Consider the following 72,089-nt stretch of genomic DNA (forward strand, 5'->3'; position numbering starts at 1 on the left):
CAATACTCCAGTGCCCAGGGTACCCTGGATTTGTCAGACTCAAGAATTGGTGATAGTCTTGGTGGCCCAATATGAATTAACATGTTAAGTCTTTGTGAAATCTGTGTTCAAGCCAAGATGAACACAGTAACCAACAGGGTTGTTACACCCATCGCCCAGCCCAAGACAGCCTTGAATACGAATATCAATGGACTTCATTGCTAAATCCCACATTCTGATGGTGATTGACTACTTCACTAAAGCAACTCATTTTGTTCACCTAAACAAGTCACCCACTGACCATGGGCTTGCACTAATTTCACGATTTGGGGGATTTGAGTTGAAGAAGCAAATTTGATCTCTTCAGTGTCCAACACCTTTCCCAAAATGCTTTAGACAGGAGTTGGAAGAGTAATTTTGACTCCTTTAGTGTCCAACACATTCTCAAAAGTGATTTAATTGGAGCGGGAGTAGTAAATCCGACCCCTTCAGTGTCCAACACCTTTACCAAAATTGTTTAGAAAGAGGTAGCAATAGTATTTTCAACCCTTTTAGTGTCCAACAGATTCTAAAAAGTGGTTTAGATTGGAGTGGGAATAGTAAATGTAACCCTTCAGTGTCCACCACCTTCCCAAAACATGGTTTAGACTGGGGTGGAAACATTAGCTGTCACCTCTCTAGTCTCCAACACATTCCCCAAAGTGGTTAAGATTGGAGCTGTAATAGTAAATTTGCCCTCTTCAATGTCCAACATCTTCCCAAAACATTTTACATTGGAGTGGGAAGAGTTTGTATTAAGTTTTTAATATTCATATTCCCAAGAAGGTTTTGGTTTTAGTGGGTGTGCTATATTTTTACATTTTTAGCATGGAATTTAATGGAAAATGAATTGTAGTGAAGAATATGACAAATAGGTATGTAATATTAGGTTATTGTATGTTTGGTAGTGTTGGTTGGTTTGCAGTGTTTATGTGTTTTGAGATGCTACTAATAGACTTGCATAGTTTCACAAATATTTTATTTATGCATTTAAAAGTATTAAACACACAAACATTCAAATAATAAGAAAATGTTTTCTTTCACATATTTTTATTTTTGAAAACATTTTACATATATATATTTTGTGATGTAAATAAATTCTGAAATATAATTTGCAATGTCACTGATACATATAATTCTCATTGTTACAGGTACTTTCATACATTTTATAACTTTTTTATGTATACATTTTAAATTAAAACAAAATTAAAGTCAACTTTTTTTGTAATTATATGTGTTTTTTTATAATATATATTCATTAGTGCTACTGGTTTATTATAGGATGTGTTTAATACTATGTAATATATATTTAAAAATAATTTATAACATGTTTACCACATTATTACCCATTTCTAAATATTTTTACAATATTTGTAGTAATCTTTTTAATGTTTACATCAATTTCTATTTAGCGTAGTCTTTTTTCATTTCCATTTCACAGCCATTTTTTATCACTGCCAAAACTTTTTAGTCTATTAACCTCATTGTTAGAAGATTTCTGTTCTGAAAGGCCATGGTTTCCTGCTGGTGCTCTTCAGATTGGGTAAGAGAATTTATAAGTTCATATTTGGGGTTTTGTGGGTAGGGTGGGTGTGGGTTAATGTAGTTAGTGTAGAATAATATAGTGGTTTGATGTGGAAGTGGAGTATTATGTTTGGTGCTATTTTGTGACTGCATAGCTATGTGAGGTAGGCCTTCTCGTGTACTATGTGTAGTGTAGTCACTTTAGTTATTTATTTTTATGATCTGACTAGTTTGCAAATGTGCTGTGTACATTTTTTAAATGTTTTTGCAGTGCATGTCATAGAGGGTGGGTATGTTGTGATTTTTAGGTCTTTTGGTCGAAATGGCAGCCATCCTTAGTTTTAGATGTGTTTTTATAGGAAATTATTTTGGTTATAATTTAAGCAAGATACAATTTTTATTTCCCTTTATTTCTCTTTTTCCCAGAAGTGTTTTTAACTTAATTTTTTAGGGAGTTTTAATGGTTTTGTAGTACTCTGAAATAATTCTGCACATTTACTTTTTGATTATTTAATTTTTGCATTTTTTTGGGTTACGTTATCACTATGTTTGAAGTTTTTGTTTGGTAATTGTAGAAGTATGATGGACATCAGCTACATAACCCTAAATTGATTTTAGTGTTTTAAAGTTTTACTTTTTGTTGGAAATGTTTGCTATTGTTGCTGTTTTGTACAATTCTGTATTTTATAAAAAAAATGTTCTATATCATATGTATTTTTAGGTCGAGCATTCAAGACCTCTTGTATATACTTTAGTATATACTCATATGTGTATGTACTTTGTGGGCTCTGGGTATCAGCCCTAGGACTTGTTTCATTCCGCTTAGGGACTTTTTTCTGTTCAACTACCCCTATTTAACTGTCTTGTGTTCAACATCCTACACGTGGTTATAACATCAAACTTTTTGTCTCTGCCATGTGCGACTCGAAAAATCTAGTTTATATGTTGAAATGCCCATGTGGCTTAGCATATATCGGCAAAACAGAAAGGAAAATAAAAACACGTTTAAATGAACATAAAAGTAACATCAGGAACAACAACTTGAAATCCACAGTAGCCGTACATTTCAATAAACATAACCACAACATCAATCAACTACGTTTTCTTGTTTGTGAAATTGCTCCACACAAAGACGGCAGGGATAACCGAAAATTTTTAATTCAACGTGAAACATCTTGGATTTACAAAATGAACTCCTTGGTACCTAATGGACTTAATGACCGAATTGAACTCAGTTGTTTTATGTGAACCTGCATTGTGCCATACATTATGGTGCCGATTACGATCCTGGAAAAACCGGGTACGAACCGTCGGTCGGAGCGTTTTCTCCGTCTGACTCGTACCCGGTTGTAAAACTTTACAAACATGGAAGTACGATTCGCACGGAAACACCATTTCCGTACGAATCGTAAAAAACACCGTCCGACGAGAATATACATACGAATGTGATCTGGGAATGCCCCGACGTGACGTCGGGACGCTGTCAGGCAGCGTTTCACGACCCAGGAAGTACAATTCGAACCGACAGCAGTCCGGACGGCAATATTTTTACGGCACCCAAAAAGTGCCGGAAAAGCGAAGTACGCCGCAAAACGACCAGAATAGGGGGCCCGGTACGCGCTGTACCCCCCCAGCACCCGTGAGTACGCGCCGTACCCCCTCAGCCCCCGTGAGTTCACGCAGTACCCCCCCAGCCCCTGTGAGTACGCGCCGTACCCCCCCAGCCCCCGTGAGTACGCGCCGTACCCCCCCGCCCCCGTGAGTACGCGCTGAACCCCCCGTGTATGTACACCCCTGTACGTGTCGAACCCCCCGTGTATGTACACCCCTGTACGTGTCGAACCCCCCCATGTATGTACACCCCTGTACGTGTCGAACCCCCCCGTGTATGTACACCCCTGTACGTTCGAGTCGTACCCCCACCCATGTATGTACACCCCTGTACGTATCGAACCCCCCCATGTATGTACACCCCTGTACGTTCGAGTCATACCCCCACCCGTGTATGTACGGTGCGTACCCCCAGCGCGTACATACACGGGTGGGGGTACGACTCGAACGTACAGGGGTGTACATACACGGGGGTTCGACACGTACAGGGGTGTACATACACGGGGGGTTCGACACGTACAGGGGTGTACATACACGGGTGGGGGTACGACTCGAACGTACAGGGGTGAATATGCACGGGGGTTCGGCGCGTACTCACAGGGGCTGGGGGGGGTACGGCGCGTACTCACGGGGGCTGGGGGGGTGGGTCGGCGCGTATTTGGGCACATGTCTCCATGGTTGCAATGGGAGTTCGGTGCGGACGGTGTTTTTACCATACGGTTGTGACATCGGACGCACGGGATGGATCGTACTTGCGCGGTCGGACTTCACTTTTCACGTTTGTACGGTAAATCGTCCGGGGAGGTGTCGGACACATTTTCCGACCCGAGGACGTGTGGGGAATTATTCCCAATGCAACTCGTATGGAGTTTTTCCCATGCAAATCGTACTTGGCAGTTTGTACGGCACTTGTACGATTCGTACGGTAAAAAGACCGGATACGAGTCGTACGGGGAATTTTTTTACAGGATCGTAATCGGCATCTATGTCTCCTATCAGTCTTGTTACTACTCGTTTCAGTTATGTTCTTTTCAACACTTTTCTTTCAAGTCATTCATTCCTTTGTTTATCTGTTTTATTCGCTTCTATTCTCTTTACATTCAAGTCATCTTAATCTTTCTTTTTCTTTTTCTTTTCCTCTCTTTTAGTTTTTTCAACTTTTGTTTTTTATTTTGTAACTTTATTGTTTACACGCACATATTTTCCTTTTATTCTATTTGCTGATGTGTTCATTTTCTTGTACTCTACCGCCAATTTTTCTTTCATTCCATCATTTAATATACCTATAGTCCACCTTTAGCTTCATTTACACTATGTTATAATTCATTATGACTTACGTATAATGTTATGAACAGCGTTTCATTTGTTTTAGTATTCCCATTCCAAGATGGCCACCATTTACGCATTAGACTAACTGTCCGCTTTTTCTACTTAAATTGTGGTGGAACAATAGGTAGCACTAGTTTTATCAATTGTGCGTACATTGTGCGTGTTCACTTGTGATTCGTACGTATAATGTTATGAACAGCGGTCTCACTTGTTTATGTATTTTCATTCTAAGATGGCCGCCAGTTGCGCGTCAGACTTATTGTCCGTTTTCATTATTTATAACGCGTTGGAACAACTGTTAGCACTCATTACATCATTTGTGCGGACATTGTGCGTGTTCGTTTGTGATTCTTAACAAAGGTAAACCCAAATTTAGCGATATCACTCTTGCAGCATTCCATGTATTCTTGTTATTTTATGGTGGTTTGGTTGTTTTTACACTTAATCTACGGGCCATGCACTCGTTTACGGTAATCTCATTCTGCACTTTTTGAATCATGGTTTTTGAATCACTTGGTAAATGGACCTTTTATCTTTTATTTTAATTTCTTTGTAATGGTTCAATCACGGTGATCTTTACTATCGCGGTAGGCATGCTTTAAATGAGACTCATTTTTTGGACTAATGGTATCGTTTATCTAACCTAATTTTCACAGTTTCTTCAACGTGGATTTTTTTCGGTTTCTTGCTTCTTTTTCACGACATTGTTGATACATATGTATTTTTCCTAAGCTGTTATTAGCCAGAGGGTAGTGACACTTTCTCCTATCTTTATATTCTCAGGATTCCTCCTGACGAAGGGTTACCCACCCGAAATGCATTGGGGATTTATCCTTTGGTTTCTTTTTGAAGTTATTGGAATGGCTTAAGTAACTTCATTGTTGGATATTCATGATGACAATGGATATATTGTTTTGATTAAACTTTCAAGATCAACTTCAGTGAATACATTTTTATTTGGATTCTCAGCGATTTTCTCGCACCACTACAGCTGTGCTGCTAGAGGGACACCACTCATAATTGAGTTGTGCAACTGCTGTCTATTTTCTCGCCTTGGTTTAGAGGACAACTCCTCTTTAGCACGCTCAGAAGTCTTTTCAAATAGCTTATCTTGTTTACAACAAAGGTGTGTGTGGTAATTCATATTCATGATATTCAATACGTATGGTGCATATCTGTGTAAATAGGGACGGGAACAAATTAAAAGTGCCATCTATCATCCAGCTATAAGTATGGCTTAGTCTGAAGAGATTATTTTCTGTTGCATATATTGTTATTCTCCTTTCATTAACTTTATCTTTGTACATGAATTTTTCAGTATGTGTAGTAGTTAGGTTTTCACTACTAAGGGGCCGATTCCGATGTCGGACGGACTCAGGTCCGTCCGACATCAGTCAGGAGCCATAACTGACCAACCTGCTGTCGTCGGTTACGGCCCAGCAAGTACGATGCGACCGAACAGGGTTCGGTCACACTTGTATACTTCACAATGCAAGCATGCATTCTGAGCGGAATGCATGCTTGCTTTGTGCACAGCAGGGGCGCAGTTCATCCCTGCACCCTGGGGCCAACACCCCAAGGTGCCTGCCACCGGATGCAGGGATCCACAGAGGGGCACCATAGGTGCCCCCAGGCCACCATTCGGCAGCCTCGCACCAATGGGGCCCTACTGGGGGCCCCCAAAGACAGTTTCCGACTTCCTTTTCGTGCCGGAAATACAGTCACGAAAAGGCAGTGAAAAACTTCCATCGTACTCCCTCGGTCGTGAAGAGGCGGCCGGGGGAGTACTGAGGGATTTCCGGATGGCGGACGTGCTCTCCGAGCCTGCCGTCAGCCATCTGGAAATCCGAGTCGGATTCCTTTCTGACCGAGCCCATCTGAATGGTTCCGACGCTCATTTGAAGCCCTTCCGTCCGAAATCGGAATTGGCCCCTAAGTATATTTTTATCTTTTCTGGGGGCAGCAAGGGGTTCACTTTTTTATTCTTCAGTTTGTGCTATTAATCTTTTTAAATTGAGGATCCTTGCCATTTACCCTGGGATGTGTTCAGGAACTTTCAGAAGTATATTTTTTAAGATTCTTGCTTCAGGTTCTTGGGAGTTAGTGCTGGCTTCTCTCAGGTTTTTCAGATCATGTCCTACTTCTTTCTCTGTTATATATAGGGTGTGGTTTTGGTCCCTAACATTATTTATGATCTCATTTCTCGTTGCAGCCCTCTCATGACAAACATTAGCAGAGTATTCAGGACATTTCGGATGTAGATTTTGGTCCTCTTGTGGGTGTATGTATATCCCATGAGCATTAATAACATTTTGTCTTCCTCGGTTGTGATGTACATGGCTATTTATGATTTTGTGTCTGCAAATGTTAGAAATATATATTTATCAGTTTACTTTGAAAATGTTTGCAATTTACAGTTAACAGTTATAAATTACGTTTTCACTCTTTACATGTTATACTTACAGGTCTGCTGTCCTATTAACTTCCGTTTTTTTTTCTTTGCTGTGTTCAGTCAAGATGTGGATCGAATGGTGGGATATTGTCTATTGAACATAGCACAAATGTTTTAGTTTTACCTTTAAAATAACAGTTATGTTAGAGGCGTTGGGTTGTTAGTTTGTTTTTAATGTTTAGGGGTTTAGAGTTATTAAATAGTTAATAAAAATTACTTACATTTTGAGTGTATTTGTTGACTTTGTTGTTTTGGAAGTTGGGGTCTTTGGTGACTAGGATGCTCCAAAGTGTCAGTTTCTTCTTGGTGTAGCATTAGTCCTGCTAGGTTTAGGTGATTTTTTGTTCCTTTTTGTAGCATTTATATAGTTTTTATAGAATTATATTGGGTTCCTTGTTTCATGTTTAATTTTATTGCATACTTTGGTGCCGATTCTGATCCTGTAAAACCCGGGTACGAACCGTCGGATGGAGCGTTTTCTCTGTCCGACTCGTACCCGGGAAAAACACCTTACAAACCCGCAAGTACGATTCGTACGGAAACACCATTTCCGTACGAATCGTAAAAAACACCTACCGGCTAAAACATACCCACAATTCCGATCCGGGACACCACGTACGTGACATTCACACGGAGTCAGGCAGCGTTTTACGGACCAGCAAATACGATTTGTACCCACAGCACTATGCACGGCAATATTTTTACGGGACCCAAAAAGTGCCAGAAAAGCTAAGTACGCCATGATGCACGGCGAAAAGGGGGCCCGTATGCACCGTACCCCCATCCCTACACGTCCGCGCCGTACCCCAGCACCCCCCATGTCCGTGCCGTACCCCAGCACCCCCCTCATGTCCGCGCCGTACCCCCACCCCCGTAGGTACGGAGCGTACCCCCACCCCCGAGCGTACCCCCACCCCCGTAGGTACGGAGCGTACCCCCACCCCGTAGGTACGGAACGTACCCCCACCCCCGTAGGTACGTACCCGGGTTTTACAGGATCGGAATCGGCACCAAAGTGTTTAGTTTGAATTTTGTTTGGCAGTTTGCTCCTTAATGTGTCTAATTAGAGTTGATGTTTAACTGAAACAGTATTTGTATGCACCAAAGATATTTATTTTAAATGTATATAAATTAAAATAATTTTTTTGTACCTGTTTTGTGTATACATGTTAGTTTATTAGTTTTCTATTATTTTTGTGAGATGAATGACTTAAAATCTTTGTATATGCATTAGATATATATGGTTTCAGATATAATCGTTACTATTTTATTTTTTGTTGATTTGGATATTGGAATAATTTAAAATGTTTTATTAAATAGTAATTATTAATTTCAAATAAATAGTTTTTTCTTAATTCATTGAAACAACACTTTTGTAGTCAATTTTGCCATTGTGTGTGTATTTAAGGTTTTAACAATATTTAGTTCAAGTTATTTGTTCGTTTGACTGTATGGTCCTTTAGATATTTTTAACAGCGATAGTTGTGTATTTCTTGTTTATGTATAGGGTGACAACATTTTGGTACATGGTTGGTACATGGGTGTTCCCAAGCAATGAACCATGAATTTGAGGAAAAGCTCTATTGACTAAAAAAGGTATTTGCACCAAAAATGTATTCTGACTTGAAAAAGGAGTACGTTTTGAAAAAAGTTTTCTTTTCTGAAATCTTTAAAACTTTGCATGTGTTCTGTAGTGCAGAACATACATACAAATGTTTAAAGGTTTTACATTATTTCTTAGAATAGTATTTTATACTGGAACTGTTCTCTATGGTGCAAGGCTATGTTATGGGGGCAAAGCACCCCCAGGCAGGAAATGACAGCAACTGATTCATATCTTAGTAGATATGGTGCTTCCATTCTGTTTCCTTTTCACACAATGCAGTGCAGCAGCTTTGCATAATTTGTAAGCGAGAATTCAGAATCTGCTCCTGCAGATTTCCTGCTGTGTTTGGAGTAGATTTCCTTTCCTTTGTTAGTTATGTAAGTTTTCATGAGTAATCGTAGGGAGCTGAGACTCTCAAAGTTTTTGCAGGAGTACTCACAAAATCCGTTTTTGATTTAATTCTTACCTTGACTACATGCCATAAAAAGATTCAGGTGTCAGTAGCACTGATGAAGCATATACGGAATCCACTAAAAACTATGGGCCCAATTAGGGTGGCTGTGGTCCCACTGCCATCAGACCCATCATATCCACGCACCATATTTCACTGCCAGGAGGATGGGTGACTAACCACCATGCATCCAACGGGCTCCTTGAGCTCGCCAGTGGGGTGGAGGGGGCCGTATTACCTGCAACACTGGCGGTGCCTACCAGGCACTGCCATAGGGATTACAATACCACTTTTACGCCTGCCTGTTCATAGCGGTCAAACCGCCATAATCAGGCAGGTGGAAAGGGATTGTGGGGGCCCATAGCAAGCCTCCCTTCTCCCCTCACACTCGGATGTGGGCACTGGGGGGCACCTACATATCCTTGCACCATGTGGGAGGCACCGCATGCTGCCTGCCACATAGAGCAGAGATATTTACAGGGTGCATTTTTTGCATTGTGGCGGGTGCTGCAGCCAGCAGCACCCACGCAATGCAAAGAATACACAATGTGACCACCTTGCGGGCAATTGCATTGTAATCCCTATGGCGGGACCGCCAACGGCTAGTCGGTCAGTCCCATTTCCTATAGGGTGGCGGGCAGACATAAGTCCACCTGCTTTCCTAATCAGGCCCTGAACACCTAAATCACAAAGACATAGTAGTCCATCAACATCCATTTATATAAAAAATGCCTTTATTCAGGAATTCACAAATGGATTTCCGACAGGCATGAATGATTTTATTAGTAGTAGTATTCCGATGCAAGTAGCCAGGCAGAGAAGGAGCAATTTCGTTTGACTTGTAGATTTGTTACCACCCGCAAACAAGTACATTTGTGGGTATTCACTAACTGAAATTCTACTCTCCTTAACTTTGGAAATGGATATTTACTCAGCCGAAGTGCTGGAGTAATTCCCCTTGCAGGATGAGAAAAGAAAAAGATCATCCACATATTTGGGGGGGAGGGGTATCTAGGTGAAGGGTGGTTGTGAGGTTAATCGTTTTTCCACATTGATATAAAAAAATAATAAAAACTTGCTTTACACATGTCTTTGTTTCACACTGTGCAACATTCCATGTTATATAGAAATTCGCTGTGGGAAAACAGGCAGAACACAAAAGTCACATGGCCGGTTCAACAGTAAGCCTGGAAAAATGCACCTGATGATAATCCCAAAAATATTGTTTCAATGTATCACAAAACATAAATACTGTGCCAAAGATATTGTGATGTTAAAAATATTGTGGGACAGAACATAGAAGGTACAAATATTGTATTTAAATAATTTATATTGTTTTTTTAAATATAGTTGCATATATCATTTTTTAATTATTTGGTTGTGTTTTATTTATTTCCGTGTTATAAATTGATAATATTTGAATGTTCGGTATCTAATTATTTGCTAGCGTGTTATTTTGATGCAGTAAAATAGCTCACGTTTTTCTTATATTTGAAGTCCATTTTTTAGCTAGTTGTTTGATTTGTAGAGGAATAGTCTGGGAAGATTTTAAATATTTTTTTTCATTGATCAAACCATTTTTATATGTTTCATTGTGTTAATTTGATGAATAATTATAAATATATCATTTTTCACTAATTAAATGAATAATGAAAGATGGTAGATTTGTATTGCTTATTTGGCTAATTAGATAATTGATTGTGTTAACTTCCTATTTGTTTTTAATAATTTGGAAATAATAATTTATATTATGTTGAAAATGTTTTATAATAACTAATTTCAGAGTGTTATAATTTTTATAATAATGTGACTTGTTCATTATGTTTGTTGGAATTTTAGGTTATAGGGTGAAAAAAAGTGCAAATCTTTTTTTACATTTTTAAATTGATTAGATTATCTGATGTAATTTTATCTAGAATTGTACATGTTAATTGTGTGCTGTTATACATAATTAATTCACCTTGTAGTAATTTACCGTAAGGAAAATTAAATCAGAGCTTTCTAAAGTTTAACATGTTCCCTACAGTCTCTTATGCTGGATTGCAAATAGTAGTTCTGATTCTTCCAAAGTACACTCTCCCTAGTGTTGTTCATTTGGAGTGCGAGAAGTAAATCTATCCCCTGTAAAGTGAAGCATTTACCTACTGTTGCTCAATTTGTCGACGAAATAGTAAATCTTACTCCTCCAAAGTCCAACACTTCCACTTCTGTTGATTACAATGAAGTAGTACTAGTGCAACTAAATGTTCCAAAGTCCAACACTTCCCCATTGTTGCTTCTGGTGGAGCGTGAATAGTACATTTGATGCCTTCAAAGTCAAACACTTCCCCTACTGTTGTTTACATCAGAGTAGAAATAGTAAATGTAACCACTCAAAAGTCCAATACTTGATGTTATGTATATCATCATCTGGAACATTTATCAAAATAGTGTTGAATGAATGTAAGAATTAATGAATTATAAGGTTATTATAGCATTCAGCCACTACTGTGAGTGTCTGAGCACTAAAGGAAATTAACTTCGAAATCCAGAAAAAAGTATCAGAAGATAAAAAATTATGTTTTGCAAGTTTTACAATTTATGGAGCTAATCAAGGCCATGCCAAGTGTCCATGCGTGGGTTCATAAATCACATTTAAGGTTTAAGTCGCTCTTCCACCACATTGCATGGTGCAAGAGCTACGCAAACCGGCTCATATATAGGCCCTTTAGAAGCAATCATGCTTTACCTTGTCAAGGCGACAATGCCATTAATTCACTAAGAGGCTAGTCCCTTGTCACATGTCCCCTATATGTGGCCTAGATTCTTATTTTGCATGAAGGAACAATACAGTCTATTACATTAAACACATCCGGCTAAATTTACATCCTAGACTCACATATGTCAAGGTGCTCTCACTTGCAATAATGAAGAAAAAGGAGGTAAAGTGAAATAAAATATGTGGCTTGTGTAAGAATTTGGGTTATTGGTTAAAGGGAGTGCAAACCTTACTCAACCAACAACCACAATCCTTGCTAGGGTGATCTACAAAAATCACAAAAATAACCTGTGCTTAATCTCAGGTAGCTTTGCACAAATGCAGTCAGGCTTAATTTACAGGCAGTGAGTAAATAATACCAACCCCTGATACAGCTCTGTAAAGAAACTGTTGTCCTGTGATTTAAATTTTTTATTAGTGTTTTTGGATTATTAGAGAAGTAATTTAGCTTGGGTACATATTGCTGATTTGGGCCGAATTATTCTTGATGACATTTTAAAAAATGCAGATCTGTTGCAGCAATGATATAAGTATTTCAGGAACCATGAGACCAACATACTTAATTTTGAAGTCAAAACATAGGTTTTGTGGGGATTTAATGGCTGGAGTGGTCGTCCTTGAAGCTGGGGATCGGGTTCGAGTCTCAGCAGGGATGCCCAACATCCTGTGATTCTGGGCTTAATCTCCCTGTGCTTTATAAATAAATTGAATGCTTCTGTCTGTAACACAACTGGTGCTCATGTAAAGCACTCTGATAACTTTGGGTCTAGTTCACGTTATAAACCCCCCCCCCCCCTAAAAAAAGTTGTCTTATGGAGACAAAAAATAACCCCATGGAGAAACCTTGCCACCATTTTTCAAAAATGGCAGCTATAATAGAGGAAGACATCTATAGAAATGACACAAATAATAATGGCTTTTAATCCTTTTATGTATACACCAAAAATTGTTTATGATCTGAATATAAAAAATAATAATGTTTATCACTCCTGTTTCAGACACATTTTCATAGTTCACTTTATTTGTTTGTTTCGGCAATTGTTTGTGGTAAATTTGCAAAATGTTGCCCATTTGAGAAGGGCATATTCACACATTTACACATCTTCTGATCAATTAAAACGCTCATTTATTGTGAGACGCAGAGTGCGCAGAGAATGCATCTCCGCCCACTCTCTTGGCGTGCCGTCGGAGAAACAAGCAGCCTCCTGCAGTTGCTCGACGCTGCCGTGCGGCTTCCTCACAGTATGGCGGAGCACCATGGAGTGCCCCAGGCCTCTGAAAAATGCTGGGAGAACACCACCACCTCTAAGCCGGCTGGCATTGATGGTATCGCACCACCACCTCTGATAGCTCTGGAACTGGCTGCTCCAACGTTAGCTCCCCTAGTGCCAACGCTGGTGCCACAACCCATATGTATTGTCTCCTGAACAGTGGACTGGAGCACCACTGCACCGCTGAACCAGGATGTGGGTCAGAGCACCACAGAGCATGCTGCTGATACCAGTTGCTGTGGCGGCACTATAACAGTGTGGAGAATGAGTTTGACACTGGGGGTGGGTGAGTGTTGCCCCCTCCACATACCAGCCTTGTTGAGCAGTGAGGGCTAGGTGAGACCTGAAAGCTGCCTGAAGCTGCTGACAAAAAAGCCTGACTTGTATCCAACACTTGTATCCAACACCAGAGCCTCACTGAGGTTGTGACATTGCCGCAGCAGCCAGAGATGGAGAGGGGAACAGAGTGCATTACCCCCAGCTTTCACAGTTCACACAAAAAAAATTCCAATCATGGAGCCAATTCTGTGGGCGTCCCTTTATGTACTCCTCTCTACTTCAGCACTCTGGATACTGAGGCCACCACTTTTTGCCAAGCTAAGCGTGCTTGTACCCCTCCCTGAATTTTTTGAGATCGCCTTGCAAGGGGGGTGTGGTGGCGCTAGGAAGAATTGCCTTGCAGGTGGCAGATCTACAGTTTGAGGTGTGAGAAGCAGAAGCGGCCATCTACAGGTGGTAGTGCAGCTGTCTACTTGCCACCGCTGCCTTTCTGCCCATCACCAACTGACTCCAGCTCCCTGCAGTGAAATTTGACATAGCCGCCAGAGTGACAATTGAGCAATTTGACCAAATAAGGAACTGAGCAATTGAGATAACTGAGGCACAAGGCATCACAAGACCAAGTCTGAATTGACAGACCAACATGAGATGTGGGAGGGAGAGGCAACGGACCATAACAAAATGAATATTAGGAACTGCAAAGAGGGGAGCAAAGAAAAAAACAAGAGGATGAAGCCTGAAGAAGGCCACCTAACTTCACCCCTTCATTCAAGCCCAGTTGCTCCTCAAACTAGTATGTCCTCAGGTCGCCAATCAAAGATATACACAAAGTTTACACTTTTAAAGGATGCAGGGGCAATGCTCTGCTCAAGCAATGATGAGATTAATGGACTTCCATCTCCATTGAAACCAGAGATAGTGGCGCAGCAAAAAACAGGTTACGGAAGGCTCATAAACACAAGTCAGACCTCGGCGAGTGATGAGATTGCAGAAACAGGATCGGAAGTGATGGAAGATGGGGGTCAGTGGGGTTCTGTGAAGTCTGCAAAGCTTGTGAGCAAAAAAGTCCCAGTGGTCCCACATGCAACCTCCACTGAGACAACCCAGGAAGAGGAGAAGGCCAAAAATAATAAGGAGAACTTTCCAACAAACAGCCCAGACAAAGGACACAATGGAAGTAAGCGCAATGCACAAGGCATACTGGAGGGAGTGCACACTATTACCACTTCATGCACAGTGACCCCTCAAGCACTACCAGACACCAATACACAGAGCACAAAAGAAAGCAGAAGATGGATTTCTGTGCCTGAACCTGAGCTTGGTGCAACTCTGGCTTTCCCAACAATGGCCGAGCTAAACCCTCGTATAAATGGAACCAATTGACATGGAGGTTTCTTGCCAAGAGATATTTCAGACCAACTTGGCCCCCTCACATCCACAAGCAGAGTAAACCCTCCTGAAAAGCAAAATTGCTGAATCTCTCCTGTCAACAACACAGTCTCGGTCCCCAAGAAAAGCCACTCAAAACAAAATCCCCTGCCACAATCTAACGCAATCTAACGCAATACAGGCCTAACACGCAGGAAACCAACTTTGACATATCTTAACTCACAACACAGGAGTGGGAAGAGCTGGGGGCCTTGTACACTCTGCATACCCCAAATTGATCATGGGGAAAAAACAGCAAGACTCCTGAAATTAACACTAATCAGGATAAATCGAATGGGATGGACAGCGTATGGGCCTCGTTACTTAACACCATGCAACTGTCAGTAAATGCGGTGCAATACTATTCTGACAAAATGGACCTACAACTATCAGTTTTAAACACATTGTCCATATACGTCTCAAACATCGACACAAAACTGGCTGACCTCAACAATCTGATCAGACTGGCCCAAACAGAGACGCAGCTTATACACAAAAACTGCACCTGCATTGCAATTGTAGAGAAGTTATCAACCTTATCATCCGTGATTGGGAGATCTTTTGATGGACATAAGGGAAGTAACTAAAATTACAGTGGCTGCATCTCAGACTGCTCTCCCCTCGGATGGTAAAATCAGCCATAGATCAAGTAGACTTGTAGGCTCAGGAAAGCAGATCAAACACTGAAAATGTACAAACCCATGAGAAGATATCGCTAGTGAGGGAGAGAAGCAATGACCCAACTTATCAAGGACAGATGACTTTCTTCTCGAGGAGACCTCAAACAACAAGCAGACTATCACAGGAAAATACCTGGTCAACTTCCCCTCATGACTCGAAGCAACAAGGAAACAGAGAAGGAATTGAAGGAAAAGGAAGACAGACATAGCTATTTCCTAAGTGGCTCCACTGTCCGAATCTCTAGCAATCCACTGCTGGGGGTAACTAGAGACATGTCTACTTCAGCAGAATTGCAAGAGGTAGCTAGTCAGCCCATGATGGGGAATGTGACTACTGATTAGGGACCAATAATCAGGGGGGAAGAGTCCATGTCTGAAACAACAACCTTGAACACAAGAACTAAGGATAACACCCAGGGAGAGGGCAGCAGCCCCTCAAGAAGAGTAAGACCTAATACCTGAAAATGGCTCAGGCTCAGCACAGACTGCATCATGAAATTCTCAGGAATATAGAGAAAAGGCACGACAAGAAATAACCTCCTGAAGGCGGTCGACATATCTTGAAACACTCACCACCCTGTTTTATCCAGAATCTAAATCTAAAGGCAGTGCAGAAACACTAAACAGAGGGAACATACTATGTTTCTTAATGTACATCAGTAGATTGGAGGATTTTAGCTCTTGTGACCTGGAATCCATAGAGTTTGTGGAGTTCAATAATCATCTAGGGAATGAGAAAACCAAAAGGTACTCTGTGCTAAGGGGACGCCTAAGCACATACCCAAGGCGCAAGGAGGAAACAGCTTACATGGGCCTAGCTCATTTGCAACCAGAACCCCAGTATCACAAGACTGGGGTGGGATAGCTAGGAAAATAGGCCATAATCCCTGACACAGTAAGAACCCCAAAGGCTGATAACATCTTACGTCTCTGTTCCTGGAATATAAATGGGGTGGGAAACAAAACAACAGAACTGGAGCTGCTGCTATACCTACGAACGTTTGGCCTTATCCTCTTACAAGAGACCTGGCTTGATTAACCAATTCATTTACAAGGTTTTAATCTCCCAGCCACAAAAATCACCAAATTTGGTCATTTTAAATTAGGGCTTGTAATCTATACCTCCGTAAGGAGCAGATACGCAGTCAATGAGGTGGCTGTCAAGTTAGCACTACCTAACACAACACCAGCTCTCAGAGTAACGAAACAAGACACAATATCATCTACATCAGGTACTAATCAATGTATATCTACATCCACGAGATAAGGCCAAGGGCATCAACCAACTGGGAGAGTAACTACCCATAATACTAATGGAAGAGCAAACCTCCAATTTTATAATACCAGGTGACTTTAAAATGCACATTTTGGGCACAACAGAAGACAATAACACTCTGGGAGACCATCCATTCACATGGCACATTCCTCCACAGGACAGGAATAATTGGGAAATATAAACCAAGCTCGGTAAGAACATTCTAGGGAATCTAGAACACCTTAGCTTGCATGCACTAAACGAGAGATCACCCCCAGCTGCGACCTTCCATAATTCGGCAACCAGTACAACCATTGACTACAAGTTGGTGTCGCTCCACTGTTCTGTATAGTAGCAGACTACCAGATAGGGGTAATGGACCATAGCAATCATCTCCCACACAAGATTACAATGTCCGAGCAGGTTGCAATTCCAACATAGCCAGCAGACGTGGCTTGCTTCGTTCACACCATCAACAATATAAGGCTCTAATGCAAAACCCATGAACCAGAAAGGCTGTTGGTCTTGGGGATGATTCTCCTGCAAAAAAATAAATGACAGGACTTGGTGCTTCCGCAAGCTGGGAAAGATTCACAAAAACCTTAAGAGAGACTCATATAGAAAAAAAGCCACAATTAAGCAGGACCTTGATGTGAGTGTCCCTCTATCTCAAAGAAAGCGCAAGTCAGGCACCTTAAGAAAGCAATAAATCAAGCATTATGGGAGCTTTAAAGAGGCAGTCCAGGTGTCAAAATCCATTGAGACATGAGGCAATTAAAGCTACTCTTTTAACTTAAAAAAGAGTCAGAAAAGAGGCTGTGTGCTAGGCTTCTATACGATATGAAGAGCAACAATAGCGCGCAATTCTGGTACATGATTATTTTGCTACAAAACCCAACAGTTCATGAGATCAGTTCTCATCTGACAGAAGAGGCCTGGGCAAGCTTACTCCATGACCATTTTAACAAGGAACCCGGCTGTAATGCTGGTCCAAAAGTTACAACAGATCAATTGATCTAAGTGAGAACCCACAAAACTCTCAATAATCTTACCACAATTGTAATCAATGGCAATCACATTTTCAAGAGAATAGCCAAGGGCAGAATAGAGGGTGCACCAAGCCCTAATGGGATCCCCCCGAACCTGTTTAAACTAGACTGTGACTAGTGGGTGGAACCAAGTTAATCCCAGCCTCATGGAGGTGTTCAATCTTCTACCCAATCTACAAAAAGGGCAATAGGAATATTGGCAAAACTACAGACTGGTAGCTCTGATAGACAATGATGTCAAATATTATGCCGGCCTCATTCTACAAGAGCTGACAACCTGGTCAGCAGAAAAAGCAGTTATCCCTATTAACCAAACTAGCTTTTGTAGACACATCGAAACCACTACCAACATCCTAACTCTCTACCTGCTGATTGATGCTACAATAACATCCAAACTGCCACTGTATGTCTGCTTTATCGATTATAGCTCAGCATTTGACCACATCGACAGAAATAAATTGTGGTGCAAACTTACTATTTAGAACATCTCACTCCTCCTCTTGAAACAGTTAATGCTTCTGCACACAAACTCCTGGATCTAAGTGAAATTGGGAGCTGGGGATCACTTGTCAAGAAGAATTCCAACTTTTATCGGGCTGAAAGAGGGTTGCTCACTAGCCCCAACCCTGTTCAACCTCCTCATGGTGGATCTGTCAACCAGGCTAGACAAGTGCAACTCCCATAGCACAAATATGGGGGCCTCGTCTCTTCAAACCAGCGATATGTGGACGATCTTGTACTTATCAGTCAAACTCCAATAGCCCTCAAACCCTTATTGGATGCTACGTAAAGCTACTCAGTTGAAAAAGGTCTAAGCATAAATCTGGACAAATCAAAAGTCATGCACTTGAATCAATGAAGGGCTAAAAGAGCCTACTGCTGGCACTTAGCTAAACAACATGAGGAAATAATTCAAGGATATAGTACTTGTGTGTTGTTATAGAGTTATAGACAGCAAACACACCTTTACTGCCCAAAAAGAACCATTAAAGAGGGAAGGCACAGTGACAACAGTGGCACTAAGAGACCTAAAAAACAATATTGCAGGCACAAACTTTTCTTCACTTGTTCAAGTGATACAAGCAAAACTCATACTAACAATCACTTTAGGAAGCAAGACTATGAGAAGGAGATATGTGGCTACACTAGACAGCACAGTAACAGGAGCACTTCAAATGATCTAAAATGTACCCAAATACACATCACCAGCCCAAATACGATTAGAGTTTGGTATCCAGAGGCAAAGGCTGGCCCACAGAGGAGTGTATATCAAATCCTGGCACAAGATCAAAAGAGCGGAGCCAGGGACACTAAACACTAATCTACGGTCTGAACTGTCCATTAAGGAGAAAGGCGCAGCAAGGGCTTACCTGAAAGATTCTCTGGATCTCATAGGCCTGTGGGGCGTCTGGGAGACCTCAGGGTCACATGATAGCTTTAAAAAGCTAGTGAATGAAACTGTTAACAGAGTCTCTATGCTGGAGGACAAAGCATTACTGGTGGCAAGAGCGCAAGGATGGTTTATCCCACACAGCTACACTAAGTCACCTTCCCAACCCAGTTTAGGCATTAACTCTACCAAAACATCCAAAAAGAAATGCATACTGTACGTCTAGACTTTTTACCCTCTGTATTCCATCAATGATGATGGAAGCGTCTTTCATCATCATAATGTTGTTGACTGTGTGGGGAGGGGAAAGAAGACATTATTCATTTGCTATGGATATGCAAGAAGCTCTTGAGGGAAACCAGAGCACTGCTGAGGCCACTTTATAACCTTAACAGAATATGGACATGGATGCAGGGGGTAAAAGTGTGTTTTTCTGGCAAAGACGTACAATTAAGCTACCGCTTGGTAAGATTCCTGACCGAAGTCGAAAAAAGGCTAAATAGCAGAGACATACCTGAAGGAGTCAGTGAACACACGGCGGAATTAGAGGAAATTACCTAAAAACAAACAGTAAAATCGCAACAGCCCTCAGACAAGTAGTGTCCCTAAACCTTGCGAGCAGAACAACGGTCCTATAACACTAATTGTTCCCTAATTTGTTCATCTCTGCGTCATTTGCCCACTGCTGTTGAAATTAGAGGATGCTACTCATAAACAAACTGTAATACCACAACAGCCCCTAGGAAAATTCTGGATCTAAGCCATGAAAGCATAAAAAATGCCCATTACAGAAACATTTGAATTCATCATTTTATTTTCTGCTTTATTTTTCACACTATTGCTAAATTGCTGTCAACCAAATCGACAAGAGACTATTCTAACAATAAGTTTTTTAGGACACATCCATTTTTACCTTACTATACCCCAAACATATAGGTGTGAGTCTCAAATATTGCACAGGGGAGAAGGAAATGCCAGTCTCCAGACACTGTTAGCTGGCAAATGTTGGGTTAGTCGCCAATTAAATCACCATTAACTGTTTTATTGATACATGATCACAGAGAACGGAAGGTGCGATTTTTATTAATAGCATGCAACTCATGTTGGAATATATGTTTTATAAATCACTGTCATTCTTTTCATCCTTTTTTAAGATGTATGTTGTTGCAACAATTTTAATTAATCATGCAAATACAGACTTACTTATTATTTTAATGTGCCCACGCACAGAATATGACATCAGTGGAAGGTCACTTAGCTGGACTGATCTCTTGAACTCACTGTACCGAAGATTGACAAATGTGTGACAGTCAGAACATGCTTTCCAATCACATGCAAGGTATTTTTCTACGTCTTGCAAGTCACATTCTCCTTCCTTCCCAGTAAATCCTTTTATAAATTTCACAGGTTCAGAAGTTAAAACTGCAAGCTTTGTTCCAATTTTGTTCAAGTATCATCACCCGTAAGCATGTGTGCCTTGATAATAACTCTGGGTCATGTTTCTTGTGTAGAATATGAAGAAGGATTAAGTGTCTTTTCTTGTCTGCTCCATAATGTATCCATAACTCTGACAATCCTTGACTTATGAACATTGCAACAAGTCTCAGTGGTGCACTAATAACATCTGTGTCATTCGACAGTACAATGACTATCAATCAAGAAATTTGTAGAGCGCGCTACTCACCCGGAGGGTCTCAAGGCACTAGGGGGAGGGGGGACCGCTACTGCTTGAACAGCCAGGTCTTGAGTTGCTTCCTGAAGGAGAGGTGGTCTTGGGTCAGACGGAGGTGGATGGGGAGGGAGTTCCAAGTCTTGGCTGCCAGGTAGGAGAAGGATCTTCCTCCCATGGTGGCTCTTCGAATGTGTGGAACGGCGGCGAGGGCGTGGCTGGTCGATCGTAGCTGGCGGGTGGGAGTGTAGAAGGTCAGGCGGTTGTTGAGGTACCTGGGGCCCAGGTCGTGGAGGGCCTTGTGTGCGTGGGTGAGGAGTCGGAACGTGATTCTCTTGCTGGCGGGGAGCCAGTGCAGGTCTCTCAGGTGTCCGGAGATGTGGCTGTGTCGGGGGATGTCATGGATGAGTCGTGCGGAGGCGTTCTGGATGCGTTGGAGTCTTTTCTGTAGTTTGGCTGTGGTTCCGGTGTAGAGGGTGTTTCCGTAGTCCAGTCGGCTGGTGACGAGTGCCTGGGTGACCGTCTTCCTGGTTTCGGTGGGGATCCATCGTAAGATCTTTCGGAGCATGCGTAGGATGTTGAAGCATGATGATGAGACGGCGTTGACTTGTCTGGTCATTGAGAGGGAGGAGTCCAGGATGAAGCCCAGGTTGCATGCGTGGTCCGTTGGTTTGGGTACGCTGCCCAGGGCAGGGGGCCACCAGGAATCGTCCCAGGCAGAGGGTGATGATCCAAGGATGAGGACTTCCGTCTTGTCTGAGTTCAGTTTCAGGCGGCTGTTCATAATCCACTCGGCTACGTCTTTCATCCCTTTGTGTAGGTTGGTTCTGGCAGTGGCTGGGTCGTTGGTGAGGGAGAGGATCAGCTGGGTGTCGTCGGCGTAGTAGATGATGTTTGGATGTTGTGTTGGTGTGCGATGGCTGCGAGGGGGCTGTTAGAAGGCGACCTCAGGGGAGACAGGGAGGGTACCTGAGCACCCTGAGGCCTACCCTTGGGGTATCGTAGCCGGGCACTTGGCGGGAGACTCCTCAGGGGAAGAGTCTCATGTCTAGGATCGTACACACTGCACCACACGACAAAGAGACACCACACGGTAGGTTCTTGGGAACAGATCTTTATCTAATCAGCTTCGTAGGATCTTTATGATCAACAAGGTGGATATGTACAAATAGAGCACGTGCTCACAGAGTCTCGGAGGGGATAGGGGGTAGCGGGACAGTCTTTGGGGAATCCGGATCAAGGCGGAGACGTATCCAGCGCACAGCTCACAATCCTCGAGCTGGGGGATACACTGTGATAGTGGGGTCCAGCCGGACCGAGGGAGTCTTTAGGAGCCGCGAGTCACTCAGTAGGGCTCAAGCACAAGGTCGGAGGTCTTACAATCTTCAGGGGAGCCGCGAGTCACTCAGCAGGGCTCAAGCACAAGGTCGGAGGTCTTGCGATCTTCAGGGGAGCCGCGAGTCACTCAGCAGGGCTCAAGCACAAGGTCGGAGGTCTTACGATCTTCAGGGGAGCCGCGAGTCACTCAGCAGGGCTCAAGCACAAGGTCGGCGGTCTTACGATCTTCGGGGGAGCCGCGAGTCACTCAGCAGGGCTCAGGTGTTCCAAGGTTGCAAGGGAGCCGCGACCACGTCAGCAGGGCTCTCGTCATTCCAGAGTCGAATCTGCCAGATAGTCCCAGAGCACCCCTTGTTATAGGTCAACTCCTCTTTGATGTCCGGAGTCTGGGTAGGCAGGGGTCTTAGCACCTGGGGGCCGCTTGTTGGCGTTTCCTGCCATGTCATCCTTTGATCCTTTCAGGGCCAGGTCGGGAGTAGTCCCAGACACACAGCAGGCATGGAGCCAGCCGTCAGGGAGGCCGGAGGCCCGATCGAAACCCATCTCCCAAGGGGAGGTCAGAGGTGCAATGGAAACTGCTCCTCCTTCTCTCACTCTGTGGGAGCGCGAAGTCCTCCAGCCGGGGTGGCGCCTCTAGGCCTGGGTTGCGCTGGAGCCGGGCGGCCATCGTAGGTGCATGAAGTGGGCACGCGGGCCCCGTGGTGCTGGGAAGATGGAGGGCACGGACGGGGAAGTCCCGGTCGGGTGTGTGTGGGTCTTGGCGGGAAGGACCGGCTAGGCCATGTACTCGGGGGCTGAATGAGGTGCATGGGTCAGGGGGTGTGGCTAGGGGTCAGGGATGGCCATGCCACAAGGCCGGGTCTAACAGGGGCTCATGTAGACGTTGAAGAGGGTGGGGCTGAGTGATGATCCTTGTGGTACGCCGCAGATGACTTCGGTGGCCTCGGATCTGAACGGGGGAGGCGGACTCTCTGGGTTCTTCCGGCGAGGAACGAGATGATCCACTCTACTGCCTTCTCTTGGATTCCGATGTTGCTGAGGCACTGCACTAGGGTGCGGTGGCAGACAGTATCGAACGCTGCGGAGAGGTCCAGGAGGATGAGGGCCGCTGTTTCCCCGTTGTCGAGCAGGGCTCGGATGTCGTCAGTGGCTGCGATGAGGGTGGTCTCGGTGCTGTGGTTGGCTCGGAAACCGGACTGCGAGTGGTCGAGGGATCCGTTCGTCTCGAGGAAGGCGGATAGCTGTCTGTTGACGGTCTTCTTGATGACTTTGGCAGGAAGCGGGAGGAGCGAGATGGGGCGGTAGTTCTTGAGGTCGGTGGGGTCTGCTCATGGTTTCTTCAGGAGGGCGCTGAGTTCGGCATGCTTCCAGCTCTCCGGGAAGGTGGCGGTGTTGAAGGAGCAGTTGATGATGTCCCGGAGTTGGGGTGCGATGACGGAGTCGGCCTTGTTGAAGACGTGGTGGGGGCATGGGTCGGTTGGTGATCCGGAGTGGATGATGTTATCGTGTGGATGGTGTCTTCGGTGCTGACCGGGGTCCAGGCGCGGAGGGTGGTGTTGGGGGGCGTCGGTTCGGTGGTTGGGTGCGTGGTCTGTGCGCCAAAGCTGTTGTGTATGTCGGCGATCTTGCGGTGAAAGAACGATGACTCGGTTGGAACCATTTAGAACAGCCACTCAACAAGTGGCACAATGTAAAGGTCAGCTTCCTCCAATTTGCTATTAAATTCTTGAATTATATGGCTCGTACCTTTTGAATATATCGCTGCAGGCACCAACTCCTCGTTGACCATCATTCCACCTGCATTAATTGATTGGAAATTCAATGTTCCCTGAAGCATCAGCAATGTTTTGGTGAGCTAACATCTCCAAATTCATCTTGTTTGATGTTGATGACTAGAATTTATCAAGTTACACTGGTATAGATGTCACATTTTTGATGATGCAGACAAGTCAATTGTTTCACTTGTAGACATTCATCTGATTCTCTCACATTCTTTGACAGATAGTTCAAAATAACTGTCAAGGACAATATACAGTTTTTGCAAGTTGCATACTGACTTTGATATCTGAACAGTCTGAGCGACCTGTCCGAAGTTTTGCATGGATGACATTTTGATCATTCGCAATTGTGATATATAGTCCACAACAACAGCAGTTTTCAATGAGAATACCGTTTACAACTGAAATTCTTCAGGTGAAAGTTTTTTTTTTATTTCTTGTACGAGTTTGTGATTCATTGGTTTGGTTCCGTTTTGTAGTAGCTTGTTGAAATAAAATCTCACTATGGCAAATGAACCATGGAAGTTTTGCCTTTTCTCTTAAAATGCAAATCTCTTATGCTTCAGTTCTTCATATAGTTTCAATACATGTTCCAGGACATCTAGTAGGCATGTCTTTTTATCATTATCCACATATTGTTTGGTCACAAAGTCGTGTTGTAGCACAGGCTCAGTCATTTCAAAGGGGTTTCGTTTCTGCTGCATGGAATGAAGAAGGCTGTCAACTTGTTTAATAACATGTTCCCCTCTCTTTCCCACAGGTTCATGTGAGGAACAGTTTAACAATAGTCCATTAATTTTGAATGTGCCATCTCTCTGAAAACATTGAAAATAGAGAGGACTTCATGGTAAGCTAGCTGACATTGAGCAACATATTCACATTTATGTGTCTGACCAAAAGATCCCTTGGAACTTTACTATGATCTCTGGATTGTCCATTCCAGTTTCATATCTGGAGCTACAGCATTGAGCCTTCCCTCTCTGTCTTTCACCACAAAATGCCTGCTCAACACATGCTCCCTCCACACACACACCCTGGAGATCTGCGACCTGCTCAACTCCTTCAACCTCAATATCATCTTCCTCACAGAGTCCTGGATGAACCTCACATCCACCCCAGATATCTCCCCGCCATCGCAGACGGCTACAAGATCATCCACATGGACCATGTTAACAAACCGGGGGGAGGTAGTCCGAAAACAAACAAACTTTGCCTCAACACCCACGTGGACGATCTCTCAGCCAACATGGAGCACCTCTACTTCCAGGTCCAGACCAACATGAACACCACCCTATGCAGCACCCTCATCTACAAACCCCCCTGGACCCAGCCCATCCTTCAGCAAATCCATCATAGACTTCTTCGCAACCCACGCTCTCGCCTCCACAGACATCGTCCTCGGCAACCTCAACTTTCACCTGGACAACTCTAATGACAAAAACACCTCGCACCAGCTCGAGAACCTCACCACCATCAGACTCAAACAACTGGTCACCCCCTCAACCCACTGAGCAGGGCACACGTTCAACCCCATCTTCTCTGCCAGCGTCAACATCACCATCAGCCACAACACCGTGCTCCAGTGGACCAACCACTGCTACGTCCACATCACCTTCACCAAACCCACTATAAACCATAACACCCACCGCTACCCTCATAGAAGTTGGAACAAGGTCACCAAAGAACATCTCTCCATCGCCCTCACCGAAACCCCTCCACCGGCATCCACAGACGCCAACACCTCAGGAGGCAAAGTCCAAAATGCATTGCCAGCTGCGCCAACACTTTGGCTCCCTGAAGAAAGCCCCAAGCAAGCGACACTTCAAGAAAGCCAGAGGTTCTCTCCTGCCCCTTCATGAGTCCAGACACGCTTGTAGATGGCTTGGGAAAAGATGGAGGAGAAGCGAGACCCCAGAAGATCACTCAGCTTTCAAGACCGCTGTCACACACACCACCACATCATCAGAACAATGAAGAAAGTGGCCCTACAAGAAAAGATCAACTCCAATGCACTCAGCAGTAAGGAACTTTTCATGTGGTTAAAGAATTTGCTAGACCCAACACACCGTTGCCACCGCACAACACTACCTCACCAGAACAACGAAGAAAGCGACCCTGCAAGAAAAGATCAATGCCAATGCACTCAGTAGCAAGAAACTTTCCACTGTGGTCAAAGAATCTGCCAGAACCCAAAACGGAGACTGCAGACATCCCCTCTCAAAATGTCTGCAACAACCTTGGCACCTACTTCCACTGCAAGATCAGGGAGATATACAACAGCTTTGACAGCCTCAATACCCAGGACCCTCCTACCTCACCTGCAACCACCGCACCCTATGATGCTGGACCCCAACAGATCCTACTCAGCTGGACCCACTCCCCTGAAGAACATCCACTCCAGAGCAGCCTTGAATCCCTGCCCGCATCACATCTTCAACAGCTCAGGCATCACCATCTCCCCCAAATTCTGCAGCACCATCAACTGCTCCATCAGCTCTGTCACTTTCCCAGAAGACTAGAAACAGGCAAAGAGCAACCCATTGCTAAAGAAACTCTCTGTTGACCTGACGGACCTCAAGAACTTCAGACCCACCTCGCTTCCCTCTTCCCAGCCAAGGTTATCGATAAGGCCATCAACGCCCAACTTTCTGAGTTCCTCATAGCAAACCACATCCTAAACCTCTCCCAATCCAGTTTCCAAAGCAACCATAGCACCAAGACCGCCCTCTTCGCCGCAACAGACAACGTCCACACCCTCCTCGTTTGAGGCAAAACTGCAGGCCTCATCCTTCTGGACCTCCTAGCCACCTTCAATACCATCTCTCACCACACCCAATGCATAAGACTCCATGACGCTGGCATCCACAACAAAGCCCTGGAATGGATCTGCTCCTTCCTCACCGGCTGAACACAATGAGTTAGACTACCTCTGTTTCTCTTGGAACCCACAGAGATCAGCTGTGGAGTGTCTCATGGCTCCTCCCTGAGCCCCATGCTTTTCAACATCTACATGGCCCAGCTCACAGCCATCATGAGGAAGCACGGACCCAACATCATCTCCTATGCCGACATCAATTTGCTGATTCTCTCCCTCACCAACTAACCAACAGCCGCCAGGAACAATTTTCACAAGGAGATGAAGGCTGTCACAGCAATGGATGAAGAACAGCTGCCTCAAGCTCAACTCAGAGAAGACCAAAGTCCTCATCATGGGCTCCACCTCCTCCACCTGGGATGACTCCTGGTTGCCAGAAGCACTTGGAACATCCCCTGCATCCACAGACCACGCGTGGAACCTCAGCATCATCCTTGACTCCTCGTTCACCAAGAGATACCAGATCAACACGTCTCATCAACCTGCTTCCACATGCTATGGCTGCTCTGAAAGATCTTCAAATGGATCCTCATGGAGTCCTGAAAAATAGTCACCCACGTACTCGTCAGCAGCAGAATCGACTATGGTAACAGACTCTATTCATCACCCAGAAACTTCTCAAGAAACTGCAGAACATCCAGAACTCCCTCACCAGACTCATCCTCAACATCCCCTACCACAACTACATCCCCACCCACCTAGGAGACATCCACTGGCTCCCAGTCAACAAAAGAATCGCTTTCAAGCTCCTCACACACAACTATAAAGATCTACATGACACAGCTGGAAGATCCTTCTCATACCTCGTAGCGAAGACCTGGAACACCCCGCATCTCCACCTCAGGCAATCACTGTCACTGCCACAATTCTGTAAGGACCTCAAGACCTGGCTCTTCGACAAAACCACAGCACCTTGACGGGCCTACAGCTTTCCGCTCCCCCACCCAGTACCTTGAGATCCTTATGGGTGAGTAGGTGTGCTTTACAAGCCTTTGATTGATTCATTCATTCATTTTCTGTGGAGGTATGGTTTTTCCACCTATTGCTTCTTCGCTCTTTTCAAATACCCAGGACCCATATCTCAGGTAGTTCATGCGATCAAATTCATGAAACACAGTAATCAGTGACTCCACCGTATTCATGTGCAGCTCCCCATCACCTCAACACTCAGCATGTACCAAATGTCTACTAGAGCTATCATGTGTAAAATATTTCCCTAGTATTTGCAAAGGTCTGATTAATCTTCACATTCTTTGACAAACTCTACGAACTTAGTTTTCAGGTTTTCTGATTTGGATCTGAGTGTATTGACCATTGGTAGGCTTTGCATTATGTCTTTTGAATGAAGTGCACCCGTGCTTTGTTCACTTCTGAGAGAACATATGCAAAACCTAATTTGTCATTCTTGTTCCAAAAATAATTCTAACAAAATGTCTTGTTAGCCTCAGATATGATAAACATACCTAGTAACAAACTAACATAATGAGTTCCACTCAAAACTGACTGGACAGTTTTGCTTCCAAAGATTTCAGCTTCAATGTGTGCATTGTCTATGACACATCCACTGAGATAACTTCCTGCACAACGCAATGCAACTTTTGTCATGGGGAAAACACCTATCATTGGATAAGGATCATCAAATTCTACAGGACTGCCCATAAAAATGTCAGCTACAATACGGAAAGCCCCTTTATTGCAGAAAATTGGCAGGATAGGCTGGTCTTCAAGCTGAGCATGCACATTTTGGAAATTTTTAAGAGCTGTTTATACTGTAGCATAGTTGGTGACTGGAGATTGTATTACTGGTAAAAACCCAACCTTTTTCAGTGGGACGGTTTTCTGGGAGATCAATGCATAGAATAAATTCTGGCCCATGGAGGAGCTGGCTTTTCTTCATCCTTCAGTCTGCACCGAATAGGCAATATTATATATTCAGTTAAATCAGTTTTGCAGACCGCAGCATCAGGTAGAAGAAGATCCATGTCCTTAGCTACTTTGTAACTCTCTGATAGACTGGGATCCATTGATGTCTTGTAGTGATTTTGCACACATGGGCTAAGCAGTTGAGTTACAAGTTTTCAGCTTAATTTATTTATGCCTACATCTGACACAGCATGTTTTAAAGCAGCTGCTTCATTGGTACAGTCTTGATAAAACACCATGGCAGTATCATATGTGCTGGATATTCCAGATAAGGAAGAGCTGTCTACAAAATCAAAATGATCAAGAGCAGCAATTGTAAATCTTTTCCTGGTAAAGTGACATGGAAGTGGTATGCTGTCAGATTCACAAGTTTTTACAGCATGAGCTGCTAATAAGTTCCTGCTCTGTAGTATATCATTATACCTTGTTGATACACCAGTCCTATTCATTGAAGTGAATAGCTCTCTGCTTTTGCATTTGTCATAGATTGTGTCGGCAGTCATCATGTGTAGCGGAGTTTTCTTTTTGCTGTGATGTCATTAATAAAACATGATTTGGAAAATACAGTACATTTGCACAGCATTAGCCCCTCGGTTCATGGGACGGTCTTCCACTTCTTTACTTATATCTTCAAAGCCATCATCAATGTTGTTGGCTTCTGTTCCAAACCCAACAATTGTAGTTTGGAACATTTGTGCTTTGCTGACCTTAAAAGGTGTAAAAAATGTTAAGACAACATCAGGCTTTCTTGTTGACTCCCATGATTTGCAGAGCTCTTGGGCATCACAAACTTTGTCATTAAGTCCAAAATCAAAATCTTTCAGGATGTTTCTTAAAATGGTTCCTGCTGATTTTACTGCATCCTGAGGTCATATTTTAGCAGCAAGAAAAATCAGACGTCAAATCAGCTGAGTACACCAGAAGTGGTTCATTCTTTTTGTTAGACTGACAAAAACAAATTCTGTCATTGTACATTTTCACCAGAAAAATCATATTTTCATTATTATGGATCAATACAGTTTCCTCAATGTTGACCATTATTTCTCTAATCTCACTGAGTGTCAACCCGTAGCCAGAACTAAAAAGTGGATTTAAAATGTCATTTGCTTTTTCAAACAGTGCAAAGTTAACTGAAGGTTGGCAGTTATGTTGCTGCTGGGAGCACATTGTGCAGTCATCTTTTCGAATGTATGCGTGCATGCAGTTTTGGTATGCAAACAAATCCACTGCAAATACATTCACCTTGCTGTTGATATCATCTACTTGGCTGAAAATGTTATCTTTGAAGAAACTAGCTGCTGATAGAAACATGTTTGCCATTTGTGACTCACATACTGTGTACTTTGTTCTCTCATCAATACCTTTGGCCTTTGTTCCTGCTAAACCACAGATAACACATTGAAGATCCTCTGCTTTCTGATCAGTTATTGGAGGTGGATGAGGGGTGGCCATCAAAGTTCTACGTGGATGGGCATTGGATTTGGTTGTCGTCGCTTTCTCAGAACACCCAGGGGTATATTCACAAGGACTTATCTCTAATTCATCTCCACCTTAATACATCAAAAGTGGAGATAGATTTAACACGCCATTCACAAGCTGGTGCAAACTGCATACATCGCTAAAATTCCCGCGATAACTGCCCCAAAATGTATCACCATGATGGACACCACCAACTAACCCTAATGAGATGCAGAGTAGGCATTCCCGTGCAAAAACATAAATGGAGGCCAGCCAAAAGCCACACCATAAGACCCACAGATGCCATGGAGACAATGATCATGCAACGCGAATACCCATGAGGGTCACAACACCCACTGCAACCACCCCAGGCCCGCCGCCCCCCGGAACACCATAGAGGCAGCGTACACAAAGACAGTGGACCCACCTGAAATGCACCTGCCACCCAGACCCAACGTCTGAGGAAGACATTTCCAACTACAGGCCCAAAAGGACAACCCTCCCCCGCATCCTGACCCACATCCCCACCTGCTGACGGTACCATCCCAGCAGACAATCAACATCCCTCCGCAGACAAAGCTGCAGGCTGCGCAGCACATGCCGGTCTCTGGTACCATCCAACCCACAACTGCCAGGGTCGGAGGTGTCACACAGCCAGCCCCATCCAAGGTCATCACACCTGTCCTGGATGCCGAGACTGCCAATGGGCACGCAGCACAACTACATTCAACATGACACACAACATGCCAACAGACCAGACACGACAACACGACTCCATTGGAAATCTGGCCTTGCCATGCCCACAACCCAGCCACGGCATGGCACCACAGACACACAATAGCAGGATTTGAGGAGAGGCATGGAGCAGGCATGTGTGAGAGTGGCAAGTGACTAAGGAATGTGAACCATCCCAATGCCAGGTGTGGCGTTGAGGTGCCGGACAGACCACAGAGTGCAAACCACAGCAATGGCCATATGGAGATCAACTGCTGGTGCATGGAGTGTAGTGGCTAGTGGACGCTACCATTTCCCCACAGGTTGTGGGGTAAAATGCGGAAATGTCACACGTTATGTCCGCCCCTGCATGCGCGTGTCTAGTGGGTTGGACCTGCGTACGCCAGGCTTACGTAGGGGTGTGAACCTAAAGCCAGTTGCACTGGCCATGGTTCTCATTCGGAATTGACAATGCACCTGCCAGGGCGACACCTCTCATCCCGCCACGAGTCCTGCACCGAGTGCTGCAGGGCCTCCATCCCTGTGCACCTGCTGCACCCCGGGCCGCTGGTCCCCAGACCAATCATGCCTGCCCCAGCACACCAATGAGGCTCTGCTCACCTGCCTACACTGGCGTGTGTCAAAGAGGGCTCACCACATGCCGGTGCAAGCTCCAAGCACCAGTCCCACGACCTCTGCAGCCTCCGCAGACCATCGCTGGTCCCCCCCGACGCTGGCCCACATTACTCCCTTCTCATTGATATACTCCACCGGCATCCCCTTTGGCCCAGTAGGTCCCACATGTGGAACTGTGTCCTGAGTCCTGAATGGCAGTGACCCCAAGTCCGTGGCAGCGGCCACAGCACCAGACTCCCTTCGATCAGTGAGGCATAATTTCATATCGCAATGCGGCCGCAGGTGGTGCCACTGAACCTGAACTATGCAGGCCGGTGGGGCTATCCAACCTAAGCCGGTGACACTCTGTGAATGGCCCGTGCTGACCGTTGCCTTAGGCCTACACTGTGGTCCAGTAGGTCACACATGTGGTACTGTGTCTTGGGTAAGATGTGGAGGAGTCCACACCATTGGACATGCTTCATCCCAGGCGACATCCCCTAACAGCACTGGTGCCACTGACTCTGTGTGCAATGAGTCATGGGCACTATCTGGTTGGACCTTGGTGGCATCTGAGTCCATGGCCTGGTGGTTTTCTGCATCTTCATCTGGCTGGACCGGACTTGGTGTCCGACATGTGTCTGTTCCGTTCATCTCCACCATAGTGACTGTTTCTGTGTAGTTCTGCCCTCTGCATCATGCCCTGGGGGTACACCTTCCACTGTCCACTGAGAGACTCTGCAACAAGCCCCTTTGTCATCTACAGAAACCTGCTCTGCACTTGTGACCCTGTCCCAGTGCCCCGCAAGTCAATGGCCCGTGGCAGTAGGACTGTGCAGGACGCTGTGCATCTGGGGCCACTATTTCTGTGCAGCACAAGTCATGGGGCCGTTATGGTTGAATGGTTGTGTCGTTTACGATGTACACTGTTGTCAATTTCTGACTGCACCAGGCAGCCCTTGCCAGTTGGTGTGCACACACCCCACACATATCCAACACAGGTGTCACTCGGTATGTGTGCCTGCTAATAAATGTGGTCATGCGCACGTGCCCATAGCCAGTCACACCATCTGAGCAAGTGTGTCTGTGTGGTCATTGTGTCAGCATGATGGGCACGGCCCCTGCAACATCACAGTGTGCTGTCTTCAGTGGACGTTACCATGTCACCTCAGCATTGGCAGTGACCCTGGACATGTAGCTTTGCACGCACCCCCCTGCATGCACAAGCAGCATGTGCTGGTCTGGCATACATCAGGTCAGCGCAGGGGTGTGCTGATTCGGCAGGTGAGCAGGGCGTGGCTTGGACCTGGCCTTGGGCAGGAAGTGTGGTAAGTGTGTCTCTGTGTTGGGGTCTAGTCGCCACCAGGGCTACAGTAGTCGATGTTGCAATGTAGCATGCACCAGGAGCACAGGCCTGCACATACGGGGACATGTAGGAGCGCAAGACCGCTCGGGGTATTGGCACATGCACGCCAAGTGTTATGTGTGTCAGTCCTGCGGATGCATGAGTCAGTTGCCTGGCCTCATTCGTAGCGCGATCACAGCCAGCCATGGGTTGTACATCTGTGTCCGCCCTGTCCGGAACATTGGCCTACACTCACGTAGCCCCACACCTTCAAAGGCCAGCATCTCGGTGTTGTTGGCATGACGCTGGACATGCGCGGACAGGCATTACAATGGTGTGCCGTAGGAGTGCACGTGATGCAACCGCACAGCACACACAAGTGTGGGGGCTCGTGAGAGAGAAGAGCAGCTGTGTGGCAACGTAACACACAGTGACGCCGCTCATGTGCCACCTGCTGGGCATATTATCCATGATTCCCAGGGTCGCAGACATCCCACCACACCCACGCCAGGCCTCTGTACATATCCTGTATGAATGCAGATGGTGAAGTTACTGTAGGGATGAAAGGTCCTTTGTCTGAACTATCAGGCGGTAGCACATCTGCAGCTCCAAGCAGGAACTTGCATGTGTCCAGCACCCCCTGACAGATACAATAGCATTTGCTTGCGACTGCCACACTACACACTGCCCAACGTGAGACCAACGTGTACACATCCCACACGCGAAACTCCTTGGTCGTAGTTGAAGTGCGTGAAATGGCCTTCACACGTACTCCCACCCCACCCCAGGCCTGCACCCGCTGCACACAGACACTGCTCATTGAACCGAGCTGTGCCACTTCATCCACAGGTCTAGCGCAGGGCAAGTCAGTGCCGCTTCAAGCAGAGCCACTGACGCAATGGCAGACCATCCCGGACACATGCTCGACTCCAGTCACATGGAGCTGTACCGTGCTCGTCTGCTGCATGTACTGGGGGGCACTGCCATTGGCAGTGCTGCGGATCAGTTACCAGCTGAGCTTCCGCCTTGTGGAATTCACCTGCGTTCAGCCTGTTTTGCATTGTCGCTCATGCATATGCGAGTGGTCCATGGATGTCTGCCTCTCCAACGTAAAGGTTGCTGACCTGGATTACGATGTGTGTGTGCGCTCCCTGTTGGCCCACGACCAGGAGTGTCACCATGGTGCCCATTTATGGCATGCATGGATGCTTGGCATGCAGGCTGGATATTGGACCTGGAAGATTACACGAGTTGTCATGTGCCGTGAGCACATTGACGCACTTCCCGACTGGGTTTTGGTGCACATTGGGTCCAGTGGTTGGAGTCAGCACATCTGTCAAGGTCAGCTGATGGATTACGTTGACGAAATGTCGGATGTGGTGGACAACGATCGCTCATTGAAGATGTTGGCCTATGCTGCTGCACTCGCGTTCATGGACAAGTGACAAGGTACCTGCAGCCACAACTGGATGTGACCCATTGCACGTGTCCCAACGCCTGGTTGCATGTTGGGAATCTGGTCACATGTCCCAAGACGACAGTGGACATGGCTGCATTGGCCTGGACTCATGATCCAGGCGCGGACAACCAACGCGGGTTGGCACTGACGTGTGTTGGTGAAGGGCTCCCCGAGGTGGACATGGGTGCTTTCCTACAGTCCTCATTTAGACATGCTGCTGCATTGGCCTGCATATCATGGCACTTCTCTTGGCCGTACTGACACACACTTGTTGATAAAGTTTCCACACTTTCACTTGTCTCCAACTGTGTTGTGTCTTGATTTGCATGCCAATGTGTGTATCACGGACTCTCTGGCTCCCTGCCATACGTGCATTGCTACCCCATCAGGACTGTGGGTTTGTACTTGTGCATTATCATGTCCCTGTTTCATGCTTTGCCAGATGCATATGGCCGTTTACCAGCCACAGGCGGGTGCACTTGTGTCCTGTGTTCGGTTGTGGAAATGTTGGTGTTTGTACTAGGGGTGGGCGGAATTTGCGAAAGTGACTTTCGCAAATTATCGCGAAAATGTAAAAAATCTCCGCAAACACGTGGAAATATCGCGAAGATGCAGAAGTTTTTTTCCCACCCGTTCGCGGTATTTTCTGCGTGGTCGCGGCTCGCCAACTTACCCATGCGGTTGCTCGCGGGCGCGGCCATCTTGTTTTCACTCTTCTCGCGGTGCATGATCGCGAGGAGAAAGTCGTGATCGCGCGACCAATGACATTACTGTGGGCGCGAACTGTCGCGAGACAGCGCAAATGGCTACCAACAATCCAACATCTCGTGGAGAACGCGACCGGATCGGGAAAACTTGTCGGCGAACAAGGGGATTCAGGTAAGGCGATCGCGCGCGCACGAGAATGTATTATTTTACAGCGCGAGCAAGAAACAAATTATCGCTAAGCTGCGGAATGCGGAAATTTTGACATTTTCGCGCTCTCCAAGGAATGCGAAAATGTCAAATTATCGCAATTTCCGCGAGCGGAACGGAAATTTAGCCCAGGCCTAGTTTGTACCATATTGTGTTCCATGCTGGGGTGCTCTGCTTCCTATGTGTGTGTGCTGCATTGTGTGTGAGATGTTCCCTTCAGCTCTGATTTGGCTCACCCTTCTCCGTTTCAGGCAGTGTGGTTTTCACCTCTTTGCTTCTTCAGTGGTGTGATATTGCTGGGATGTGTGACATGTGCTCTTGGTTGGTGTTGTTACTTTGGGCATGGTTTGTCTGCAGTTGTGCTGTGCTTAATTGTTCATGTGTGCCAATGTGCCCAAATACCCCGTGCCCCCAGTCCCTGCGGGTTTCTCTCCCTGTTGCTGTTGTGTCTGTTGCTTTGGGCAGTTTCCGGTCCCCGAGTCCTGCCACCATCTCCAAAATGATGTGGTGGACACCATTTCCTCCATATCATCCAGCTCCTGGTGTGGGCGCTGGACTCCCACCTCCGGTGTGCATTGCTGCCTTCTTGTTGTTGGCGTGTTTCTGCTTGTTTGTGCGTTTCGCATCATTCTGGATGTTCTGGTTTTCTTTAATTACCCTCCTCTGCTCTCAGGCTGCATTCACCTTGTCGAAGATGGCCTGCCATGTACAATGTTTTGTTACCATTGGGGCTTGTGGGGTTGTATACTGGCTCGGGTTGCCTCCTTTGTGCTTGGCTGCTGTTATCTGTTTCGTTTGTCTTTCTTTTTCAGGCTTTTGTTGTGCTTATTCCCGCCTGTCGTGTGTGTCGCGGGCCTGGCGGTGCTTATCCCTGCTTTCCTCATAGCAAATGGGTTCAACACACGTTTTTTTGTGTTGTGGTTTGTGTTTTTATCTCCATTGAGGTGGTTGTATAGCAGACCTTGGCCGCGGTTTCGGCAGCCTATCGCATGGTACTGCCTTGTTGTGAATTCCACATTGACACAGAGCTATTTTCCCACGATGGGTTGCACAACAGTGTCTGAGACACTGTTTGCGATTCCCAATGGGGTTGCAAATTGCATGCCTCATGCTTATTGATGAGGCTGTCACAATTTGCGACTCCATTGAGAATGGATGGCACTCCCAGGGATGGTGGCCTGCTGGGGTCAGCAGCCCATCATGTCTGGGACTGCTTTTAAATAAAGCATTTTTTTTAAATGCAGTCTGTTCTCCTTAAAGGAAAAGGAGATGCATTTAACCCCTTCGCTGCTAGGCCTTTTCCCCCTGTGCTAAGCCTTTTTTTGGCTATTTGGGGTAGTTCGCACTTAGGCCGCTGTAACTTTTTGACCACATAAGGTATTCACACCAAATTTGCGTCCTTTTCTTCCAACATCATGGGGAATCTAAAGGTATGCAGGGTTTGTAGATTCCCCTGGAGAGGCCCCAGAAATTACCCAAAATACGGCTACATTTTGTTTTTTGGGGAAACAAGGGCTACAGATGAAAGCATCTGTTTTTTTCCCTGCAAATGGTATCAGAAAAGGGGCTGTGGTGCTGGAATCACCATCTTCCCAGCATTCAGGGACAAGCAGACTTTTGTCAGAAAACCAACATTTTTTTACACAGTTTTTGGCATTTTTCTGGGACGTAGCCTATTTTTGCTATTTTTTGTGCTTTCAACCTCCTTCCAGTTAATGTTAGAAATGGGTATGAAAGCAATAATGGATCCTGGTAAGCTATACATTTTAGAAAAGTAGACAAAATTCTGAATTCAGCAAGGGGTCATTTGTGTAGATCCATCAAGGTTTCTCATAGAAAGTAACCGTTGAGCAAAGGAAAAACTTAAAATTAGTTGAAAAAACAGTCACTTGTGTCAACGTTTTCCCCGTAACTTCTTCTAATTATGACAGCTGTTTAAAAGCAATATACCGTTACATCCATAGGACCTTTCTGGTTGTGAGGATATACAGGACTTTTAGGTTCACCAAGAACCCGACGAACTCAGAGCCAATAACTGGGCAGCATCTTGCAATGGTTTTTTATTATGTACCGGGTATGTAGCAATTTATTTGGGAAAATATATACATGGAAAAATTGGTATGAGAGACACCTATGTATTTCTGAAATTGGATTAAAATGTAGAGTTTAAAAACAGTAGATATTTGCACATTTCCGAAACTGTGAGTACCCATACTAGCATGAGAATTTTAGGTCATTTTTCAAAATGACTTCTTTTTTACACTTTGTCTTTCATTTGGAAGGACGAAATGCATCGAAAGTCAATAGGTAGTAACAGTTGCTCTAAAATTCTGTGTTACCATAAGCCTCCTGATAAAAATGGTACCTCACTTGTGTGGGTATGCCTAGTACCCACGACAGGAAACGGTTCAAAACGCAACATGGACACACTTTATTTTTACAGTGTAAACTGACCCTTTTTTGCAAAGTGCCTAGCTGTAGATCTTGAACCCTAACTCAGTCGGCACCTAGGGAAACCTAGCAAACCTATACATTTTTTTAAAACTGCACACCCATGGGAATGCAGGATGGGGTGACTTGACTGGCTCTCACCAGGTTCTATTACCCAGAATCCCTTGCAAACCTAAAACTTTGTAAAGAAAAACACATTTCCATCACATTTCGGTGCTGGAAAGTTCTGAAATCTTTGTGGATCCGCAAAATTCCACCCACCACGCATCCCCCAAAGTCTTCCAAGAAAAATGGTACCTCACTTGTGTAGGTAGACCTAGTGCCTACAACAGGAAATGGCGCAAAATGCAACGTGGACACACCACATTTTCACAGTGAACACTGACCCTTTTTTTGCAAATTTCCTAGCTGTAGATTTTGAACCCTAGCTCTGCCGGCACCTAGGGAAACCTAGAAAACCTATACCTTTTTGAAAACTAGACACTCAGGAAAATCTAGGATGGGGTGACTTGACTGACTCTCTCTAGGTTCTGTTACCCAGAATCCCTTGCAAACCTCAAAATTTGTCAAACGAAACACATTTTCCTCACATTTCTGTGGTAGAAAGTTCTGGAATCTGCGTGGATCCACAAAATTCCCCCCACCCGTGTTTCCCAAAGTCTTCCAATGAAAATGGAACCTCACTTGTGTGGGTAACCTAGTGCCCGCGACAGGAAAAAGCCCAAAACGTAACGTGGACACACCACATTTTCACAGTTACAACGGACCCTTTTTTTGCAAAGTTCCTAGCTGTAGATTTTGGACCCTAGCTGTGCCGGCACCTAGGGAAACCTAGCAAACCTATACATTTTTTAAACCTAGACACCCAGGGGAATCCAATATGGGGTGACTTGACTGGCTCTCACCAGGTTCTGTTTCCCATAATCCCTTGCAAACCTAAAAATGTGTCAAACAAACCATACTTTCCTCACATTTCAGTGGTGGGAAGTTCTGGAATCCGCGTGGATCCACAAAATTCCACCCACCCCGCATTCCCCAAAGTCTTCCAAGAAAAATGGTACCTAACTTGTGTGTGTAGGCCTAGTGCCCGCAATAGGAAATGGCCCAAAACGCAACATAGACATACCACATTTTACAGTAAAAACTGACTATTTTGCAAAGTACCTAGCTGTAGATTTTGAACCCTAGCTCTGCCGGAACCTAGGGAAACGTAGTACACCTATACATTTTTAAAAACTAGACATCCAGGTAAATTCAGGATGGGGTGACTTGTCTGGCTCTCACCATGTTATGTTACCCAGAATCCCTTGCAAACCTCAAAATTTGTCCGAAAAAAACACATTTTCCTCATATTTCTGTTGTAGAAAGTTCTGGAATCTGCGTGGATCCACAAAATTCCACCCCTACCGCATTCCCCAACATCTTCCAAGAAAAATGGTACCTCACTTGTGTGGGTAGGCCCAGTGCCTGTGTCAGGAAACTGTACAAAATGCAACATGGACACATCACATTTTCACAATGAAAACGGTCCATTTTTTTGCAAAGTGCCTAACTGTAAATTTTGAACTTTAGCTCTGCCGGCACCTTGGGAAACCTAGTAAACCTATACTATTTTGAAAACTAGACACCCAGAAAAATCCAGGATGGGGTGACTTGTCTGGCTCTCACCAGGATCTTTTTCCCAGAATCCCTTGCAAACCTCAAAATGTGTAAACAAATACACATTTTCCTCCCATTTCTGTGGTGGAAAGTTCTGGAATCCATGTGGATCCACCAAATTCCACCAACCCCTCATTCCCCAAAGTCTTCCAAGATAAATGGTACCTCACTTGTGTGGGTGGGTCAAGAACCCGTGACAGGCAAAGCCCCAAAACCTATTGAGACATTTCTGTGTGGGAAAATTGTAGGATCACTGGGCTGACACAAATTTCTTACCATCCAGCGTTCTCCCAGGTCTCCCGATAAAAATGGTACCTCACTTGTGTGGATAGGCATAGTGGCTGCAACAGGAAAAAGCCCAAATTGAACTGTGGAGACTTCAAAATTACCTATAACAAAACTACCTGGTTTTGGTGGGGGCACCTGTTTTTTGGCCCCGGGCTCGTCACCATCTAGGGAAACCTACCACACCCAGGGGGGCAGAAAGACTGGCTATTTTGTTTGGGTGGGTGGGGACATTGGGATGCCCATTCTGGGCAGCCCCAACCCCTACTTATAAAAAAAAGCCAGCATAATCGCTGGCCCCTCGTGGGCTCTCTGCCCCCACTGGGTGCCGATCAGGGGTTACTGCCCCCATCTGCCTCCTGGGGGGTACATAAAGACAGTGGCATCTGTTTTTGGGTTGGGGCATTGGCATTCCCATTCTGAGCAGCCCCAACCCCTGAATTTTGAAACAAAAATACCACTGGTGCCTTGTGGGCTTTCTGCCCCCCTGACGGGGCAGATATGGGGTTATTGCCCCCATCTGCCTCCTGGGGGCAGAAAGACTGTGGTAATATTTTGGGGGTGGGGGCATTGGCATGCCCATTCTGTGCAGCCCCCAACCCTACATATAAAAACACAAATCCATGTGGCGTAGTGGGCCGGGGGGGCAGATCAGGGGCTACTGTCTTTATATGCCTCCTGAGGGGGGCAGAAAGACTGTGGCATTTTTTGTGGGGGCATTGGCATGCCCCTTCTGGGCAGCCCCTGCCCCAAACTTTGCAAAAATAAAGATCCCTGGTGCCTAGTGGGCTTTCTGCCCCACCCGGCTATTGCTCCATCTGCCACCCAGGAGGGGCAGAAAGACTGTAGCATTTTTTCTTTTCGGTGGGGGTATTTTAATACCTCTTCTGGGCAGCCCCCACCCCTACGATTATATATATATAAAAAAAATCCCTGGGGCCTAGTTGGCTTTCTGCCCCCCAGTGGGCAGACCAAGGGCTATTGCCCCATCTACCTCCTGGGGGGCAGAATGTCTTATTCCTTCTTTCAAGGGGATAGGTTGGGGCTTTGGCCCCTGGCATATAAAAAAAATTCCTGGCATCTGGGGTGCAGTCTGCCCCCCCCGGGGAGTCAGCTTGGGGGCTATTGCCCCATCTGTCTCCCAAGTGGGGCAGAAAGACTGAAGCTTTTTTTAATATTTTGGGTGGGGGCATTTGCATGCCCATTGTGGGCAACCCCCACCCCTACGTATATATATATAAAAAAATCCCTGGGGCCTAGTGGGCTATTGCCCCCATCTGCCTCCTGGGGGGGGCAGAAAGTCTTATTCTTTCTTTGGGGGGTAGGATGGGGTATTTGACATGCCATTCTGGGCAGCCCCCAACCCTGGCGCATAAAAGAAATCCCTGGCTTCTAGGGTGCTTTCTGGCCTCCCGGGGGGAAGAATGGCTATTTGGGGAAATTAAATGGGGGGAGCAAAGGCACTTGCCCAAGGGGCCGCTCCCCCCTCCCTGGCGGCTATTGGGTGGATGTCTTCTTGGGGATCACCCTTCTGGGGCAATCCCTAAGAAGAGACCCTCTAGGGAAGGGTACCATCGGAAAGGGGAGATTCTCCCCTTTCCAATGATACCTCTCCTAAGTGTTTCGGTGCTTGGGGGGCTGAGATAGCCCCACGAACACAGAAACATTCAATCTGAAACTAATTTTCAGTTTTGTTTTCAGTCTAATGACGACAGCACGCCATGCAAGCGATCGTCATTAGACTGAAAAAGTGTGAAGGGGCTCGGGAGGTTGGGGAAGTTCTTCCCCACCTCCCCCCCAAAAAATGGAAATCTCTTTGCTGTTGGCAGCAGAGGGATTTTGTGCCCCTGTCCTCATGATGGAATGGTTCCGTCATGAGCACAGGAGCACTGGTACTCATGATGGAACCATTCCATCATGAGCACCTAAGGGGTTAAAAAATTAAAATGAAACTTTTCAGTTTTTTCAGGACAGCAGTGGATTTGAGACCACTACCAGCCCTTAAAAAATATTTTTAGAGCCACTCACGTAGGGGAAGAGGTCCCCTGGGGACCCATTCCCATTTGCGAGGGGTGTACCACCCTTCTGAGAAGCTTTAAGAGTCGCTATAGGAAGGGACACCCTTGGAACGCCCCTTCCTAATAGAGAGTCGCGAATTTGCAACTCACAAAATAGTATTAGCACATGGACCACATGTTTTTTGCGGTCGCTAATGGGTCTAAAACCCATTTCCGACGCAAAAAACATTAGTACATCTGGCCTTAAAATTCAACTTGATTGATTGATACCAAAATGAAGTATATAGGTCTCATGGTTCCTGAAATATTACATCATCACTGCAACGCATCCGCCACTTTTTGAAAAGATCGTCAAAAAAAATCAGTCCAGATTAGCAATGTCAACCCAAGCATTATTTCTCCATTAGTGATAAAAAAACACAAATCAAAAATGAACATCTCTGAACAACAATTGTTTTACGGTGGTATATAAAGGGACCGGTTCTAAAAGTATTTTTGCAACAGACAAAAGGTAATGGGAGACTGCTTGCAATAATTCTAACCACTGGCAATAGCTCGGGTAGCACTCCAACTCATCGTTCATTTGCTTACCATGCCACCTCAGTTTGGACCCTGAATTTATATTACAATTCATTTGAGTCCAAACATGATATTTCAACCTGCTCCCAATTAAAACCTAGCACTTATTAACGTAATAAGGTAACCCAGTATTATCCAATGGCAGAGGTAGGCCTTGCAGTAGTGAAAAACAAATTTAAGAGGTTTTCAATAGCACTTTGTAAAACTTAATCCCACATGCCTGATGTTTTAAAGACAATTTGACCTGCACTATGGGCCTTTAAGCCTCCAATAGTAGTGACTTATACATCTTAAAAAGGAATGTATAAGCCTGGCAAAAGGTATATTTTGCCAGGTTGAAATTGTAGATTAAAGCTACACTAGAGGCTGCAACGGCAGGGCTGACATATTTTTTACTGCATGGTATGAGAAATCCTGTGCAATTTTCCACTGTTACATTCCGGCAGGTGTGACCGGCTGACATTTAATGAAGTGTGAAGTATTAACTGCACATGGCAATTACCAAAGATTCAGAATGTAAATCTTTGCACAAACAGCAATTTTCAGAGGCCACAGTAAACTCAAAATCAGGGCATTTGCCTTTAATTCTTAGTGCATGTAGTTAGAGCACGGGTGGCATTTAAGAGATATGAAAGCTCAGTTTGTTTTAGACTTCGGGATCCAAGACCCCCAAAGCTGAGGCAGAGGCAGGCATCTGGTGTGAACATGGCTTCAGTCATAGGTCATTCGCCCACCAATAATACACAATCAGTTGTAAAATTATTGACCAAATGAAGCAGCAAAATAGCATTACCTCACAAACTTTAACTATGTCAAGGTTTTTGACCAATGAGACACAGATTTGGGCACATGACCAGTCCACCGCCTTCTAAGTCCCCCCTGGGAAAGTGAAAAGATGAACTTTCTATTTATTTAAGCTCTGTCTATCCTATTCCATTTAAAAACTTCCCTCTTCTCTGTCTCCATCTACTGTATACTCTGTCTCTTTAGCAAGTGTCATCTTAAGGATTTTTGGGGTCCAAGGCAAGTAACATTTCAAATGTTTTTGTATGAACCTCTTATCTTTAAGATATGATTTAGTACTGTTCAGCATCGTGCATGCTTAAATAAGCTTGAAAGAAATTTTAATTTGTTCCAAACAGGGACCCCCAAGTTATATCTCGCCCAGGGCCCCAAAAATCCTTAGGATGACACTGCAGTGAGATCACCCAACTGGCTCCAGAACCTTTGAATGGGTGAAAAATATATTTTTTTAAATGTCTTCTTTAGTGACACGATCACAGATATAATTTTCATAATTTGTCTTTGAGCAGGTCCCTTCCATAGAAAAAGTAATTAGAAATAAGACATCCAATTCACATTTTAAATTAAACAATTATAACATGAAATAATAGTATTTAAACACATCTTTTGATCTATGTCATCAGTTAAAATTAAACCAAATTGGACAATGAACCAATACATTTATGCATAGCTAAAGAGAACCTCAGCTCAGCATTGTACTTTTGATGTCTGTATGTATCAGGGAAACCTACTAATATATAACATCCTAAAATATAAATTTATATTAAGAGCTCCTAAATAAGAAAACAAACGTACGCATATAAAAGGTGGAAACTCAAAAGGGACCATCTACATTCAAGTGAGCTCACTGATCATGTGATGCATATCATCACCCTAACATGCAGAAGAACACATTTAGAGATGGGAACATCCTATTTGTTTGCCTATTTAATAGCACTCCTTGACAGTTCACTGATGTCTAGTCCTATCACTGAATGTAGCATTTAAATATGGTGTACAGTTAAATAGGCGTTTACATTATATTTTTCTTGAACCTGCTTTGCTCTCTGCCAATTTGCACTGCACTACAATGCCCAGAATTCCAAGCATCATATTTTGCCTGGATTTACCCAAACAACATGCCAGGGGCATAATCAGTGCACCAGTTAGCAGCTGATTAAATGCTTTTTTGGGGAGACGGAGGGCGCTATATTACACTGATGATTGTAGAAATCTGGTATAGCTCTTCCAACCATTTGTAGATGCTTCCCAGCCTCACATCTGATCATGATGAATGGGGGCATTCAGACCTGTGATATAAACTGTTGGAGAGGGATAATATGGGAAAAGGGCCTTATCCATTATCTATATGGGAAAGTAAGTAAGTAAGTTTCACTATGCATGATTAAATAAAACCATACCATACACATGATAGTAAAATTCCATAATAATACAATGAATAAAAACAGTGTTTAAAAGATCATCAAAGTGCGTTGTGTTTAAAACTCGCATTTGGACGTTGTGCTCTACAACTGTTCTTAAAATGCATTGTGCGTCAAGGGGAACTGATCTAACAGGTGCTGTGCCAATTTTAGTGGCCATCGTTTTATGTTCTGTTAAAATTTGGGTTTTTTGTGCTTACAGTTTTTGTCTAGTTGGTTATGATTGTGAGTCCATAATGTGTGGTGGTGGGAGCTAGCAAGGGTAGGCGGTGATGACGGATCAGCCCAGCCGCTTTTTTATTTAGCCGTTGTCCACTAGCGAGGCATGTTTGAGTCTCACAGATAATATGTCAAAGAATTTTGTGAGCCAGCAGTTTAGCTGCATCTCAGCTGGATTAAAGTACTGTTTCACTGCCTGCCTGTATGTCCTGATGCCATTATGTTTGAATACTGGTCGAAGTAGGATTCTTCTTATGTCCTTTATGTTGAGGCAAAGGCAGTTGACGTGCACCAGATCTTCATCTCCTCTTGCGCATAAGCGGCAGGACTGCAGTCCTGAACTCCTTTCCCATGGTGGAAGGTGAGGGAGAACCAGTAAATTGCCCAGTTGCAACTTTAGGAATGTTTCTTTTGTCCTCGTTTTGACTCCCACTTTGAAGTAAGGTTGTGGTTTAATAACTTCTTAGTCGCTAAGCACTATCCAGCCATGAGTCCTTCTGGCTAGTGTTGCCTTGTCTTCAAGAACAGATACTTTTTTTGTTACCTTTGCAACAGTCTTTTTGAAACTCCGGAGATCTGTGGGCGTATCCCAAGGCCGGTCAGTCCCGGTAGCTTTAGCGAGTCAAACAGGTATGTCCTAGCAGGTGATTTTTCGTGGCGAGACAGCTCGCTCCAAAGGTGCGAGTTTAACGAGCCTGCCTCTGCGCTACGTATTTTGTGCCAGCTTTTTATGTATGCCCCTCTCCTTTCCACTGATTGTTTTTGAAGCCCACACTCAGCAGGCACATTTTTAAACCAGGCAAATATTCTACTGTAAAATTATACTCCCAAAGTCCCTAAATCCATCATTTAATCCTAGGAGTGGTACTCTCAGCATTTCTGCAAGCAAACATGTGGACCAGTGGTTTGTGGTCAGACCTAACAAGAAAAGGTAAACCCCAAAGGTAAAACCTAAAATGATTGATCGCCCATGTGAAGGTTAATGCCTCTTGTTCTATTACTGAGTAACGTTATTCTGCCCTTTGAGAGAACTCAAAGTAAAACCAATAACTTTCTCACTGCCATCATCAATTTGGGACAGAACAGCACCTAACCCTCGTCGACTTGCATCTGTAGTTAACACTGTTTTCTTTGTACCATCAAAAATGCCCAAAGCTGGCATGCAAGCGATATCACATTTGACTTTTTTGAAAGCAATTGTGCAGTCTTCCAACCATCCAAACTCCACACCCTTCGTGAGCAAAAGTCTTAAAGGTTGTACCACACTAGCAAATTGTTGATGAATTTAGAGTAATACTCTGATAACCCAAAAATGGATTTAACTTCATTTTTGTCAGTTGGAGCAGGAGCTTGGAATAGAGCTTCAGCCAAATCAATCTTGGGGCTGATTCCTTTAATGGAAATGGAATGACCCAAATAGGACACAGATTCAATTCTGAATTTACAATTTTCACTTTTTAAAGTGAGCCCACGTTTTTGTAACCTTGACAGTGCTTTGAACAGTATTTCATCATGACTGGCTCTGTCTTTACCAGCAAAAGTATATCCTCTTGGAAAAATAAAACAGAATTTATACCAGACAAAACTTTCTTCATCAACCTCTGGAAGCATGCAGCAGCAGATGCCAAACCAAAAGGCATTCTGATGAATCAATTTGGTGTAACAAATGAAGTTAATGTTCTTGACTCCTCATGTAGCATGATTTGATGGTATGCAGACGTTAAGTCCATTACGCAAAAAATGCGTGCACCACTTAATTTTCACAGAGCTTCATTTATATTGGGTAAAGGTTGTCTATTGACCCAAATGCAATTGTTTAAACTTCTTAAGTCAACACACATTCTGATTTTGTTACCTTTATCTTTAGGCATCAAAACTATCGGAGCTAACCATTCAGATGACTCTATCTCCTAAATGACCCCCATTTCAAGTAGTCTGTTGAGTTCTTCCTGAAGGAGACCTACTATAAGATTTGGCACCTTCCTAACCTTGTGAACAACAGGTTGTGCTTTCTCTTTCAGAATAATTGTGTGTTTAAAGCCACTAAGAAGTCTCAATTTGTCACTGAAAACACCTGGAAATTTTTCAGTGATGTGTTTGTGATCCCCCAGATGCATGACTTAAATCGCTTGCTCATGCGCATTGGGATTTATGATAATCCCCAAATCTCTTTGGTGGCGCCAACCCAATAGATTATCGCCTCTTTTGGCAACATATACTTTTCCTACTGTTTCTCTCCCTTTAAATAGAATTGTTTGGATCAAGTAATCCATCAGGTCAATGCTTTTCCCACCATAAGCAACAGGATTAGTATCTGGTGGTAACAGTTTCATGTTATCTTTACCAAATGTTATTTTCCAAAAGGTATCGCTTAACAGAATAGAAGGCAAACCTGAGTCAGCCAGGACTGAAACATGGTCTGCTTCCAAGGAAAATATCACATTTAGGCATAATCACATTACCATTGTCAGCCTCTTGCATATCATAAACAGCTTCACTTTCAATCGCAGTAATATGATGAATAGCGTGTTGTACATACAATGTTTCATATTCCACAGGGTTTACCTTTGCATTTCTGCACATGCGTGCATAATGTCCCTTTTTCCCACAATTCCTACAGTACATACTTCTGGCAAAGCAGTTAGGAACATTTAGCCCATGGTTTTGACTACCACACCTAGGGCATCTTTGTTTAGTATCTTTATTAAAAGTATTATTCCGTTTTTGTTTGCATTCTTCCCCAGAGCTTTTTTATGTTTCCCTGTAATCTTACAAATTGTTGATGATAAATCACCCAAATCAACACCTTCTGAATCACAACTCTTCACAATTGCAACATTCCCATGTGGTCCAACAGTGCTACACATTTCTTTAACCCAATCAGTAGTATGTTCAATGCTATCTGCCATACTGATCACTTCTTTCAAATTTGTATTTTTAGACAATAGCTTCTATTGAATACCCATGTCATTCGTACAGTGTAGCAATTGATCGTGTATGCACGAGTCTGTCAATTGTTCAAACTCACATGTTTGAGCTAAAGACTTAAGAGCCACCACATATTTATCAACTTTTTCACCTTTGGCATGGGTCCGCATGAAAAACTTATGTCTCTCCATAACTACATTAAGGCATTGTCCAAAATGAGTTTGAAGTAGCAGGACACTCATTTCATATACATCACCGGTCTCACCAGCACCTCTCCAAATTGGTATTGGATCTAAGCTGTCATAAATGTTTCTACCTTCAAAATCAAGGTTGTGAGGTAAAACAGCGTGTTTCCTTCAGCTGAAAACTTTTCACCCCCAATGGCTATAAGATACGAGTCAAATAAAGGTTTCCATTTTTTCCATGGGAGAACTGGTTCTCCACGATCAGATACAAATTGTGGCAGTTGGCTCATTCCACTGGACGCTGACATGCTGAAAATAAAACTCAAACAACAAACTAACACAACAAGTAAAAATAAGAATAATTAAAGTATTTAAAGTAATAATCTAACACAATAAGTTTAAAAAAATGAAATACATTTTATTTATCTATGCACCGGATATTTCTTATTAACTTATGTAAATCTAACTTGAAACAGCTCCTTCCAGTGTATTGTACTGAATAATGAGGAGTCTATCCTTGAAGTTGTCTTTAAACACTCCTCTTCCTTATCTATTTTTCCTTCTCAGTTTGAAAAAACAGGTTGTGTCGGGAAAATGAATAAATTGTACCTCTAATAATATCACCAGTCAATGTAAGGAAAAATGCTGGTTGTCATAAATTCATGCTTATCAGAGCAGTGCCGGTCACGTGTCTTCCCTGCTGATTAATACACTCTTCGCACTAGTTCTTTTCTTTCAAATGACGTCAACGCATCACACCACACATGCAGAGATGCGCCAAACTCTCTGTGTCTGCTCGCGCTCAGAACACTTCGGATTCTCTTTGAGCTTGGTTCCTTGCGCTCATGCCCAGAACACTTTGATTTAGCTTTGCGCTTGGTTCCTAGCACTTGCTTCGAATGCCGCCTCACGCTTAAACAATGCTAGCTCCACGCACCACAAACAGCAATACATCAGAAACAATGGCCATTTAAAAAAAAATAAACAGGTACAATTATATTACACTTTTCCTTGGATGGTTGACGATAACGCTAAACTTCCTTTGGCTCTACACTTCCTTTGGCTCGACCTACAATAATATGATCAATACTGTATATTACCGTGCGTCCCGACTTTAGTAATTCCGACACTGGCCTTATACAATGTAATGATCTTTTACCACTTTTGCACGCTGGGTACTTGGGTAGGTGCCTTCACTCGTCGCCAGTATTGTAAGGAACAACAGCACTTGAAGGAGACTAAACACTACAATTTATTAGCCCTCGCCAGAGGAGAGACCAACAGCCAGCTTCCTCTCACACCGTTCTCCACAAGCCTTTCATCATGTTCTGGTGATGCATTTAACATTCTACAAGTGCATCACCAGTTAAAGGAGAAACTACAGCAGAGACGTATTTTGGGAGTTGAAAAATAGCTCTCTATGTGTTGGCTGTTATTTTGTCAGATACCGCAGTGTCTCTCCCTTTTAACAATTCACTCCCGTAGGTTAGTGCTGGTTACAGTTTTGTGCGTATCACCTGCAGTAAGGGATCGAAGGTTAGGTCGGGCATCATGCCCTTCCTATGGAGGGATTCCAGCTTGGGTTTAAATGAGCCTTTGTAATCCAGATATTTGTAGCTGGTTGTCTGTTCCAGACATTGTCAATGGATTTTTTTTTCTTTTGTGGTGGTTTATTGCCATGACTTTTGTTTTATTAAGATTTATTTTTAGGGCGTTGCATTGGGAGAGTTGTTAGTAGTGTCCAGAAGATGTTGTAGGCCGATGGGGGTCCGGCTTATCAGTACTAGATCGTCCGCGTATAGCAGATTAGATAATGAGGTTTTGCCCAGTTTCGGTGCATGTGAAACGCACTTGTCTAAGTCCCCTGGGAGATCGGCTAGGAAGAGATTGAAGAGTAGGGGCGCAAAGACGCACCCTTGCTTAAGCCCATTGGAGGTGGAGTTTTGCCTTGAGGGGTGCGTCCCCGCTCCAAATTTAATCCTGATCCAGGTATCAGTGTGAAACAGTATCAGCTGGTCCAAAAGGGGTTTCGGTACCTCCAGCTGTCCAGTTTTTGCAATAGTTTGGCGTGGTCTACTTGGTAAAAGGCTGCGGTGTAGTCAATGAAGCATAGAAACAAGGGATGCTTTGCCACTTTGGCCGCGTCCGTAAACTGCGCAAGTGCCATGATGTTAGTAGTTGTTCCTTGTCCACGGGAAAACCCAGTTTGATTAATTGGGATGATGGAGTTTTCTGAAGCCCAAGATGTTATGTCTTCCAAAATTGTTCCTGCATAGTATTTTTCCTCGATGTCGATTAGGGCAACTAGTCGATAGTTGTTTGGGTCTTTCTTGTCACCCTGTTTAAATATGGGTCTGATTATTGATCCTTTCCAGGACTCTGTTGTGAGCATACCTTTTATGTCCTTTAGAACTTGTACTAATGCGCTGCTCGAGTACGCTGCCTCGTGCTTGTAAAGTATTGGAGGGATTCCGTTAGGGCCTGGGGCTCCTGCAGGTCTACCCCTGGCTAGTTAGCCCCTAATCTAGTGTGTAATTATTTCAAATTCATCTTTGTTGTTGTTTAATGGTGGTTCAGGGGCTACTACCAATTCTACTCCTGGGTGTTTTTGTCTGCTCCAGATTGGATGGATGTACATTACTTCTCTGTGGTTTTGCATCGTGTTACACCTGTGGTCAGTGGCCATCCCTTTTATTTTGATCCAGGGTTCTTTATCAACCTCATCGCTCTTTTGCTAGTTGTTGTTAAAATGACTAAACAGGTATTTTACCCAAGCTGCCGCAGTTATTTTGAAATGTATCCCTGGGCGGTCCGGTCGCTGAATTCTGTTGATCGTTTCCCAAAACTTGGCACTGTTCTGTTGTTTGGCGTTGTGAAGTATCTTAGCCCATAATTCTTCCTTCTTCAACCTTTTTTTCTCTAATTTCTTCCTTTTTATTTGTGCCTTCTGTTTCCGCCGGTCGCTTTGCAGATCTGGGTTTTGAGGGTTTTTGCGAAGCAGTCTTAACATTTGGTTGATGGTTCGTTTTAGAGTCTTTGATTCTGGGGTGATTGTCGCTCTGAGTGGGGTGGCCACACATTTTCCCGGTTTCCTTCCTGTCCCAGTGGCAAATTTCTCCCCAAGTGTTGTTGTGAAGTTCCCCCATGCTTTCCCGGGTGTGTCAGAACTGCTTTACGGCAGGGGGACGATTCCCTCGGAGGCAGATGACCTTGTCCCAATTCCAACCTGCCCAAGCCAGCGACAGGTGAAGACAACTGTCACTGACTTCAGCTCGGGGGAAAGGGGAAGTGGAAGACAAAACAAGAGAGACTGCCTCTGGACTCTGGTCACTCTCCTCACTTCTATATTCAGAAAGGAAGCCACCTGCAAGAGAGAACACAACATATGCTTGCCCAATGTTCTCAATTACTTCTTTTGCCCTCTCTCTATTTTACGCCCATTTACCTGAGTCACAGCTGAGGCTAGCTCCTCTCTATATGCCTTGTCTGAATTGTGTAAAGATCTGATTGACTGGAAGGACCACTCTCAAGAGCTTGAATGTCACCTTTTTTTTTTAGGAAGTTTCTTATTAAGTAGTTCTCAATCAATTCGGAAGTCCAACCATAACTTAGTTCTTTTCAGTTCAGTTCTCAGTGACCTCTAGAGCTCTAGATGGAATGGTTCCTTGTTACTGCTACTCCTTATCTCCAACAGTTTCTTTTATCTGAATGCGTAAACCTTGAAAATCACTTGAACACTCTTACTTGTGAGATGGGGTCTCTTCTCTTCACAGAAGCTGCTCCCCTTACCAATCTTCGACTCTCGCCTTTCTTGCTCTACGAAGGCCTGAAGCTGCTCTGGTCTTCACCTTTGTTCTCTGGTAAAGAATTTCAGAAAAGGCTTGAGTAAACTAATATAATAGAAAAAACTACAAGATAGCATTCACTACTTCCCTACTGAAAACTTTGAGTCGCCTTAAATCTTCTCTGAGGTGCTTCACTGGATTGACGCGAAGCGCTGAGGGAAAACGCTCCTGTCAACGGTTTTCAAATCGTTGAAGTGCGCCGCGCGATCTCCGCGCATGCGCATCAGCCCATCCAAGCGTCACGAGGGCGTACATCTAGACCGCGCACCACCACAGGAAGTGGACACAGTCAAGTCTCGATCCCCTGCTAAGGGGTGCTTCAAATTACCAATAACTGCACACAGGAAAGACCTCCAACCAGGACTAATTCTCCTCCAACGCGGATACTTGGCTGCAGGGATCTTTATGGAGATATGTCTTTCCTTGCCATCGTGATGCCTAGCATAGACGGGAGCGTTCCTGACAGGGTGGTACTGGCTTGTCTTTTCCTTGGCTGTGAAGTATTTTTGCTATGGCTTATATTTCCTCGATGTTGCTGGATTTGCTATTTGCCATTATCTATATGGGGGTAAACAAGTGACTGACATGCCTTCCCCAGCTAAAGTTGTACCTAGCACATAGAGAATGGCAAGCAATGAGTTGGGGTTGGAGGAGAAATTACTAAAGGCACATCCAGCTTTGGCCTAGCAGGGCCTTGCCATAGATGTGTGAGCGCCAAGGCTTTGGGAAGTGGGATATGATTGGCATTTTGAGAGTGAGGTATAGGTGGACACAGATTGCTTTTGATACCACATATGCCATCACCAATAACTGCATACACATAATACTAATCACATTTCACCATAATCTATTTCTCAAGAGACATTATTCTATATTCTTCAGTAAAAACTATTTTTAAAATTCACCTATGGTCTTAGCACCATTCAGACACCCACAAAAAGTGTGGTTCTAGTATTAAAGCACATTTTTGTACTTCCACAGATTTCATTGATGCACTGATACTGTACTTCTTCATGAAAATACATTGAAAGCTATCTGTTCTTTTACAACAGACAAGTCATTGGAGCAGTGCTTGCAAGTAAACTAACTCACTGGCAAACATTCTATGAAGCATTCCAACCAATTATGTTTTGCCCACTGTGACACTCTAGACAGAGGCTCACCTTATGCAAGTACTAACCCTGCATCTCATTGGGATATTCTAAAACAAACTACCAGTTGAACACCCCTAGAAAGGAACACAAGCAACCCCACAGCAGTTTGAGCTTCATTAGGTCTCACCTAATAGATATAGCTGGGATTTTATGGAACCACAAGCACGGGACCCACATCTAAGCGTAACCTTGGATACTTTAGGCCTGATTACGAGTCTGGCGGTCCGAGGACCACCATACTCGTGGGGGTGCTGTGGTCCATTACAAGCTGGGCAGTCTGACTGTCCTGGGACCGCCATCAGGGAATTGCCATTCCCTGGTGGTGTTGCGGCGGCCAGAGGCTGCAATATGCTTGGCAGGACCCTCGCGGACCTGCCAAGCATTGTATGAGTTTCCTCACTGCCTTACACAGTGGCAGGGATGAAACAAAGGGCCCCCTCTACCTCCCTGCATGTGGATGCACACAGTCGGGCATATAATGTGCCCCCCGTGTGCATGCAGAACAGTTCCTGCATGGCATGATCTTTTGAGTCCATACCATGCAGGAACCTTGCTGTGCAGTCCCATTGCAGTATCTTTTTTAAAGGCACCGCCACCTTTGAAGGAGTCCCCACCATGCATTCCGGATACCACCCACCCACCAGACAACTTTAAAATTGTAATCTGACTGACAGATTCTTGGCAGTGTGGGGTGCGGTTGTCGAGTGCCACCCACTCCTGCACCGTTGAAACTTTTAACCGGTCTCTTACAGTGTTGCATCAAACACACAATATGCAATGTAAGGGAATCTTACAATTAGTCAAAAACACTGATAATAACTCTGGCTTGTATTCCAACCCATTGTTTTCACCCACTGCGCCACCTTTTGTGTGTCTGATGTAGTGTTCTCGCATCAGGAATGTCACCAGTGCATCGAAAATAGATAGTAAGTTAGCTTTTCCAAGTCTAAAGCCTCTAGAAGCCCATTTTCATGAGCTCCATCTGTCAGCTAGCAGCTGAATAGCCCCCTTCATGAGTGGTGACCTTGCTCCCAAAACAGGGATCAAAGACTTTGAGTGTGGATTGGTGTTGTTGTTCCCTTGACAGGAGGGCCTGTGGGCTGAACCAAGGAACTTGACTAACTTGAAAGAGTCCTATCCCGTCACAGCCTGATCTAGCTCACATCTAGGCCTGCCCTTTACCTTGTCCCTCCAGTCAAGCAGGGACTGATCCTAGTGGGAGGGGAGCTGCCCCCAGAACTGGTTTAGAGTGACTATAGCTGAGGGTCTGCTCATTTACTTGTCCACATCTCTGGGGTAACTTCAGGATTTCCGTGCAACTGCCCAGCTAACTCGTGACAACTGGACCTGGACTTGACCATGGTGTTGTCATCTGCCTAACACCCTGTGAGTCTCTAAGTGCCTGTCATGAGGACATGGGGGCAGAGCCGCATGGCAGGAACTTAGTGTTGCATTCCACTTTAGGTGTCCGTATAGAGGTTTTCCTGAAACATGTCCTTATATAGGCACAAGTCGCATTGCCCTTATATAGGCATAAAATCCCAGGGCCCGATTCACAGAACTAACTTAAGACAAAATTCTAAACTTACTACTTTTGGTATTCACAGAAGGCATTTAGTAGTAATAAAGTTAGGATTTTGTCTTAAGTCTGTCTTAAGTCTGTCCTAAATTTGTTTTAAACTGATGTGCTGATCTCCCATTTGCACTCTCTGAGTGCGGTCAGTTAAAAAGGCGTTTAGCCATTTAAATGCTTGCCCCTTAACACCCATATTCGACAGACGGTTCAGCAAGATGGAAGGGTTGACCGTGTTGAATGCTGCTGACAAATCTAAAAGAATTAGTCTTAAGTCAAACTTAAGACAAAATCCTAACTTTACTACTACTAAATGCCTTCAATGAATACCAAAAGTTGTAAGACAGACTTAAGACAGACTTAAGACAGACTTAAGACAAACTTAGGACAGACTTAAGACAGACTTAAGACTGACTTAAGACAGACTTAAGACAAACTTAAGACAAACTTAAGACAGGCTTAAGACAGACTTAAAACAAACTTAAGACAAATTTAGGACAGACTTAAGACAGACTTAAGACAGACTTAAGACAGACTTAAGACAAAATCCTGGTCCCGATTCACAGAATTAACTTAAGACAAAATCCTAAACTTACTACTTTTGGTATTCACAGAATGCACTTCCGGCCCGGAGGCGGAGCTTCCAGCCCGGAGGTGGGGATTCCGGCCAGTGGCGGAGATTCAGCCATGGCCAAAATCTCCACCTCCGGGCCGGAAGCTCCGCCTCCGGCCCGGAAGCCCCGCCTCCTGCCCGGAAGCCCCGCCTCCAGGTCGGAAGCTCCACCTCTGGGCCGGAATTTCCAGCCCGAGTGCGGAGGTAAAGTTAGTAGTCGTAAATCCATTCTGTGAATACCAAAAGTAGTAAGTGCATTCTTTGAATACCAAAAGTAGTAAATTTAGGATTTTGTCTTAAGTTAATTCTGTGAATCGGGCCCCCTAACTTTACTACTACTAAATGCCTTCTGTGAATACCAAAAGTAGTACGTTAGGATTTTGTCTTAAGTGAGTTCTGTGAATCAGGCCTCCAGTCCTTATTTATTTAGGCATTAGCCATGCTATCCAAATACAGACATGATCACCTACATCCGTCCACCCCAACGTCATAACGATTTCTTAGAAACCAGACTCTTAAGCTCTTGGGAGTTCCCTTAGCACAGGATTATTGATTTCTCCAAGAACTCATTTACTATGCATGAACCGCTATTCCTTAAGGGTTCATTCCTGATGTCTTGCTCTGCCCGACCTTACGTCAATGCTAACATTCTAAGGCACCTACCGGGTATAAATATACCTTTCCTTGCCCAAGCAAGTAGGAGGAGACCTCGACTTCCGTATCCTGGCCTGACGCACTGACAAGAGACGCTGTCATCCCTGCCCGCAGAGAATCCAGCTTCCAGTGTTCTGACTCCCTTCGCGGGGTGTTAGAGTTGAGACCCGGAAAGAGATTCCCACCTCACTCATTCTTAAGATATGGAGCTGACTAGAACCTAGAGGGACTCTTGGCATAATAAACTTAGCATACCAGACTATAGCATACAGCTCCTACTTCTTACCTTGTACTACACTTAGGTTAGGTACACTGGGGTAGAACTAGTTAGAGAAGCATCTCATGAGTACTCGCATTTTTAGCTTCTGTTATTTATGTATATGAATATATGTGTCATAGCTAAAAGATAATGCTAGCGCAGTATTATTTGTTTTTACTGCCTACACTGTACGTAATCTATCTTGCATACTGTCTTGTGATTGGAACAGCTCAAGAAACAAGACTGTTCAATAAATCCTTTTTTTGAAACGCCTGTCTATTCTTTCTGTGTAACTCTGAAGAAACTAAGCATGCATGATTAGCTGAGTGAAACTGTTATCTGTTGTTTCCATGATTCTGAGAGTGTTCCGATTCTAAATGGAAACAAAGTTGTCATGTTTATGCGGTTGCCAGAAACTACTCCCTTCTTGTTTACAAGGAGTTTCTAGTGGCCTCTGTTAGCTAGTACAAATTAATTAAGCTTAATATACTCGATAGGGGCATTCTGACCTCAGTCCTATGCCAAATCTATAGGGTATATTGTTCCAATGCGCAGAGCCTATTAGGGAAATAGAAACTACACTACATTAGTGACCCACACAGAAAAGCTTTGGCAAATAACAGATTAAGCAAAGTCCTAGAGTTATAGTGGGTTCAAATACTTCTGATCATTGTCAGTGCTATCCTTGTTACTGAGTAAGCACTGGCTTCCTTGAAACATGGGAGGGGGTCAAGTAGGGTAACAACTTTTCAGAAAATAGATTCCCCTGTTGCTGTCAACTGTAGAGGAATCTCCTTGGCTGATTTATATTGCCTAGCTTTTTTAGATTATGTTAAAAGAGTACATATTTGACTAGAAAAGAGGCCTTCAAGCGTTTAGCTCTGCGCATCCAGATCAAAATGTTTAGAAGTTGTGCCCTCCTCCAAAACGTTATGGCAAGATCTGGGGTAAGGGCAGGGGCATGACTGTTCAAAAGGATCAGGGTTTATAAAATAATTTTAGGGTTACTTTTTCCTTAGCTCATAATCCACAACAAATATGAGACTTCAAAAAGAGCGAATACATCAAACAAAAACAGAAATGGACCAAATAAAACACAAATCCACATAATTGGATTGTTGTGAACTCATTATTCTCCTGGGTATTAATGCAACTGCACCTCAGGCTATCTCTCCTGTTTTTTGTGTGTGTTTTTTTTAGGGGTTTTATATAGCGCAAACTTGACCCGAATGTATTGGGTATCAGAGCGCTTTACATGAGCACCAGCTGCATTACATGAGGACACATTCATTTTCATTAGGCACAGGAAAATTAAGTGATTTGCCCAGAATCACTGGATGTTGCGCGTCCTTGCCAAGACTCGAACCCGGTTCCCCAGAATTGAGGTCGATCCCGCTAGCCGTTAGACCAACTCCTCTCCCCTGTTTCCTTCACCCCTTCTCCGCCATGCCTGATCATCACTCCAACCTTGAAACAGACTCTCTGTCCTTTTCAGAAAAATTGAACTCCCATGTGTTGCCTGTCACTTTGCTGCAAGGGTTCCCTCATCTCAAATGCTAGCAAAGAAAATGTTATTCCATGCCTCTTTTATAAAGTAAGACAGTCATAACTGTGGTGCAATGGGCTCCTCCCACGTCTGGGCCACAGTGCCACTGCACCTGCTTCACTAATAAGAAAGTGTCCTTTTAATGGACTTATAGAAAATGTTTGCACCAGGTATCGTCTAATGAACTATTACTAAAGTATATTATTTGAAAGCACTTGTTTTATCTTAAAAATGAAAGCAATTTGTAGAAGTGTATCTTATGCTTAGGACTACTGAAATTATGTGATTCTGTGGTCACAGCGTCTACTACATAATTATGGACAATCTGTAGATTTTAACATACAAAAAATGTTTCTAGCCTGAATGGATCAAAGTTACTAAAAACATGACGACATGCGCCCCGTGCTGTGGAGAATTTTGAAAAGGTTGACTGGTCATCTTTCAATTGCTTATTGCTGTAATTGAGTGTTAAACTGCCACTAATAGGCTAGAAGTGTTGTCCAGACAGTATTACAATGTATAAATATTATAAAAATGAAATAGCACTATGACAAAAAGTGCCACAGTACACCACAAAATGTGGCTTTTTCTGCCACATAATTTAGTCAACCCCTGCCACATAATTCCAGTGGCCCTGATTATACTGCGTGTATTGCAACTTTAAAATAATTACTTATATATTTGCAGTACTTTCGGTTATAGGCTGGGGCCTCACAGCAATATATATACACAAGTCACTATTTCAAAGTTCACCAAGCATAATTCGGTTCTGTGACTCTCGATCACAGATGCCATACTTTATATGCAATTCAAACGCTGCATACACATGAAGACAGCCCGTTAATGCAAAAAAAACAAACAACAAAGTTAAGACTTCAGGCAATCATCATGTACAAATACTTACTGAGGCTTTCTCGCCCCCTTCTTGGAACAAAACCACGGACCCCAGAGGGGCGCAACCTATAATTTGTAGACTTCTGGGCTAGAATATGATTCAACAACCTCTTAGGTGAAGGGTGTTGCCATGTTTTGTGTGGCCACTCCTTAACAATGTCTTTATATGTTCTTGTTTTTACAAGATAAGTTAATTTAAAGATAACATTCACTATTTGGGGCTTTTTATGATTTAATAAACACGTTTGATTGTGTAGACGATTGTGTAGACACGTCCATACAGTTTGAGGCAATGCTACATCAACCTCTGGTAAGTTTATTACAAATGTTTATTGTGGATTAAAGGTACAACCGTCTGACTCTGTCCCTCTGAGGTCAGGAGGAGTATGTGTAGTCTCAATCCTACTTAATGTGGTTTAATGATTTACCAGTAACCATGTTATTGGTTGGTGAAAATTACAGGGCACCGGTATCACCAGAGGGATCTGAGTAAGACTGCATAATCATAACCATTGCTCCCAGGGAAATTATTTCAGCCAAATCTCCCCAATTTTTTTAAGACTAATACAAATACGGTGTAACAATGCATCTCTATAGCATCGATATTATTATTTGAAGTGGGTGCAGCAGTGTTAATACAAATATTCTAATTAAAGTCCATTATGGCTACATATGGAGTCAGTTATGTATCACAGTACTACATAATCAGTGAGGGGTGGAACAGAAACATCAATATAAATATACACAATAACAGTTTTTGACAAGAGGACCATACATGCTGTTGGACCTGGCCCTCTCTGTAGGTTCGCCCCCAAATGTTTTGCCTTGACCATCCACTTTTTTGCTAAATTCGTTTTGCTTGCTTTAGGACTCTTTGAACTTTACCACTGCTAACCAGTGCTATTATACATGTGTTCACTACTTAAAACAAGGTACCATTGGCTTATACCCAATTGGCATATTTAATGTGCTTGTAAGTAGGGGTGGGCGGAATTTACGGAATTAACCTTCGCAAATTATCGCGAGAATGTTTAAAATTATCGCAAACAAGCAGAAATATCGCGAAGATGCGGAAGTTTTTTTCCGGCATGTTCGCGAGATTTTCTGTATGGTTGCGGGTCGCCAACTTACCCATGTGGTTGCTTGCGGGCGCGGCCATCTTGTTTTGAGTTGTTCTCGCGGTGCATGATCGCGAGAAGAAAGACGTGATCGCGCGACGCATGACGTCACTGCGGGCGCGAAATGTCGCGAGACAGCGCAAATGGCTAAAAACAATACAACATCTCATGGAGAACGCGACCGGATCAAGAAAACTTGTCGGCGAACGCAGGGATTCAGGTAAGGCGATCGCGCGCGCGCGAGAATGTATTATTTTACAGCGCGAGCAAGAAACAAATTATCGCCAAGCTGCGGAAACCGGAATTTTTGACATTTTCGTGCTCTCCGCGGAACGCAAAAATGTCAAATTATCGCAATTTCCGCGAACGGAACGAAATTTTTGCCCAGGCCTACTTGTAAGTACCCAGTAAAGTGGCAATACCTGTAACTAAGGCATTTAAATTAAATGCTAATCGTGGGCTTGCAGCACTGATTGAGCCACCCACTTAAGTAGAATTTTAAACTTGTCTCATGCCTGTCTTTGTACCTGTGTGTGCAGTTTTAAACTGCCATTTTGACCTGGCAAAATAGCACTTTAAACTGGTCTAAATCTTATTTTTCAATACATGTCAGTCACCCTGGGGTAGGCCCTGGACAGCCCAGAGGGCAGGGTGTGATGCTTTTAAGACGTAGGCCATGCACTTTTAAGTTTTACATATCATGGTAGTGAAAAAGTCTTAGATTAATTTCTCACTTCTGCAGGGCCAACCTCTTTTATAGGATAACATTACAGGTAATGAGCTGTACTTTCTATATGGGAACAGGTACCCAGCTCATTTTTGGTGTCTTTGGAATTGTAATGAGAAATCTTAAATTAGCGTGAAGTTGTATTTTAAATTGCAATTTTGAAAATCCCACTTTTAGAAAGTCGGTGTTCTCCTGCCTTTGCCATTTAGCACCTGTAGCCTGTCTTTGGATCGAATGATCAAGCATTGTTGATATTTTGGCTTTGTCTATTCCCCCCTAAGAGCTTATGTGTGCCTGGATGGGCCATTACTGGCTGGATGGGAGGGAGGAGCTGTACCCAGCCCTACTTACACTTGAATAGGCTGTGTCCTGTCGCCACACAAATGGCTGCATACCCCTTGAAGTTAGTCTGGAGTCAGGTCTAGGGAGGTAGGCCACCTGTACACTTCAAAGTGTAGTCTCTAGAAGGTTCTCCCCCACTTCAAAAGAAGAACTGGGTATGCATATTGGACCTCAGACACCAACACTTCAGTAGGATTCTGGACCTGTGGATTCTCTGCCAGTAAGAATGACTGCTGTACTGCTGAAAGGACAGCCAATCTGCTGAACTGCTGCTCTGAAGGACTTGACCTGCATTGTTTGCCCAGGTTTGAAGCACTGGGCCTGCATCTCCTGAACCCAGAACCCCAGAGTGACCCCAAAGGCTTGTTTGCTGGTCGCCTGAACTGAAGCCTCAGGGACACAACCAGCTTCCAACAACCTTGCACTTGGACTCAGCAGTATTGTATTGTATTTTATGCAGTATTTATAAAGCGCAGCAATCACCCAACGGGTATCTCGGTGCTACAGTACATGATTCATTATCAGATGGCAAGGGGGAAAGCAGAAGTAAAGCAGATGGAACATTTCCAGAGCTATCAGGCTCTGGGAAACAGCCATGTTTTAAGCTTTCTTCTAAACTGCAAAAGATCATGAGATTGTCTGAGTTCCAAAGGAAGGCTGTTCCAGAGCTTAGCTGCAGCAAAGCTAAAGGCCCTACCCCCTGCCTTGGCTCTTTGAATCTTCGGAACTTTCACCAAGTAAGCAGTGGCAGAGCGAAGACATCTTGTAGGTGTATACCAAGTAAAGATCTCTTGAAGGGGTATAGGTCCTAAACCATGCAAGGCTTTAAAGACCAAGCATAGGGACTTAAATTGGACCCTTTGCATTAACGGCAGCCAATGAAGCTCTGCAAGGGCCGACGAGCCGGATGAACGCCGTGGTTTCATCAAAGCCAGTTTAGCCACCACAGTTTGCACTCTCTGAAGACGTTCAATCAAATATTTAGGGGCCTCCAACAATAAGGCGTTACAGTCGTCTAATCTACTGAGGATGATACCACTAATGACCAGCGCTCTGGCCGTCTCTGGTAGTAATGGGAGAATCTTCTTCAGGGCTTTGATCAAGGAGAAACAAGTCCCCACCACCTTATTTACATTCAACTCCAAGGATAGGGTAGCGTCGAGCATAACTCCCAAGTTACGTACAGCCTTGGCCAGTACCAGAGTAGGCGTAGATGAAGAGGACCAAAGATTTCCAGGAAAAGGGGGAGGGACCCTCCCAGACCCTCCCGGTAGTACAATATAAAACTTCAGTCTTATCTGAATTAAACTGGAGAGAATTAGCTCTTAGCCAGTCAGCGGTGTCCCGCATACAGTCATGGAAGGCTGTCAGTGGAATCGACTGGTTTCCCTCTAAAGAAAAAAAGATTTGGTTGTCATCGGCATAGTTCACCAGTCTCACACCATGTGTTTTTATGATTTCAATCAGGGGTCGCATATAAATGTTGAAAAGAATGGGGCTTATCGCCGAACCCTGTGGAACGCCATGGTGGACATTGGAGAACCGCCTGACACCTATCAGAGAGGTAAGAGCGAAACCATTCAAGAGCCATCCCAGACACCCCAACTTCTTCCAACCTGGTCAGCAAAATATCGTGGTTGACCATATCGAAAGCGGCAGACAGGTCAAGCAATATAAGAATGCCTGATTGCCCCCTGTCTGCCCGCAATCGAAGGTCATCTAATACGGTCACTAGCGCAGTCTCAGTTCCATGGCCAGTCGAAAGCCAAACTGGACATCATCCAGCCTGGAGTTGGATTCCAGGAAATGGGACAAACTTTTGCTGACCAGTCGTTCAATGATTTTTATCGCATATGGAAGAAGAGAGATGGGTCTATAATTACCAGCGCAGGTCGGGTCCAAAGTCGTTTTTTTCAAAAGTGGAGTGACCACTGCTTGTTTCCAGCATGCTGGCACTGACCCAGAGGCTAGAGAGCTATTGCAAATCTGACGCAGAAGAGGAAAGAGCTCGGAGCCCAGCTCTTTCCAGATTTTATATGGAAGGGGATCCAGAGGGGACCCTGAAGACACACTTGCAGCAGTTCTATAAAAAATGTCCTCCGAAAATGGCTCAAAGTGGTTCATAAAGGACGTTGGACCTATCTCTGTTCCTTTTGCCCTTCCCTGCTCCATTGCCTCGTTGATATTATCCAAGGAGCCCTCTTTACTAGGCGGATCAATCCTCTTTAATCCATCAATAATATTACTTATTTTTTCCATGAAAAAAGTGCCTAAACTATCACACAGGGCTTGGGTTGGCATCATTTTAGATTGTATACACTCAGGTACAGTCATGTCCTTCACTATTTTAAAAATTGTTCGAGAATTATTTTTGAGTTTAAAATAATATTGGCAAAATATTCAGATTTAGCCAAATCAATTTCCTTCCTGTATTCCCTTAATACAACCTTCCAGGCGGACTTACCCTCATCCGAGTAAGTCCCTCTCCATTTCCTCTCAGCCTGCCAGCAGCCCAATTTCAAAGATTTAAGATGATCATTGTACCAGCCGGCAGGCGGTCTACCTATCTTCTTACAAGTTTTTTCAGGGGCGATATGGGAAAGTTGACTTTTAATCTGATCGCAAAAGTCAGTATAGTTGTCTTCCACTGTTCTTCCATTGTTAAAATTATTCTCAAAGGAGTATGTGAGTGTACCCTGCTAGGTGGTGCCACACCAGTCCTGAACCTTTGGAAGAGGGCTTAAGGTGTTCTGCCAGCCTCTGTGGATCCAGGGGAGACCTCTGCTGCATGGTGCAACCCTGAGAAAATTTACACATCGCCGATGCTCATAGATCTGAACCTTCGCAAAACTCTGCACCGTATCGCAACCCATCACCTCTTCTGATTCGCCACTGCGTTATGCATCTTCAGTTCAGGCCCTTGCATCCCTCATTGACATCAGCCTCAATGATGATGCTGGAATCCGCATTGCAGTCTCACAGCTCCTTGGAACTGATAAATCTTCTCTTCTGAGTGACACATCCTCAATGTCGGACTTTGAAATGCAAGCTTCCACTAATGGGATTTGAACCATGAAGCAGGACTTCACATCACAGCCTCACTGCATCTCAGAACTGGTGCATCGCTCCGGCTGTGCTGCGCATCTTCGGTGGGATCCTCATAACGCTCCTCAAACCAGGATTTAAGGTACTTTGCTCAGTGGGCCAAACTGGGGACCTGCAGTGGTCGGCTCTCCATCATGGTTCGCCTGAACTTGTGACTTTGTCCCAGTCCGGAGCGACTAGATATTCACAGTTGGCACTTAGATTTTTTGGCACTATTTTACTGAAATCTTTAAATCTTCATATCTCCAGTTAGATTTTTGCCGTACTGGTCTTGTTTTATATATTAAAAATCATTCTATTGGTCTAACCTAGTATGGGTCCTGTTAGTCCTGGTACCATTGGCGTGAGTCTCCCTTCCATTTTTTCTGATTGTCTCCTCTGTTTTTTATATGTTTTGCTGGTTTAGATGCTTTGGGCACTGTGCCACTGCTATTCAGTGCCACAGTGCAAGTGCTCCCTATGTTAAATTGATGTATTGATTAGTTACTCCATGATTGGGTTATTTGATTTACTTGTAAGACCCTAGTACAGTGCACCATGTGTGCCCAGGGCTTGTAAATCAAATGCTGCTGGTGGGCTTGCAGCACTGGTTGTGCCACCCACAGATGCAGCTTGTAAAGTGTGTCTCAGACCTGCCATTGCAGAGCCTGTGTGCAGTCTCTGACTGCCATGTCGACTTGGCTAGTGCACCCACTTGCTAGTCCCTAAACCTTCCCTTATCTTCATACCAGACACCCCTAATGTAGGCCCAAGGGCAGGGTGCATTGTAAGTATAAGTTAGGACATGCCCTGGTGTGTGTGGCATGTCCTAATAGTGAATTACAGCCATTTTCGTTTTTCACTATTGCAAGGCTACCTGTTCCCCATAGGCCAGAATGGGCAGTTTGATTATTACATCCTATAATCATAACTGACCCAGTGAACATGGTAGAAATTCGAGTTTAGTATGCCTGAACTCAGAATGATAAAATGCACCTTTTAGTCAAGTTGGTTTTAACATTCTGTGTTTGAAAATACCACTTTCAGAAAGTAGGTATTTTCTTGTCTAACTATCCAAGCCTGCGTCTGATAGGTTGTGTATTGTGTGTCTGGAGTTTGAGTGGCTGGGGCTGGGGAATTCCAGGAGACAGGGTGAGTCAGCACAGGGCTGAATAGAGAGATCTGCAGGTAGATGGGTGGGAGGAACTGCACCTGGGACCTGAATAGGGCTGTGCCTTCCCTCCACAATGCTGGCTCCACCTCCTGTGTCAATGTCCCTGGCCTGCACTGTGAAAGGAAAGAAGGAGTCTTGTCAACAAAGTGCTCCAGGACTGACCAGACCTGGTTTAGACTAGGCAAAGGCCTCTCTGCCTTCAGAGAACAAAGAGAATAGTAGTATAAATATGGGGACCCAGACCCCAAGACTTTAGATCACTTCTGGAACAACAAGACGACCCTCTGCCAAGGAGAAGAACCAAAGGAAGCTTTAGGAGTTGTACTGCCCCTCTGCCAGTGTGCTGTGTTGCTGGGTTGGCCTACAGTTGTGTCTTCAGTGCCAACGAGAGGAGAAGGAACTTTCAAAGGACTTTCATCATCTTGCAGAATATTACTCCAAGGGCTTGAACTTGTGCTTGCCTCCTGCTGAAGTCTCAAGGACAAAAGACTTCACTACCATCTCCCCTCTGAATTTCCTTGCTGGAAATTCTGTCTGCAGAAGCCTGCGTGTCGCTGGGAGCTGGAAGCGCAACTCAACAAGAAGAAGCATGTCGCAGTCGCAGTCGCAGCTGTTGCCATCGCCGGAGAAGCGTGTCGCCGCCACAAAGGTCGCCGCCGCATCACCATAGAAGTGTGTCTTCGTCAAAGCTGTAACCCGACGCATCACCGGAGAAGCGTGACGCCACCGCAGAGGTCGCCGTTGCATCACCCGAGAAGCGTGTCACAGGGCCTGTCGTGGCTCCAAAGTTACAGAGTCGCCGCACGGCCGCAGGGAGTACCATTTTTAAGTAAATTTTGAGACCAGTATTGTGGATTTTTGTCGTTTGTGGTCTTGTGTTAACTCTATATAAAGAATACTCATTTTTATAAAACCTGTGTGGTGTCCATCTGTAGTGTTTTCACTGTATTACTGTACGTGTTCACAAATGCTTAACACACTGCATCTGAGATAAGCCTGTCTGCTCGTGCCAAGCTACCAAGGGGGTGAGCAGGGGTTATCCAGTAGTGTAATCCCCTTTCCTTGACTTAGAAGCAAGGGTCCCTATTTGGTCAAAGGTACCTACCTCTGCCAACTAGAGACCCCCAGTTCTAACAGGGCCCTTTTGTGGTGTTTGTTTCCCTGTGTTACTGTTTGTAATGTTACAAAAATACTTTACACATTGCCTCCAAGTTAAGCCTGACTGGTCTGTGCCAAGCTACCAGGGGGTTGATCAAAGATTAATTTGGGTTATGCTTGTGCCTTACTCTGTTAAGCATTGTGGTTGCTGCTTGACCAGGGCTCACACCCCAGTCAACCAACAACCCAATTTCTTGCACATGCCATAAAGAAAAGGTTGGTATGAATAAAATATTTTACTAGTATATTTACAGACAGAAAAAAAAAGCCTGGACAAGTTTTGGTTCCTACACCTTCAAATGCTGTGGAACACGATCTGGACAGACATGAATTACACCCTCACACCTATGTATCTAAGTTGATTCACACCAGGGGCAAATGACATATTGTAATGGATGAATCCCAACCAGGAATTTGTCAATCAGTGGAACAATTCTGGCCTGAAAAGAACAAAAAAATTCTTCATCTATTGCATAGCAATCATCAATATATACTAATCGGTGTCCACTCCAGGAAACAACCATGTAGCGGATGCAAACGGAACATCTATGTAACAGTCAGAAATGTTTTCTTTTAAGAGAGAGGCTGCAAAGAGTTCTCAGGACCCTGCAGTATACAAACTCCCACTACACAGACTGGTACAAACTAATGATGCCAGCAGAGCCTTATAAAGCCCTCTGTGAAGAGGTTTACATTTCATGCTTTGGCAGCTAGATGCAAATACCACAAAATAAAATTTCATAAGATCCGCATGCCATTAGATCTAAATCACTCAGAACAGCATACTCACTCAATAGCTTAATGCAAAATGGATAGGGCCTCTATGTGGAAGGTGATGAAGACCCCAGAGTCTCCCATATCTCATAGATATTCATTGGCATTGCGTTGAACAGTGCTCATGAAGGCTCGGGGTACTCCTCGAGGATTTAGGGTCTCCCATGCCACAGGGTCAACAGGGTCCTGTGTTACACCAATGTAGCTAGTCTCTTTATTGTACCTCAGCTTCAGATGATGGCCCGTTTAACGCATGGGTGACCTGGCCTAGACCATGGGTGCTTAGGTTACCTAAAAAGCTGCATCTAAATATTACATTTCAGTTCCAGTTTGCCAGGCAGGCACTGTGTAGATTAACTTTTCCCGTTCCCTTGATCTCCCTCGTTCCACCACTTCCCATCTTCTTTTTCGACGATTCATATGAGGTGAGGCAGCCTGGTGTGTGAACACAAAAGCCCCCATCCCCTTCCCTTAAAAGCAGATTTACATCAGCACGCCGTCAACAGGCCAGCTACCTTGCCCCTTAATCCCAAACCCTGCCCCCACTCTCCAACATCCACTACTAGAGAGCAAGGTAAGGGGTCCATCTCACCTGAGGAAGATTCAGTTATTTACAGTTAGGATGTCAGTAGCGATCATTTTCCCCATGCAGACATGATGGGCATTACAGTTTTTCTCATTCAAAGAAAAAGATATAGGGCCCGATTCACAGACAAACTTAAGACTAAATCCTAAACTTAGTACCAATCTGGTATTCACAGAATGCACCTAGTACTTCTGGTATTCACAGAATGAACTTACTACTTTAGCGATTCACAAAATGAACTTAGGACTTTTGCTATTCACAGAATCCATTTACGACCACTAAACTTACGTCCACACCCGGGCCGGATTTTCCGCCCCCGGAGCGGAGTTTCCGGGCCCGGAGCGGGAAGTCCGCATGCGGGCCGGAAAGTCCGCTCCGAGGGCAGAATATCCGCTCCCGGGCCGGAAACTCCGGCCTCGGGCCGGAAACTCCGGCCTCGGGCCGGAAATCCCGTTTCCGGGCCGGAACATCAGAATTGGGACCAGACTACATTACTGTTGCCATTGATCATTTGAGCCAAGGGGAAACACCTGTTCAAGTCCCTACCATCCCCCACCATGCATCAGCTGACGCACTCCAGCCAATCCCAGCCAACAGCTCCAGTTAGCCATCATGTTGCTAGTGCCTACCATCCCCCACCATGATCCAGCTGAAGCCAATTAACACAGATTGACCAGCAGCAAAAAACATTTAAAAGCAGCACACAGTGAAGGAACCGGTTTGGCCACACGCAGTTTGTATTTCCAAGCAGAGACCGGCCAAGAAAATGGAGCTCATGAAGAGAAAGAGGAACTTTACAGCAGAGGAGACCACCATGCTTGTGGAGTTCATTGTCAGGCACCACAAACGCCTCTATGGACTCTCACCCTACTGCACCAGTGGGAGCCAGAAGGCAGCCCTGTGGCAGCAATTAGCCACTGCTGTCACAGCATTGGGGGAGGACAGGCGCACTGTCCAGGACGTAAAAAAAAAATGGCAGGATGAGCGGCTGAGGGTAAAGGATAAATACTCCAGGATGGAATTACAACGGATCCTCCCAGCCGCACACTCTGGACCACGCATCCGCCTCACCACACAGGAGGAGGACATCCTGACGACCATACACCCCCACTTGGTCCATGGGCTGCCTGTCAGTGACGTCCGCTACGTGGTACCAGGTAAGTGGGATGAAAAGTTAAAGTGCATGAATAGAAGGTCTGTGTTGCACTGTCAGTGTGAATAAGGAAGTAGTCCAAAGTGTATTAATTAATCCGTAAGTCAGAGACTCCTGTGTCACCCTCTGTATGTAGCACTACAAGTCCCACAATCCTTAGGGATGGAAATGGCAAATCCCTCCTCCACTTCTGAAAACATGGCCACTGTCCAGTTGCATTAATACACCAGCCCGCTACGTAGCAATTGACAAATAACAGCAGAGATGCGCCAGTAACAATGCCACACCCAATCCAACTCTTGTGCAACCGCCGATGCGTCACATTGACTATGCGGTGCACTGTGGCGCTGGGATAGACAGATGGGTGTCGCAACTGATGGCATTAGGGGGATGCTCTGCTGGAGTAGTGTCGCAAGTGTGATGCAACTCCAACTATGTCCATGGACCGCCTACACCTAACGCTCAGGGCAACTCATTACAGGTGCCTCAAGCTGGTTTAAGTTTGCATGGCAACACCCTATGAAAAGTGACTACGTGAAATGCCGGCGATTACAATGCATCACATGTACGAGGCATAACCAAATAAACACACACCCTGCCTACATCACAGCTGATGCATGTTTAATGTTGCGCAGGACCGCACACCGTGAGGCATCCCCATAGATGCATAACATTGGGAATAAGTCTAAATGTGTCACCTGTATTACCCCACCGCTGTGTCACAGAAGTGATGCAACTGCGGTGTTAATGTATTACAAGGGGCGTGGAAACATGCCACTAAATCTCTAAGAAGTAAATCACCCCGTGCAAGCTGAAAGCACAAAGCAGACGGTGAGAGAACCATCTGGTCCAAAAGTCAGACACCTATTCTGTTGTACATTTCCCACCCTGCCACGCCACTACGACCCCAATGCACCACTGCTCCTACCTGCCCAGTCAGCAGCAGTACTGCAAAACACTGTTAGCATGCAGAAGAAATGGGGAAATCACAGAAATGTTCCACAAGCACATATTCCAGATGTTTAGTTTTCTCTCTTCTCACCCATTGACACATTCAGCCAGAGCACAGACAACTGCCGTAGCGGAGGTCCCTGCATCTACTGGGAGGCATCGCCACCGTACACCCTCACCGACTGGTAAGTCAAAGTGGCCAGGAGATGGTCAAAATGCACACATTGCCAGGAGTGACCGAGGGACATGTAGTGCCCACATATGAAAGTCAACCAGAGATGTACAAATAGCTGCATTACTATTGGAGTAGTCAATGGACATCCACCTTTAGATAATTATAATTGTGAACAGCTGAAGACAATATATTATATGTCTTGGCTCATCAAACCTTCGTAATTGCGGAACATGACATGTTTTACAGCAACAGGCCCAGACCCGGGAATCCAATCCTGTTATCGAGTGCCACAACTACTCAAAAGGGTGTCCCCACTATGTTGTAATGGTGTCTGTAGACGTAATCAATCAAAGTAATTGACTGAAATATGGCAATGATGAACAAGTGAGATCCCAGGGTCATTAGTATTGACAATGCATACACTGTCCAACTTTGAATGTTTCCAATATAGATCAAATGCCCAGTCCACACAGCTGGTCATGTACCACTTACATTGTCTGGCTTCTGTGTTGCCCATCAACAAAACACGATAGTGGACCGCACATCAGGATCCGTAGACATGTCATTGTGATATAGGTTGCATCCAGGTAGTGGGCCCATTCGAAGTAATGTGGGAGCAATCATGATATTACGTATAACACACTAATGCAACGCTGGTGCCCACAACTGCTTATGCTCATCCTTTGTGCCAGAAATCTAGTGCATCACATGTGGCTGCCGGAATGTGAAGTAGCAAAACACACTTATCATTGTAGGTACAACGAGGTCCTCCCAGAATCAAAGACACACACTGACTTCTGCTACAAGGTTGGCTGTGACATCTGTTCAGGGCCCACACACTGTTCCCGTGCTGGGCCAAGGGAGGGGAACCCAAGAATATATCAGGCTGACTGCTCAAGAAATGTGCCTTTCACGTCCGCCGTATGTTGCATGTGTATTACAACACTGTTGTCCTGCATCACAATATGCTCACATATGGCATTTGAACCCATGCAAGATCAGACCCTGGTTCTAATGAAAGGATGACACAAAATGTATGCCAAGTGAGTGCAGAATGGACATTCAATAGTACCATGAGTCATATGAGGTGACCAAAACACAACCGGCTTGCAATTCAACGATAGGAAACACCACGATGAAAATAGCATGGCTGAGGCCAACACTGATGCCAGTAGTGTACCTTTGAGATGAATGTAGGGGCTGCTAAGGTGAATCTTCATGTAGTTACACCTGCTAAATGACTAGGCTGAAGAGCAACACGCTAATCCAGTGCAGGCAGAAGGCATCAAAGCCTTTCAGCCTATCCGCAATGTTACATTCTGCTTGCCTCCTCTCCTACTGTATTCACATATATAGGTTAGTGTTTGACAAAAGAGGTTTGGATGTCTGCTGTACAAGACACCAATCGTCGTCAGCTAAGTAGTACCATGATCTGGGAAATAGAGTACGCAAAGAGAGGACACTCAAAGGACGGACGTAAGACATCTGTGTTCTCTCATACAAATATGTGTGACTTCATGTGTGGGGAAGCACAAATGAGCAACATCATGTCCCTGACTATTGTAAATCTCACACATGAAACCCTTTCTGACTTGACAACAAACAACATGAGACTCTGGAAATATGTAAGTCTGAATGGCAAAGGTGATAGCAGTGTAATGGGGAGGAATCCGGGTCATTTATCCCTTCCTATCAGTAATCTTCTCATACATGTGTGTCTGTTGATGTGTCATCTGATTGATGTCACTGCTGTGTGGAGGGAACGGCTGGCAACTGCTGGATGTGAGCAGGTGCCCAAATGGAAAGTTCAGGAGCTACACATGCTGCACATAGTCCTGGATTACCCACAAATGGTCTTTGAGAATGACATGTTGGCTCAGAACTACCATCTGTTGTTGCAAAATATAGACCTGTATGTCTTATCACAGATGCTGACCGGATTACACCCCAGCAGCATGCACCATCCCGGGGACTGTATGACATCCAACCCTCGCGCAGCCGTCCTTCAGGTAATTCTAGCATGAGGTGTCTGTTGATGTGTCATCTGATTGATGTCACTGCTGTGTGGAGGGAACGGCTGGCAACTGCTGCATGTGAGCAGGTGCCCAAATGTAAAGTTTAGGAGCTAAACATGCTGCACATAGTTCTGGATTAGCCACAAATGGTCATTGAGAATGACATGTTGGCTCAGAGCTACCATCTCTTGTTGCAAAATATAGACCTGTATGTCTCATCACAGATTCTGACCGGATTACACCCCAGCAGCATGCACCATCCCGGGGACTGAATGACATCCAACCCTCGCGCAGCCGTCCTCCTGGTAATTCTAGCATGAGGTGTGTCACTGGCTTCGACTCCAAAGCCATGTCAGAGATCCTGATTCCCCTCTGCATGTAATCAGCAGTTGTGTACAAAGTGAAATACAAATCAGGAGTGTCATGTGCCTGTCTGACAATTGGTGATGCAGATAATTGAGAATGTTGTCACTTCCCTCTACAGCTGATGGTTCAGGGACAGCTAGGCCCGTGAGGAGACAGGTCCAGCAGGTGACACTAGGGGGGAACACCAAG

This window comes from Triturus cristatus, chromosome 6 (genome assembly GCF_964204655.1).
Source record: "Triturus cristatus chromosome 6, aTriCri1.1, whole genome shotgun sequence".
Lineage (NCBI taxonomy): Eukaryota > Metazoa > Chordata > Amphibia > Caudata > Salamandridae > Triturus > Triturus cristatus.